We start from the raw sequence: 72,089 nt of genomic DNA on the forward strand, positions 1-72,089 counted from the left end.
ATTTTAATTTTCTGATGTGCCTGTACACATAATAAAAGATAATTTTATTCTTCAAAGGTATGTGCAGTGTCAGAACAGAAATGTCAGAATAAAAGTATGCACAGTGTGTCTTGTATATTTTCAAGTAGGTCAAAAATAGCCATGTGGGGAGCCAAAGTAAATAAAACCTTTTCCTTCACATTAGATTTTTATAGAGGGAGGTTATTGCATGTTGGATATATGACACTGGATACAGCAGACAAAAAAATGTAAGAAGCTGCATGACAGATGTCATCTTTACTCCTAAAGATAGAGGTAAATTTGCTATGGATAATACATTACAAAGCAAACTAAAACTAAATCTCTGCAAATTGTCAAGTTTCCCTTTCACCTGTAGTTTCTCCAAATTGAATGACTTTTGTTTCACAGTACGTGGGGTAATGTTAGTGAAGCCTACGGAATCATTGTATTCCGAGGTCGTCTGCTCATTTCAAAGACCTAATCCAAGTTTTGAGTTTGTCCCAAGGAAGGCAGCTGAGTATTTCCCTCTTCATCTAGCTGGCCCAGTGGAAAATTTATGCATTCTTCCATCAAATGATACTTTCATTATATTGCATTTGTGTTCCCTAATCCTTTGGGGGTTACAAATTTATTAACTCTTTCAATATGAAGCATTTTTATAATAATTGCATGGTAGGACTTTTTTGAGAAGACATAAGCAATTTTAGTAAAAATTGAGGTTAGCTGTCATTTCCTCTTTTTCAAACACAAACCCCTTGGCAGGTGCAAATCTTTCAGCATTGATCATTTTTCACTGTGTATTATATGGTTTTAATAATGCATACACTTTGACAGTAAAGATCCATGTTTAAAAAGTGAAGCATGTATAAACACTTTTTATGTGGGAGGTATATGACATGTCAATTATTAATATTTAAACCATGATCTATTTTGAAGTACTTACAGTAATTACAACTAGACCTTAATATTTTATCAAAACAAGCAGCCATGTCTAATAAACCTAGTTTATCAAAAAAAGAAAAAGAAAGACCTCCTGAATGGTCTTCATGAACATGAAGCAAGTGTAAGTCTACCCAGCCTTTGCTCGTGTATGATGATACGTATTGGTAGTAATTACTTGCTCACATAAAGGACCAAACAAGCATCTAAAGTATTGGAATTTTTATAGTACATGTGTAAATGGAACTTTCTTTGTTTGTTTGTTGTTTGAGACAGTCTCACTCTGTTGCCCTGGTAGAGTGCGGTGGCATCACAGCTCACAGCAATCTCAAATTCTTGGGCTTGAGCAATACTCTTGCCTCAGGCACCTATGTAGTTGGGACTACAGGCATCTGCCACAACACCTGGCTAATTTTTCTGGTTTTAGTAGAGATGAGGTCTCACTCTTGCTCAGGCTAGTCTGGAACCGTTGAGCTCAAAAAATCCACCTGCCTTGGCCTTCCAGAATGCTAGGATTACAGGCGTGAGCCACTGCGCCCAGACTCCTTTGTTGTTTTCACTATAAAACATTTATTTTTGCAATACTTATATAGCTCAAAGAAGAAAATTTCTAGGAAAATTATATTTACAACTTTATTATTTTAACATGCTATATACTGTTGCCTTTTTGTTTATAAATTATGTTCTTTTTATTTCCAATTATCACTGTCCTGATGTTTTGTTTGAAAATACATATAACAGTTTTTAAATTTCCTTTCCTTATAAAACCACTTATTATTGCTATAATTCAGTAACAAATTATAAAATTTGTAAATTTTTCTTGTAAAAGAAAAAAATGCAATATTATATACACATATCTTTATATGTACTGTATTTTATTTCCATGGCACCATAAAATTATAATACTAGAACACAAATAGTGATACATTAATAAACAAACTATGGATGCAGGAGCTAAATCAAGATAACTAATGACAATAAGTGCACTTGTAAAGCTCAAGCAAGCACTAACTTTTGCAGATAATTCAAAAAGGATTTCTAAGCTTCAGTCCCCCTAATGAAAAGTCTAAACAGAAACTTTCAGCCTAGAGCTGTGTTTTACAGGGGACCTTTTCATAGAACAAGCAAATCAAACCATACAGTAGAGTCTGCTGGCTTTGAATCCTCACTCCAATACCTATTAATCTTATGACCCAGGGCAAATAATTCAGTCTTTCTAAATTTAAGTTTTCTCATTGTTAAACAAGATCATGGGTACCACAATGGGCTATGCGTTCATCACAGTACCTGGATCTGGCAATTGCATTCAAAAAATTTTAGCTATCTATCCCTGCAGGTTTGTCACAGAAAATCAAGCTTGTATTTCCCTAGGAAGCACTTCATTGAAAGATTGAGGATCATCATGTTGCCAAATCAATTGGTTTTGGAGGTCCCCAGAGAATCAAAGCTTCTGCTTGGGTCCTCAAGCCCTACATGTTCTAAGAATTCTCTTCCCAAGTATAGTGGTTCTCCAATTTTAGCTTGCGTCTAAAGAGATGCATCTAGAGAGCATGGTAAAAAGAGATTGCTTGCTCCATCCCATGTTTCCCATTATGCAAGGCTAGGGTGGCGCCTAAGAATTTTCTTTTCTTTTCTTTTCTTTTTTTTTTTTTTTTTTGAGTAGAGTACCGAGTACCCTGGGCTCATAGCTCACAGAAACCTCAAACTCTTGGGCTCAAGCATATCCGCTTGCCACAGCCTCCCAAGTAGCTGGGACTACAGGTGCTGACCACCACAGTCAGCTGTTTTTATAGATGGGGTCTCGCTCTTGCTCAGGCTGGTCTGGAACTCCTGAGCTCAGGAGATCTACCCACCTCAGCCTCCCAAAGTGCAGGAGTGAGCCACTGCGCCCAGCCCAAGAATTTGCTTTCCTAACAAGATTTCAGGTTGATGTGGGTTGGGCTAAATCTGAGACTACACTTGGAAAACTACTGTCCTGGAGTATAGTAAATAAAATACTGGCCCCCAGGCTACTCACTTGCAGAGTTTGTTTTGCTGGCAGCTAACTGCTGGGGGTGAGGGAAGAGGGTGCTGAGGAAAGCAGGAAGTAGTGGATGGAAGAAAGGAGGAGTTTTGTAGTGATAAAAAGGGGGGCCTTCGCAGTCACATAATCATTGGAATGAGGGGACTGGCTAGCTAATGCTGAGGAACTTTCTTCTTTCTTTCAATACACATCCCATAGATATATGTACATTGCTTTTTTATGACTTCTTGATTCTTCACATGAATTGCTATTTGGGAAATACTTTCCCACTTTCACCTTCTTCAAGTACCTATTAATGTATTATTTTATTGTCTTAAGGCACTAGCTGACCTTGATTTATTTGGAGAAGTTGAGAACTCATAAATCTCAGTCCCTTAATTACCTTTGCAGGCAGCTGACCGTAGTCAAGTTCAGATTATTTTTCTTCCTCCATCCTGAGTAGCTCCTAAAGATGGGCTCACTACTCTTGAAGCAGATTTGCCCTGATGCTTCTTGTTCAGGTTTCACGCTATCAAAAGGGAAGCCTAGATCAATTAAGCCGTGATGGCCATTCTTTGTTTTATTAAAATTTAGTAACACATTTTTTATTATGGTAAAATACACATAAGATAAAATTTACTTCCTTACCATTTTTAAGTGTAGAGCTCAGTGGTATTAAGTACTTGCTATTCAACCATCACCACTATCCATCTCTAAACCTCTTCATTTTGCAAAACTGAACATTAGTAGTTTTTTACAATTACTACGTGAGAAAATTTCCAATTTTTTCGTCAGGTACTCAAGCCTTCTCTTTACTTCCATAGCAATTTTATCGCTTTATTAGGAAATAATGCTGACATTGTAGGATCTTATGTCTTTAAGGTGAAAAATGTAGCAGGCATGGTGGCTGATACTTGTCATCCTAACACTGTGAGAGGCCAAGGAGGGAAGATTGCTTGAGGCCAGGAGCTAGAAATAATCTGACGGTGAGACCTCATCTCTACAAAAAACTAAAGAAAAAAACCCAACTAGCCAAGCATGGTTATATTGTGACTATAGTCACAGCTACTTGAGAAGCTCAGAGAGGAGAATCACTTGTCCCCAGAAGTCTGAGATTGCAGTGAGCGATGATAACACCACCGCATCTAGCTCGGGTGACAGAGTGAAACCTTATCTTAAAAAAAAAAAAAAAAAGTGAAAAATGAAGTTCAATCAAGGTAGATGCAATTACTCTTTATGTAGAGATGGACCTGATATATAATCAAGGAAATGCAACAGAAATAAAGCTACATTCTAAGTGTCACTTAGTATTGAACTTGACCTGGAATAAGCCAAATGGCAGCAGAGAATACTCCACTTTGAGGAACTTGGTGTTAGACTTAGCAGTAGATTCTGACTGGAAACAGTTCAGAAAGAAAGACAAACATCAGCAACAGTTTTTGGAAGGAAGACTCACACGAAAAAATTAGATTTCCCTAACCTGGTAGATAGTGAAATCATGAAGAAAACTAATCCTAACCATCAAGTAGCCCATTGAATTCATTGTATTCTTTTTTGCAACTGTGAAAATCACTGAGAGTTTTTGATTGCTTCTCTTAAATATTGTTATATGAATATTTCATTATAAATATTAAGCACAAAGTCTTTTGTAAGTTTGCACATGTTTATAAAATATTTCAAGCATACTAAAAACTATTCTTAAACCCACAGATAGTCCCTCCACTCACATTACTAGGTGTGAACCTTTGTTCATACTTGCCACGGAAGTATAAAACTCCTGTGAGGGCAATATATTCCAATTTATTGGTAGGGGTTACTATTGGAGAGGAAGAGAGCAGAAAACTTCAGGACATAGGGCTTTCATCACCTGGGAGTCTACACCCATTTTTGTAAGCCCTAAGTATTGCAGTCACTCTCTGCCCCAGATCTGGAGAAGAGGGAGTCAGTTCTTAAAATATCCAAAAGTTGGGGTGGCCTCCAGGCACCCATGTCCAAACCACACTCAGAGAAGTAATCCAGCTTGTGGTTTCAGTTGAGGGCAAGAATTTAAAACTCAACTGTTCTCTGTGAAACCAGGAATGAAAATGACTGCAGGGCAATGCAGATGGCCTACCTGAGGGACTACACATCCTCAGAACAGAGCAAATTGAACTCAGTTCCGTCCAGTGCCTCTCCTTACCGGGTCACTTCCCCATCTCCTTTCTTCTTAGCCTAATTAATCTAATCCTCTTTTACTCAACCAAATGCTGAGATGATACAGATCGAGCATGCTAATCTTAAGTTATTACCAGAACTATTCTGATTGGTCAGCCCAACCCGTGTGAATTGCTAAGTATTTTGACTTTCATCCTAGAAGAAAGTGTTTGGTCTGAGTTGGACAGAGCTTAGGAATTCAGCCAGTTTAACTGCTCACTTTATTTGGCAATATTTTTTTACCTTTAACCTAGAAATAATCTTGAAGTATGTCTTATATACTGAGGTAATATGGCCAGGGATGGATCACTGTCCTGTACAAAGTGCCTCCTTCAAAATGCAGAGGCCCAAATAGGAAAGAAGTTTAATTCCATGCCACATAAAGTTGAGAAAAATACACATGGTCCAGAATGGGAGGTGGTTCTGCTGCCTGAGGTCTCTAGGAAACTGGTTCCCTGTTCTGCTGTAACATGGAGTGTTGTCTTTATCTCTATGGTGGAGGCTGCCTCACCAGCTCCATGGTCACAACTTGCCATAAAAAAACAAAAATTGTGGCTGGGCACGGTGGCTCACGCCTATAATTCTAGCACTCTGGGAGGCTGAGGCAGGTGGATTGCTTGAGTTCATGAGTTTGAGATCAGCTTGAGCTAGAGCAAGACCCTCATCTGTACTAAAAATAGAAAAAAAAAATAGCCAGGCATGTGTCAGGTGCCTGTAGTCCCAGCTACTTGGGAGGCTGAGGCAGGAGGATCACTTGAGCCCAAGAGTTTGAGGTTGTTGTGAACTATGATGCCACAGTACTGTATGGAGGGCGACAAAGTGAGACTCTGTCTCAAAAAGAAAACCCCCCAAACACCAAAACCCATGACCAGGTAATTTGCTGTCATTGCTTTTGCTTCCATCCCGTTAGCCAGAGAAAACTTCAAGAAAGGGCCATGTGCCCCAATAAAACTGGCCTTCTTCTCCGAAGTGGAAGAAGGGTAGAATAAGTACAAGGGGACAGTTAGTGGTCTTTGCTGTAAGTGCTGACCAGCTCCACTGAGCAAATGGCGCTGAACCATGACACAAAGATCTAACTAAAGCTATAGCTAAGGAGAAGCGTGAGGAATGATGAGTGCAAGGCAGGGTGCACTTAGCGGACTGCAAGCACTAGAATCCAGGAAACTGTCTTTTGCAAGAAACAGAGATAGTGGAATCAGGTGACTAAAAATTGCAACGAAGGTGAGCTAAGCTTTTACGGAGCCACGTAGCAAATTTGCAGAACAGGCTAGATTCGATTAATGATTTTTTTTTTAAAGTGAGAAGAAACATATCCGATACAAACCAATCTCAAAATACAATCATTGAAGTATAACGAGAATTTCAGCTATGTGAGAATAATCAGCAGGGTTTGAAGTGCAAGTAATACTGTTCCATAAAGAACTAAAAAAAGTGCAGATGTTAATCTATGCTTGTCGCAGAGAGAGAGCTAGTATGTGGGCCTCTGTGTGCATGTTAGCACAGGGGAGAATGCATAGATCTCAGTCGTTCAGAGTGCCGGCAGCAACACCACAGCAAGAGGTTAGGGGTGCACTGATGGGAGTCAGTAGGTAGTCAGACAGCTGGACTCTGCTTACAGCCAGTGTCCATTCCAATTGCCTGATAGCCATTAACATTATCATCTCTGTGTTCAGGGGCTATTGAGAATGTTCTTGAAAGATATTCAGACCACAAAAAGCCAAAGAAGGTTTCCTAAGAAAAAGCTAATAGTTTCTTTTCCAGTTTTCAAAAAATTCTACCTTGGGGATAGCTAAAAAGGAGAATGAAAAGAGATAACACCCAGGTTTATTTGTTCAAAGCGTTCCACACTTTGAGACAAGCGTGGAGGGTCTGCAGAGAGCATACCTTTTACCAGTTTGGGGTCATGTGCTATCCAGAATTTACTGGCCTTCCTGGAATTCTGATGAAGAGTTCCAGATTTCCCATATTTTCCAGATGTGATAGACAAACTTTACTTTCAAATTGCTGAGTGTTGAGACAGATTACTCTGGGGGAATTTAGAAGTAGAATCTCCGTTGCTTGGAATGGCACGTGCAGGGGTGATGGAGTAAGGTATCTCTTCATTGGTTTAGCCTTTGAAGTAATTACTTTGCACAGAAGACACGCGATCTGGAAGAAAGAAAGGGCTAACACAGACTGATAAATCAGTGGGAAATAAAGCATGTTGGAACTTTGACATTTAGCCTTTCACGGTTTTTGAAAAGTTGCCTCTATGTCATATACCAAGTAACACATAAAAGAAGAAATCCAGCAGCGTTGCCTTTTATAGTGGCAGTAAAAGGCTAAAAGCACAGACCTTGGAGCCAAACTTAGCCTGGGTTTGGTTCCGCTGGGTAGCTGTGTGACCATGGACAAATCACTTAAACTCTGCTGTTCAGTTTCATCATTGGCAAAATGAAATACCACAGTTAACCTGATAAGGTTATTATGGAGATTAACAACCTACAAAATTGCTTATTTATAGTCAACAGTAAACATTAGCCATGATAGTTTTACAAACCCTTCATCCTCAACCATTTGCTGCGACCCATTCTTTTGTCCATATTCTTTCCTGTTTTCCACTCACCTTATCTCTTGACATCTCACCTTATAGATAATTTCTCCTTGTTGTGCATTTTCCTCACTGGATTATTTGATATTCAGGGCTGTCTATCTGGCTTCCTCCCACTAGCTTTCAGGCATATACTCTTCTAATATCGCAAGTCACCCATTGTAAAACACACAATGTCCATGGTACGATTCCATCTCCACTTGTTGTTAAGTCAGGGGTCCTCAAACTTTTTAAGCAGGGGGCCTGTTCACTGTCCCTCAGACTGTTGGAGGGCCGGGCTGCAGGCTCTGGGATGAGTTGGCTGCTAAGAAGGACAGGCAGTGGCGGCAAAAACATCCAGCAGGCTGGATAAATGTCCTAGGCGGGCTGCATGTGGCCTGTGGGCCATAGTTTGAGGACACGTGATCTGTGGCATGAACTTGACCTCAACCTTTAAGTAATACTTATGGGGTTCTTTTGTCATTTGAATTAGTAAATTCTCTAAGTATAGAATAGTCAATACTATGGGATCACCAGATTTATTTCGTTTTCCTCTTTGTGGGCATGCAAAATGCTCCATATCTCACCCTCCTGAATCCTGGTGTACTGGTGGAAGTGATACATTTTGTTTCATGGACAGGTCATAAAACCTTTGAGTGATTATCCAGGCTGTCTTTTCCTTTATAAGGAATGTCTGGGAGCCTTGATGTTTAAGATGGTAGCATCACAGTGTGATTAGGGATTAGATTCCTGAGTTACTTCTTGGAGGAAAGCTACCAAGGAGAGTTGCCTGAATTACGTTGGACTAAGATGTGAATGAGAAATCAATTCTTGCTGTGTACACCCATTGAGATTCTGGGGTTTATAAGCTACTGCTTTGCACTGATTAATTTGGATGGTATGAATAAGAATATATATTTTTTAAATTTCAGATTAATGCGGCGTACAATTGATTAGGTTACATTGTTTGCATTTGTTAGGTAAAATCCCTGTTAAAGTTGTGTTCATCCCCCAGGAGGTGCGCCATGCACCCTCACATTGTGCCTGTCAAGTGAGAGCTCATCTTCCCCTCCCTCCTCACTTCTGCCCGCTCCCTCCTGCACTCTGCCCCCAACTTGAATTGAATTGAGTTTTTCTCTTGCATAGATGTGTATTTGCTCATCTACTGGCTTTATGTTAGTATTGAGTATATTGGATGCTTGGTTTTCCCAGAATAAGGATATTTGAATAGAACATAAGCCTATGGCAAGAAGTATTATGTATTTAAGTTTGAATGTATTTATTCCAGGAAACAGTCTAACTGAATTCATTGCAGAGTTGTAAGTAGCTGAGCAGTATGTTATAGAAAAAAGGACATGAGTTATAGAATCCCACAGAACCAGATTCAAATTCTTTTCCAAACATTTATGGACTTTGACTTTAATATATTCTGTGTCTGGAATGCAAATAATACTTTCTTTCTAATAGTATTATTGAGTAAGTCAACTGAGACCCATTAGATAAACTCTTCCATCCCCACATCCTTCCCTATATATCTAATCTAGTATTTAATTTCTGTAATTTTCTGTGTTCTTAGCTACTTTTCAGAAATTTAACTTCCTAGGAGCATGGAACTGATGTCTTGACAACAAAGGGTAGCAATTTGGTCCCCCCAAAGTATCCATATTCTTAATTTGTGCTCAAATGAAAGAAAATCATTATAAAATTTTATGTGTTGAAAATAGTACTTAGAAGAGAACAATTTCCCCTTTATTTAGTGCATTATTCAGAAAGTTCTCCAGTTAGAAAGCCTATGCCGTGCCACGTAGACAATTTTGAAAATATTGTATTTAATTAAAATGGGAATTTCTAAAATGATTACTCTAACATTTATCTTTCAAAACCTCACATAAAATTTTTGACCTATGAAATATTTATGAATTAATTTTCCTTTCTTCCATGTTAGGGCACACAAGAGGATCTGAGACCCCTAAATTTCCTTTAACACAAGCTACTGTTCTTAGAAAAAGTTTTGGTTTTCTAAGTATATTTTCTCAATAAATAGAATGGAGTTCTCCTCTACACTCAATTGTACTTATGCAGGAAGTACAGAAGTACAGGAAGAGAAACAGAAGAATCCCAACCTGTAATACTACTTTAGCAATAAGAAGAATCTCCACTTCGAGTTACTGAGGGTGAGCCACCGACAGAGTGGATGCCAGCAAAGTTAGAGACGCCTAGAGACTGCTCATTTTTCAACCTCTCTCTCTGTACACACACACATCCAGAGCCACTTACAGACACAATATAAACACAGACTTCAAAGGCACACCTGCAAAAGCTACCATTGTCACTTGCTGTTTAATATTTAAACAAATTGTTTAGAATTTATGGCATATACTTGGTGCCTTTTTCCATGAGGAAAAAAGCAACTTAACATTTTCTTTACTGAATTAACAGACAAATACGGTTAACCACCAAGATTTTACATCAGACACTCCAGAAAAGAGTTAACAATTCAACAGGTATTACACTGTAAGTTAAGAAACTTTGATCCTACATTGCACACTAATATTTTAGAAAGATCAGTATTGCAACCAACTAAGCTCTGTGGCATAGCTTTCCTTTACAAAATTAGTAAGCATTTCCTTTCACTTATCAAATAGATGTCCTTGAAAAGTGAAGTGGAGGCTCGGCGCCTATAGCTAAGGGGCCAGCCACGTACACCTAAGGTGGCGGGTTCGAATCCCCAGCCCGGACCCGCCAAACAACAATGACAGCTGCAACCAAAAAAAAAAAAAAAAAAAAAATAGCCGGGCGTTATGACGGGCGCCTGTGGTCCCAGCTACTTGGGAGGCAGAGGCAGGAGACTCGCTTGAGCTTGCTGTGAGCTGTAATGCCACGGCACTCTACCCAGGGGGACAGCTTGAGGCTCTGTCTCAAAAAAAAAAAAAGTGAAGTGGAGCCATGTGCTTTCAGTCCTCTTTGCCTTTCTGTTATTTTCTCTTTCTTCTTATCATCCCAACCTGTAATGACTCCCAGCTTCTCTCCGAATACCACTGCTCCTTTCCCACTCCCTCAGGCCATCTTCCTCCTAATGTGGAGTTGCATTTTACATAGTGTGGTTCTAAAATCATTGAGCAAGGTAAAAAAAAAACATATAAAGTCAGAAATACACTAGAAAAAAATCCCTTCATTCACCCTTAAAGTCTAACATCCGTGGCCATTTTTATGCATCACGTTTGAGGCTGCTGTACCATCCAACTCAGCCAGTTTTTCCCCCAGCATTGGAACAGATTGCTGTTTTCTCAGCTAAACACCTGATGAAGTAGTTGGCTTGCATTTAGGGGCCATGTTGTACAAGGGGAAAAAAATGTATCTTTAAACACTTGAATCACACTCAGCATGGTGAGATGCTCATACTATGAGAGCAATTCAGGAACTGAGACCCACTGAAGGAACATCAGATTCACATCTCCCTTCTTGCGCTCCTCTGGGGCATATGCTTTAGGGGAACGTGGGACAGAATCACCCACACTATTTACATTCTTTCTCTTTCTCTCTTTCTCTTCCTGGCAGAGTAAGTATAATTGAGTATGGATGAGAACTTTATTCTATATGTATTGAGGAACTATGTTATTTAAAACCACAACTTTTTCTAAGAAGGGTAGCTTGTGTTAAAGGAAATTTGGGGGTCTCAGATGCCTTTGTGTGCCGTGACGGGAAAACCCATTGATTTAACGGAGTGAATTCCTGGTAAGCTGACAACTTACACTGAGGAGGGAGACTTTGTATGCCTGGAAGGATGGAGGCTGGAGAGGACTGATCGGCTCCCTATGGCGGTTTCTCAGCTTTGGCTGTTTCAACACTTGGGGAAGATCGTTCTTTGTTGTGGGGGGCTGTGTTGTTATTGCAGAATGTTCAGGGGCATCCCGAGCTTCAGGTCACTAGATGCCTGTGGTAATCCCCCCATTATGACAACCAAAAATGTTCCTGGACATTGCACATCATCCCTTTGAGCAAGGGAAGTGAGGGACAAAATCACCCTCGACTGAAAAACACTGCTGTTGACAAGAGAATGGGAAGAGTCTGAAAGTTTTGGGGGGAGGGGTCTAAATGGAAGAAGTGGAAAGGAAATACAGAATGAGAGTTGCAGCAAGGTGGGGCCCTACTTTAGGTGAAAAAGTCTTTAGTTATAGGCTGCTTAAAATCCTACCTGAAGCTGTTTTCTGTTCTGTAAACCCCTTTCTATTGAAAACGCCAGCACCTTCTGTGAGCAGTTAACCTGTGGCCATCAGGAAGGGGAATGATCCCCCAGCTGGGCTACAGTGGTATGGAAGAGGGGGGTGGAAAGTTTACTTAATTCTAAGGAAATGGCATCTTGGAACCGGCCCCAACCAACATGGGTTGAGCAAAAATCTTTGAATTTCCATGATGAATTATCTGGATCTTTGAGGGGGAGGGCCTCTCAGGGGCACCCTGTGTGAGTGGTCATAGGAATTCATGACTCGTGGGTCCCATAGGCCGCACAGAGTCACCACCAACCCTGGCCAGGGTTAGAGTGGGAGCAAGGAAGATGCTCTTCTCCGTTCCCAAACCTCTCATGGGATTAGGATTGGACTCTGAAGCCTCCAGAAGTGGGCAGTGATCAAGTAAGGATGGGCTTGCTGTCTCATGTAAATCTGCCCCAGGACACGCCTAACTCCCCTGCTCCTTCCCCCTGAACACCTTGCTTCTCTTTGATTTCTCCGTCTTAGTTGCTCCTCTATTACCCTGTCACAATGTCTCATACATTTTTGTATAAAATTTTTATTTATTTATTTTTTGATACAGGGCCTTGCTTTCTTGCCCTGTAGAGTTTTGGGTCATAGCTCACAGCAACCTCAAACTCTCAGGGTCAAGCAATCCTCTTGCTTCAGCCTCCCAAGTAGCTGGGACTATGGGTGGCAGCCACAACACTCAGCTGTTTTTTAGAAATGGGGTCTCACTCTGGCTCTGATTCTAGTCTCAAAATCGTGAGCTCAAGCAATCTATCAGCCTCAGCCTCCCAGAGTGCTGGGATTACAGGTGTGAGCCCCGTGCCTGGCCTAAAAATTGTAGCAGTATCCCTTGTCAACTTCCCAAGGCTATCTCACTAGTGTTTCTCCGGGCCCACTCCCCTTTTTAGTCGGAGGTTCACCTTGCCAGACATAAACTATTCCCTGAACACATTCTACTCTTTATTACTTCCATGTTCTTGTCTCCAGCTGCTCCCCTGTACAGAAAGCCTTGCATTGTTCTATCTTCAGGTCTTAATTTGATCTGTTCTACTGTACTTGAAAATATTGGTTCAATGATACTGTTTCCTACTGCAAGATAAACTCTGACCTGAGAATTTTATCTATACCTGTATCCTTAATGACACTCATCATTTCCTCTCTGTATATTAGGTATTTATGCACATAGTCTCTTTACTCTTAGACTCAGAGTTACTTAGACACAGAAACTATGTCTTAATAATTGGTTCATAAGAGCTGTTAAGCAGCTGATTTTAATTTTTTCTATTTTTTTCTCCCCAATAATTTCAGGTGACTTAAAAGAACATACAAAATATTGGCTGATGGTTTAAATGAGATGCAAGTGTGTGTGTGTGTGGGGGGGGAACAAGGAGATATAATAGAAACTTAAGAATAATTGGTTATTGGGTGGCTCCTGTGGCTCAAAAGAGTAGGGCGCTGGCCCCATATGCCAGAGGTGGCAGGTTCAAACCCAGCCCTGGCCAAATAAAAAAAAAAATTATAAAAAATAAATCATTAAAAAAAAAAAGAATAATTGGTTATCAATAAAAGGTTGGTAAAAAAAATGAAACTTTCTTGAATAAAAGTGCCCATGGGTCCAATCTTCGGCACAGTCTGTCCGTGGCAGCTTTCTCGCAACTCTTCCCATACTGGTGATGTCTGGATTGGGAGAAGAGGGACAGCAAGGAGTCTCACCCCCGTTCTTTATTCCCTATTTCCTCCCTCCCCAAATCTGGGCATGCTTTATTATGGGCTCCATTAGGGGCTGCCATCTACTGCCATGGCCTTATCTTCCTGATCACAGTGATGGTTCTGGGCGTGGGCACTTGAGTCAAACCAGCCAGAAAGATTCCTTCTCTCAGAGTTTTAGAGCTGAAGCAAGAGGTAGAAGCTTTGCCCAGTGGTGAGCTAGAAATCTGCTGAATCACTCCAGTCCCTGAGTAGAGAAAGGAAATTTTTAGGAGAAGAAATTAAAGCCAGCTTCCACAAAGAAGCAGAGATCAGAAACAGAGAGAGGATTATGATGGCATGGGGACTCTGGTTCTTATTTCTGAGACCACTCCCACAGTTGCCCTCCTTCCCTGATTTCCAAGGCATATCTGTTAGAACTTCCTTTGGCTCTTGTTGGGTGACGTCCAAACTCTTGAGCCTGGCACCCTGGCATTTCCAGCACCCAGTCAGCCTTATCTTGCTTCTAAATTCTCAGTTGAGAGTTGCCTTCTCCCAGATGCCAGACCAAATTTTTCCTTTGTGGTTTTCTCAGAGTTATTTCCTTACCTTGAATGACCTCTTGCTGCCTCTCTGTGTAAAACTAATTCTAGGCTTTCTCTGGGGTCTAGTTCAACATCATCTTCTCTACTGAGCCCTTCTTGATTGATCTTTCCCATCTCTGAACTACTGTGGCCCTTATATTCCTAGTTTTCCCACATTGGCTGGAACATATTCATCTTTCTACCTTGGTTGATTCTCTTTTTTTCCCCTTACTTTATTTTATTTTTTAAATTTCAGGTTAATGTGAGGGTACAAACAACTGGGTTAAAAACATTTACATTTGTAAGGTAGATTCTCTTTTGTAATTGTGTTCTGCACCCAAGAGGTGTGCTATATACCTTTATATTTTCCCATGAAGAGGGAGCTCTTCGATCCCCTCCCCACCTCCCCTCTCCCTCCTTCCTCATTTCCCCTCCCCCCAACTTGAATGAATTGAGCTTTTCTCTTATGTGAACAGGTATTAGTTCGTCTAATGGCTTCATATGAGTCCTGAGTACATCAGATGTTTGCTTTTCCATTCTTGTGATACTTTACTAAGAAGAATATGTTTCACCTCCATCCAGGTTAATTCAAAAGATGTAAAGTCACCATCTTTTTCTGGCTGAATAGCATCCCATGGTATACATTGGTTTATTTTCTTACATTTTATATTTGGAAGAGAAATTTTTTTTGTTTATTTGCTTACAAATTTAACTGTCTTTAAAAAACTGTATCTTTCCTTTGTTTGTTAGCACCTTGATTGCTTGGGTATGACAGGTTGGCGTGAGGAGTGGGGGAGAATTTAAGTGGCCTGACTTAAAAAATGAGAGCAAGACATGAGGCTTTTTCAAGCAATCTGGAAAAGGAGAAGTGAGGATCAGAGATGGAGGCTCTGGAGGAAGAAGGGGAGCAGAGCAGTGAGCAGGGGAACCTGTGCACAGCCCAGTGTGATCATTGTCCATGTTCCCAGTTCCTCAGGAAACACACTCATGCAGTGCTTGGAGGGCATGCATACTTTACGAAAATTGATGAAGGACTAGAGTTTTGGGTGTAGCTTGTCGAGGGGAAAAGCAGGGGCAGGACGTATGGATGCAGGTGCTGTAAGCAGAGTGGCCATCAAAGATGAGAGCCCATAGGTGTTCAGACTTAACTGGGTCTGGATTTGGGGGTTCAAGCCAAGGGGCAGGAGGCTGCAGCAAACCCCTGGGGTATATACGTGTGGTAGTTTAGTGTTAGACATGTGAGTCTCATCGTCCCATGCTGATGACGAGTTGCATGAAGTAGAGACCACTTTGTCTCTTCTGCTTCAGTCTCTTACCTTGTGTGGAGCTCTAAGTAACCATCTCCTGCTCTTACCCCTTCACTTTACAGTGCCTTCGCTATATCAGTGTCGGGCTGATAACTTTCACACCGTTGCCTTTATCAGGTCAGTTCCCAGCTGTACAGAAGGAGGAGGAGAAGGAGGAAGAGAAGAGGGGAAGAGGAAGACCCTGTAATTGTTCTCTGTCACAGCGTTGAACTCTGCTGGTGGCCTCCATCACCTGACTTCATTCATCTCCTTTTACCCAACACAGTTCTCTTTTCCAGGAATATTTACTTTGTAGCATTGAGAATCTTATCTCAGTGTCGTTTTGATGTCATTGTTCTCACCTAAGACCCTCTCCACTCTACCTGCTGAATCCTGCTTGTTCTCAAATTCTGGCCGAGTCCCTCCAGGACACATATTCTGACTCTCCATCAGTCTCTGATTAATCTTTCTTCTCAGAACTTTAATTGCATTTAGACTTTACTATGCCACATGACACTTATGATTATTCTTTTGGTGAGTTTATGGTAGTTAATCTTCTCACAAGTAGTTTGAAGACTGAAATACAGTTTTTATAATGGGTGCTCAGCACTTACTAAGTGCTTGATAAATCCCTTCCCTAAAGGAATTCACAAAGGGCAGTAGCTTTGTACTCTTCCTGCAATGCCAAAACATTGCCTGAAAAACAGTGATTACTCAGTGGATATGTATTTATATTTATAATACTTATTGATTGATTGAATGAATGAATGAATGTCGATCTGCTAATGTTTGTGACTCCCAGTAGCGAAGAGGAATCTTTTTTCTTTGTTTTTTCCACATAACGTCTCAGGCCTTTTTATAACTCCCTCGAATCTGATAGCTGTACTTCCTTTGTTGAGTTTCTCAGCCTTTCAGATAATGTCCAGGGCTACTTTTTAGCTACTTCAGTGTAGCATCAGTCAAATCATCTTTGGACCAAATCTAATCTATTTACACTACTCGGAAGCATTTGTAAGCACAATCTTCTCCTTCACGTCCACGTTCCCTTGGGCGTACCACAACACTGAAAAAGTGGGACTTGGGCACTTTTTGGCAAAATAAAATCTCTCTAGAGATATACGACGTTTATAGATGAAAATGTTCAATAACACAGAGATATCAATGATCCCCAAATTCATATATAAAATCTGTTGCCATTTCCATCAAAACTCCAACAGATTCTCTTTGTAGTGACAGTTAACAGGTTGATACTAAAATTCACTTGAAACAAAAAGTTAAGAATACCTGATATAATTTTAAAGAAGAAGAAAGGAATGGAAGGCTTTTCAGATATTAAGATTTATTATAAAGCCACATTAATTAATTCAGAATGATGTTGGTGCAGGGAGAGACAAACAAATAGACTAATTAAGCAGAATAGAAAGCCCAAAAGACATTTATATATCTACAGAAATGACATTACAAATTAGCGTGGGATATCAGGTTGGAAAAAATGGTGCCGAGACAATTGGCTGTCCATGTGAAAAAGAGTATATTCACTACACCACATATAAAAATAAAGTACTTTCTAGAGAGATTAATAACTCAAGTGTAAAAAGCAAAAAAATATAACACTTTCAAATAAAACACAGAATTTTATATAGGCTTGGGATAGAGAAAATTTTCTAAATAACACTGAAAATGCATAAACCATAAAAAGAAGAATGCATTTGACTGCATTAAAATTTAAAGCCTATTTATTAAAAAAGAAAAAAAGACACCATAAAGAAAGTTAAAAGGCAGGTCACAGACTCAAAAGAGGAGATCACTTAAGCCATATATCTGACAGAGAATGGTACCAGGAATATACATTTTTTAAGCTCAATAAGAAAAAGATAAGAATTCAATTGAAAAAATGGGCCCAGATGGGAATAGGGGTAGGGAATTCACAGAAAAAGAAAAATAAATGGCCGTTATGATCTGCGCTACTGGCATTCAGGGAACTACAACGTATAATAAAGTTGAGGATGTATGTTCCCTGTTTTATTGCTGCTCTTCTTTTTGGTGTGAATCTGTAATGGAGAAGTTCTTCTTTCTGCATCTGAACAAGGAGGTGTGTAGAAAGTATCTCAGCAAAATCTTAGTTGGGAAAAATCCAAATTCTGTTAATAGGGGAATAAATAAGTAACTTGTGGTGTTTTCCAAAAATCAGTTAAGATACACTAATTAGAGCTATGTGAATCAATATGAATATAGCTCAAAAACGTAATTTGAAGCAAAAGAGCAAATCGTAGAGCAGGTACAGCATAATACCATTTATATAAAGTTTTAAAAAATATAAAACAGCACTTTATATCATACAAAGACACGTGGTGTATAGTAGCAGACGAGGTTCCCCTTAAAACAAGTTCTGAGACAGAGGTTACCAATTAGGAGATTCTCTTGGTAACAACATCTCATGGAAGGGAAGGGAAGGAAGGAGGAGTGGGCAGATGGCAAGATTTTTGTGTGTGTTTGTTTTTGAGACATAGTCTCACTTTGGTGCCCAGGATAGAGTGCCATGGTGTCAGCCTAACTCATAGCAACCTCTAACTCCTGGGTTCAAGTGATCCTAAGTAGCCTCAGCCTTCTAAGTAGCTGGGATTACAGGTGCCCACCACAAAGCCCAGCTAATTTTTCTATGTTGAGTAGAGACAGGGTCTCTCACTCTTGCTCAAGGTGATCTTGAACTCCTGCACTAAGGGATCCTGAGCCTTGGCCTCCCAGAGTGTTAGGACTACAGGTGTGAGCTATTATGCCCAGCGCAGAGGGAGAGTTTAGACCATGATGCTGTCTTAATGAAGACCTCAGTCAACCCTGCTGGCAGTCTCTGAAACTGAGATTGCCCCTCAGAGCTGTCCTGAGTTGGGGCAAGGGCTCTGACCTTTATACGATGAGCCACTGAATCTCTCTGCAGTGCATCTTTGGGATGAAGAGTTCAAAGTCATTGTGATTGTTTAGTTGGCTAATTACTCACATATAAAAATATAAATATTTTATGTTGACTTGGAGATGTGTTCTTTAAGAGATTATCACATATAGAAATGCCAATATTCTATTGCTCCCCTAGGAATATGGTAGCATTATACTTTCCTATATCCTTTAAGTTAGATATGACCATGTAACTTGCTCTGCCCCATGGAATGTGAATAGAAGTTGTACAGGTCACTTCCAGACAGAAGGACTTAATAATCCAAATGTAATTCTCCAAATTTCCTTCTCACTGTCACGGTGGTCTGTGAAATTCTAGATGGTAGAGGCTCTTCCAGATTCATTTCTCAATGAAGATAATGTGGATCCATGCACTCAGCCATCCTGTGAGCAACATGAGGCATGAACAAACAGCAAACATTTTGTTTTGTAAGTCACTCATGCACTGGGGTTATTTGTCACTGCAGCATAACCTAGGTGTTTGTACTGAGACCACCTTTTGATTCCAAATATCCTTCTACCATCTTTGATCTCTCTTGTTACTTCTTGCCATATCTATTTACTTACCATTCTTTTTTTTTTTTTGTCTCTTTGAAGATCAAGATTTCACAAAGAGTATTCTGCAGAAAAATAGTCATATGAACTGCTTTCCAAAATCATGGTTTTTATGGTCAACCACATACTTAAACACTCTCTCAGGGATTTATAATTGCTCATTAGCATATTAAATTTCCTGAACAGTCTTTCCATAAAAAAACTGTTTTAATTAATTTTAATCTTCCATTTCACAAACTCGTTCAACTATGGAACCCTAAAAATAACATCTATTAACATCTGACAGAGAAACACATTTTTGGAAACTATGCCCTAAGCAATCTTCCACTTTCCATTGCAAATTAAACACATCCAGCGGGTCTACTTGGAAGTGAAGAGAATGGAACTGGGACTTATTTACAGTGGGTCCAAGAACTAACAGCCTTTCAACCAGAATACAATTTTGGTAGGATTGACATGTAGAAAACCTATTGGACTGGCTTCAAAAATCAATCAACACACATGTAGGGTATACAGAATATGAAACACAAATACTTATGTATTGGATATGGGTCCTTAATTACTGAAGGCTAGCAATATGTTTGCAAAGATAATATGTAGACATATCAAAAGCAAAAAAAAAAAAATTAGTATGTAATCAGTGCCACATGAATGGGTACAGACAGAACCTTGAGGTTGTCTAAAAACACACATTAAGTGAAGACCAGAGTTAGTAACTTCAGCTGGATCCCAGATATCAATATTCACTGTCACAGAACATTGATTCTCTCATATTATTCTGTACCTCTGGAAGTGTGATGTATTAGAACCCAAATGTAGAGTACAATTAGGATAATTAACATCTCTGCATATTTTCATCATAGTATCGGAAAACAAAAGGCAACTTGCCATTTTCTCAATCAGGCAGATTTCAAAAAATGCCTTCCTGCCTGCCAGCCATATAGCACCACTTGATGGCCGAGAAAATGACCCATTGGATGTAAGGAGGGAGGGCAGATGGCTTCTTGTACCTTTATAAATTTTTTTTTTGTGTGTGTGGGGGGGGCAGGTGTGGTGGCTCACACTTATAATCCCAGCACTCTGGGAGTCTGAGGCAGGTGGATTGCTTGAGCTCAGGAGCTGAAGACCAGCATGAGCCAGAGCAAGACTTTGTCTTTAAAAATAGCTGGGCATTGTGGCAGGCATCTGTAGTTCCAGCTACTCAGGAGGCTGAGGCAAGAGGATTGTTTGAGCCCAAGAGTTTGAGATTGCTTTGAGCTATGCCACCAAGGCACTATACCCAGAGTGACAAAATGAGACTGTCTCAAAAAAAAAAAAAAAAAAAAAAAGAAATGTTTTTTCTTTCCTTTACAGAATTTAGATAAGAGTTAAGGAATTACTTCTTTTGAATGAAAACTTCATATTTTAATAAAGTAAGCGTGTTTAACCATTTGGAATGGATGGAGCAGAATGTTGCAGAATCTCCAATCTCCTGCTCTTTTTTTTATGTGTTCTGAATGAAGGGAGGACTATTTTAGTTGATCAGAGGAAAAGGGAAGAACTTTAAAAGGAATAAAAAACTACCAAGGTCTTGCTTTCGCCTATACACTGAAGCGTTTGACTCAGAATAAAATTCATAATATAATGTGTTAGAGACTCAGAATCTAGATATTTTGGGAGTTGATGGCTCAGCAAAAACACAAATTACTTTTAGAGCCAATCTATTATTTATTATTTCAGTTTATAAAAAATGCACCCAATGCATCTTTGGGCTAAAGAGTTCAAAGTCATTGTGATTGTTTTGCTGGCTTATTGTTCACATATAAAAATCTGCATATTTTATGTTGACTGGAAAGTGTGTTCTTTAAGAGATTGTCAGACTGTAAAAACAAAAAATTAATTGTAAGGAGTAAAATACCCAATGTCTTAGGTATATTAATTATTTTAAAGTTGCATATCTAATAATGATACCTTGTCAATAAGAAGTTTTAATTATATTATGAGGAATGGCTACTACGATTTGGAACAGACATTAATTTTATCTTTATGGCCTTGATGTCAGAATGAAAAACTCTCCAGAGAGTTCAAAGTGTGAACTTCATTATTTGTAAAAGTGAAGTAATTAGTTTTTTTGAATTATCTGTATTTACATTAAATTACCATTTCTAACACCTCCTTTCACACCTCCCTGCCACCAGCTTCCCAAAGTTTTTTATGTAAGTAGACCCAGTTTTCCAATTTGAAAAAAGAGAAAGTGGTTATGTTTAGCTTAAGAATTTCCCTTATCACTTTAGTTTGAGATTGATAACGATTCTTGGAAAGTTCTAATTTTGATTCTGAGACTTTTCTTCCTAAAATTAGTGTTCCTTATATTAAAAATTAATTTCAAGTGCTATATTTAATTGAAAAAGTATTACTTTGAGATCAATTTCTTGCCCTTCACTTAAAATATATATAAGCAGTTAAAGAAAATTAAACTGTCTTTTAAAAGCTGAATTGTAGATATCCACATACATAAATATTCAGATCTTGAGTTTGGATTTTGTTTTCTTCTTGATTTTTTTTATTTCTTTCTTGAGTAATATTACATATCTGATGGGGTACAACATTTTCAAATAAAGTAAAAGTAATCAAAGTCTGGCTATGTAATAAATATGGTGCATTTCTCTCTGTATTAAAGGTAAAAGAGTTTAATACATTCATAAATTCATACATCAGTAGCCAGTTTGGGAAACTTCTTATATTAAATTAGGTGGCATTTAATTATTAAGACAAATGGACAAATATGCAAGATTCTAATTAATGCCCCAACAAGGAGCAGTGCTCCATTCCTGATTTACAATTAAATGTTCATCAAAAAGTCAAATAAAGGTCACCATATCAGTTCACATCTGAGCATTTAGAAAAGAGATCTGTTGAACTGATATCTTTAGAAATCTTTTGAAATCTGAATATAAAGAAAGAATGTAAAACTAACTGAAAAACTAACTAAAGCTAACTAAAAAAATGTAAAACAAACTAAAAAACACAAAGTGATATTTCAAAAATGACAAATATATACAACAAGCTACTTACAAAAGTACATTTCACATTTTTGTGCAAAAAATAAGAGCAGTAAAAAAAAAAATAAGAGCGGTGCAGCCTTTTCAAATAGCAGGTAAATAGATATTTGTAGGAAATAGAATTTTACTTTTTAAAATGTTGCATTACCAGTTCAACATTGCTATAAAGCATAAATAGGATGGAATAAAACTTTATGGTACAGAAATAGATTCTTAAAAATTGAGTTCAAGTTTTATCTTGCTGATCATATAAATGTGAATGAAAATAATTCAAATGCTTAACCTGAACAAACTACTTACCATGGAGCACTTAATAAAATACATAGAACCAGGAATTCTATTACCTGTTACAATGAAGTTTTTTTTCCTTTTTTTAAATTAAATCATAGCAGTGTACATTAATACTATCATGGGGTACAGTGTACTGTTTCTATATACAATTTGAAATACTTTCATCCAACTGATTAACATAGCCTTCATGTCTTTTTCTTAGTTAGTGTGTTAAGACATTTATATTCTACATTTAGAGAGATTCACATGTACCCTTATAGGATGAACCATAGGTGTGATCCCGCCAATCACTCTCCCTCCACTTCCCCTTCCCCTTCCCCTCCCCTCCCTCTCTGAGGCAGAGTCTCAAGCTGTCATTCTGGGTAGAGTTCTGTGGCATCACTGTTCACAGCAACCTCAAACTCCTGGGCTTAAACAATTCTCTTGCCTCAGCCTCCCAAGTAGCTGTGACTATAGGCGCAATGAAGTATTTTTTAAGGTACTTTAAATCATTCAAACTCTAGTTGAAAAGATGATTGGCCCACCTTCCAGAAGGAGGCTAAACAAGGTCCAAGAGGCTGTCCAACTAGAGCTTTCTAGCACCAAATTCATATCACTTCAAATACTACTGTTGCTTTCTCTACTCAAGAAAGTGCAAAGCAACCCTGTAAGCTTTTTTGAAAAGTCCAACTACCCCCCAAATAAGCAAAGGGAATTGAAAGGACCAAGTACATTTTCTCTAAGATTTCAACTCTGGGATGCATTTGTGCAATAGAATTTAATAGGAGTGAAGAATCCAATTCGTCTGGTTCACCTGGTAAATGATGGTAACTCTATGGTTGTAGGGTCATCTGTATTTATTGAATTAATTAACTAGTGAAACACTTTTTCAGTGAAGCCCAGCACTGTGCTAGGCACATCTAACAGCACAATCATTCACACTCCCCTTGCTCCCTGTGTCAGCAAGGCTTTTGCAGATCTCTTCAAGAGTTGGAGTCCGTCTCCTCACTCCTTTAATTGGGGATCACTTTGTGATTTATTTTGATCAATAGAATGTAGCTGAAATGATGATGTGCCAGTAAACAGCTTGGCACTTAAGAACTTTGAAGACTCTTCTCTCCTGTGACCCCTTCCTCTAACATATGAACAAGCCCGGGCTATGTAGGTAAGAAATGAGACCACAGGACCAGAACTTAGTCAGCACAGCTGTCCTAGCAGGGGCCCCCTGGTTCATGAGAGAGCTGAGCCAAGATGAACAGTTCTGATCTAAAGCTGATCTGGAGTGGCCCACAGACACATGCAGAAGTCCAGCTGACATCAGAACAACTACCTAGCTTAGCCCAGCCTAAATTGCCGTGAGCTAAATAAATCCCTAACTGATACAAATATGTCATAATTTGAAAATACTCCATTGCTCTCAGTTAGCCCTGTGGTACCTGTTACACAAGTCTAAAAATTCAAGACCTTAAAGACTCCTCCAAAAAAGTACTATTATATAATTGATAAATAAATTCATTAAAGCTTCAGGTTATAAGATTAATGTGTACAAATTAGTAAAATTTCTATATATTAGTAACAGCCAAGCTGAAATATCAAGAACTCAATACCATTTACAATAGCTATTAAAAAAAATCTTAAGAATATACTTAATCAAGGAGGTGAAAGAGCTCTCCAAAGAGAACTAAAAAACACTAATGAATAAAATTAAAGATGACATAAATAAATGGAAATAATCCCATGCTGTGGATTGGAAGAAACAATATTACTAAAATGTCCACACTGCCCAAAGTGACTTACAGATTCAGTGCAATTTCCATCAAAATGCCAACTTTATTTTTTGCAGAATTAGAAAAAATGATCTTAAATTTTGTATGGAAACCTAAAGAGCCTTAACATCCAAAGCAATCCTAAGCAAAAGGAACAAATCTGTAGGCATCACATTACCTAACTTCAAATTATACTACAAAGCTATAGTAACCAAAACAGCATAGTACTGGGATAACAGCAGACACTTAGACTGGTAATACAGAATAGAGAAGTCAGAAATAAAACCATTTACCTACATCCAGCTAATCTCTAATAATATAGACAACAACATACACCATATTCATTAAGGGGTGCTGGGAAAATTGGATAGCCATATGTTGAAGAATGGAACTGAATCTCTACATCTTACCATATATAAAAATTAACTCAGGATGCATTAAAGACTTAAATGTAAGACCTGAAAGCACAAAAATTCTAGAAGAAAACTTAGAACAAACTCTTCAGAACATTGGCCTAGGCAATGAATTTATGACAAAGACCACAAAGGCAAATAGGACTTAACAAATTAAAAAGTGTCTGCATAGCAAAGGAAATAATCAACAGAGTAAATAGGCAACCTATAAAATGGGAGGAAATCTTCATAAACTATGTGCCTGATAAAGAACAGATAGCCAGAATCTATAAAGAACTCAAACAAATCCGCAAAAAAAAAAAAAAAAAAAAAAAGTAGGCAGAAGACATGAGCAATCATTTTTCCAAAGAACAGATACACATACAAGTGATCAACAAACATGTGAAACTCCTACCAGGGAAATGCACATTAAAACCACAGTGAGATGGCAGTGCCTGTGGCTCAAAGGAGTAGGGTGCCGGCCCCATATGCCGGAGGTGGTGGGTTCAAGCCCAGGCCTGGCCAAAAACTGCAAAATAAAAAAATTTAAAAATAAAAAAAAAACAAAAGAAAAAAAACACAGTGAGATATCACCTTACCCCTGTCAGAATGACCATTATTAAAAAGTCAAAAAAAAAAATATATTGGTGAAAAGGGAATGCTTATGCACTGTTGGTAGGAATGTAGATTCATCCAATTTCTATGAAAAACAGTATGAAGATTCCTCAAAGAACCAAATGCAGACATACCATTCAATCCAGCAATTCCATTGCTAGGTGTCTACCCAACGGAACAAGAGCTATTATATCAGAAAGACACTTGAACCCAAATGTTTACTGCAAGCACAATTCACAGTTGCAATGATATGGAATCAACCTAAGTGCCCATCAACTGATGTGTGGATAAAGAAAATATGTTATATATAAATACCACAGAATACTACTCAGTTATAAAAAGGAACAAAATAGTGTCTTCTGCAGCAACCTGAATGGAACTGGAGGTCATTATTCTAAGTGCAATCAAGGGTATATTTGGTCATATGAGGTGGTATAATGACCATTGTAAACTCAGAAGGGGAGAGGGTGGGAGGGAAGTGAGAGATCAAGAATTGCCTGTCTGGTACGATGTACACTATTCAGATGACAGGTACACCAAAATCCCTGACTTTATCACTGTACAACTCATCCATGTAACATAAAAATATTTGCACCCCCTAGCCCTATCAAAATAAATAAAAACTAACTCATTTCTTTTCAACAATGATAAAAAAAAAAAGGAAGCTCAATTACATTTGCCTCTTTCAGCTGAATTTGTAAACCTGTGTAATGTGAACCAACAGAGAAAGAAAAATGGTCTGGTAACATATTTGCAATATTTGCTTACAAGCGTGTTACTTTGTCAAACTGCTGCATTCAGTGAAAGAAAGCAGCATTTGATATATCATAAAGAAGAGATGCTTACATTGTGCATCTATATAAAAAAAAAAAAGAAATAAATTCTGGACCTGAAGACATAAACACATTAAGCCCCATCTCTATAACAACAATCATTTTTAAACTATCTGTTGAACACATTACAAGGCTGTGCATGAATCCAATTTATAGTCACTGCCATTTGGGAACTTTTACAAATTACTTACCATATAAAACACATTTATATTTCTGAGTAGAAGTGTACAACCAGTGCTTTTATGCTTCATTGATCGCAGTGTTTTATATATTAAACAATTTAGAGTTGAAAACAAAAAAGAGATAAGCCTAACAAGCTCCACGTATTCACTAAAAACAAGATAATAATGTAGGTTTTTGTATAATTAGTCATGAAGGTGTACATGATATTAGGAATGGTCATTAATTCTTCTTTCTATCTGTGCATTTCAGATCAGTCAACGATCATTCTAGTGAAGTAGAGATGTGACCAATAATGAGTAAGAAGATTGAATCAGTAATAATGAAAAGTCTCCTGTCAAAGAAAAGCCCAGGACCTCATGGCTTCACTGCTGAATAAACCAAAGATTTATTTATTTATTTATTTAGATAGAGCCTCACTTTGTTGCCCTGGGTAGAGTGCCATGGCGTCATAGCTCACAGCAACCTCAAACTCTTGGACTCAAATGATCCTCTTGCCTCAGCCTCCCTAGTAGCTGGGACTACAGGTGCCTGCCACAACACCTGACTAGTTTTAGAGACAGAGTTCTCTTGCTCAGGCTGGTCTAGAACTCCTAAGCTCGAGCGATCCACCCACCTTGGCCTCCCATAGTGCTAGGATTAAAAGCGTGAGCCACCATGCTCAGCCCTCTACTAAGAATTTAGAGAAAGAATACTAGTCTTTCTCAAACTCTTCAAAAAAATTGAAGTGGAAGGACTATTTTCAAACTTATTTTACAAGGCCAGCAGTACCCTGATACAAAACCTAATACCAAAGTAACAATTATCTCTGGGATGTAAGGACAGTTCAACACATGCAAATCAACACATGTGGTATGTCACATTTATATAATTAAGGACAAAAATCGCCTAATCATCTCAATAGATACAGAAAAAAAATTAACAAAATTTGACACTCTTTCAGGGCAAAAAACTCTTAACAAATTAAGTATATAAGAAATGTATCTGAACTAAATAAAGGCCATAAGTGACAAGCCATCACTAACATTATACTCCATGGTGAAAGTTGGAAACTTTTCCTCTAAGATCAGGAACAAGACAAAGATGCCTACTCTAACCACTTCTATTCACCAGAGTACTGGAATTCCTCACTACAGCAATTAGGCAAAGAAAAGAAAAAATAAAAAGGCGTCCAAATGCAAAAGAAAGAAGTCAAATTTTCTCTTTTTGCAGCCATGATATTTATACAGAAAACCCTAAACATTCCACTGAAAACTGTTAGAACTAATAAATGGATTTACTAAAGTTGCAGGATACAAAATCAACTTATAAATATTAGTAGCATTTTTGAAATATATGAACCATTCCAAAAAGATACCAAAAAAAAATCTTATTTACAAGAAGTAGCCATGAAAAAATACTTAGGAATAAATTTAATTAGGGAGGTAAGAGATCAGTATACTGCAAACTATGAAACACTGATGAAAGAAATTGAAGAAGTTGGCTTGGCACCGGTAGTACAGTGGTTATAGTGTCAGCCACATGCACTGAGGCTGGCAGGTTCGTGCCCAGCCAGGGCCAGCTAAACAGCAAGGACAACTACAACAAGAAAATAGCCGGGTGTAGTGGCAGGCACCTGTAGTTCCACCTACTTGGGAGGCTGAGGCAAGAGAATCTCTTAAGCTCAAGAGTTGGAGGTTGCTGTGAGCTGTGATGCCATAGCACTCTACTGAGGGCAACATAGTAAGACTCTGTCTCTAAAAAAGAAAGAAAGAAATTGAAGAGGCTTGGCACCCATGCTCAGTGGTTAGGGCACCAGCCACATACACTGAGGCTGGAGGGTTCAAACCCGGTCTGGGCCTGCTAAACAACAATAAAAACTGCAGCAAAAAAATAGCCAGGCATTCTGGTGGGCATCTGTAGTCCCAGCTACTTGGGAGGCTGAGGCAAGAGAATAGCTTAAGCCCAAGAGTTTCAGGTTGCTGTGAGACTCTTTCTCAAAAAAATAAAATAAAATAAAATAAAATAAAAAAGAAAGAAAAAAACTGAAGAAGGCATAAATAAGCAGAAATATGTTCTGCCTTCATGGATTAGAAAAATTAATGTTGTTAAAACATCCACACTACCCAAGGCAATATACAGACTTACTGTAATCCCTACCAAAATATCAAAAATGATAATTTTTACTAAAATAGAAAAATAATCCCAATATTTTCATGGAATCACAAAAGACCCTGAATAGCCAAAGTAATCTGTAGCAAAAATAACAGAGCTGGAGGAAATCAGCTTTTTAAATATATTACATAGTTATAGTAATCAAAACAGTATGGTACTGGCATAAAAATAGATACTTGGGCCAATGGAACAGAATAGAGAAACCAGAAATAAATCCACACAATTACAATCAATTTATTTCTGACAAATATGTCAGGAATACATACCCAGTAGGTAAAGGACAGTCTCTTCAATAAATGTTGGGGAAACTAGCTATTCACATGCAGAATAATGAGATTAGAACCTTATCTCACACCATATAAAAATCAACTCAAAATAGATTCAAAACTTAAACATAAGACCTGAAACAGTAAATTACTAGAAGAAAACATAGGGGGAAATTTCTATGACATTGGTCTGATACCAGGAGCAAAAGTAAAATGAGATGAATGGAATCACAGTAAATTAGAAACTTCTGCACTACAAAGAGACAGTCAGGAGAGTGAAGAGACGAATCATGGAATGAGAGAATATTTGTAAACTATTCTTATATATTTGTACACTATACTTACACTTATATATTTGTACACGACACTGTGTATATCCAAAATATATAAGAACTCAAATAACTCAATAGCAAGAAAGCAAATAACCCAGTTAAAAAACAGGAAAAGGATTTGAATTGCCATTTCTCAAAAGAAGATGCACAGATGGCCAATAAGTATATGGAAAAAATCAACATCACTAATCATCAGAGAAATACAAATTAAGTCTACAATATGGTATTACTTCACATCTGATGGAATAGCCATTATCAAAAATCAAAAGGTAACAAGTGTGGATAAGGAAATAAAGAAAAGAGGACCCTTGCACACATTTGATGAGAATGAAAGTTAGTACAACCACCACGGAAAACAGTAAGGAAGTTCGTAAAAAAGTTAAAAAATAGACACACCACATGATCCAGGAATCCCACTTCTGGGTATGTACCCAAAGGAAATGAAATCAGGATGTTGGAGAGATATCTGCCCTCCCCTGTGCATTGCAGCGTTATTCTCAATAGCCATGATCTAGTAATAGAATTGGCCCAAGTGCCCATCAAGATAAATGGAGATTTATGCACACACACTCCCAATGAAATATTATTCAAACCTAAAAATATTAAGTCATTTGCACAACGTGGATGAACCTGGAAGCACGATGCTAAATGAGACACACCAGGCACAGATAGACAAATAGCTCACCAATACCTCATGATCACACTTACATGTGGAATCTAAAAAAGCTGAACTCAGAAGGAGAGAGTAGAACGGTGGTTATGGGTGACAGGGTGGGGTGAGTTGGGGAAATGTTGGTCAAAGGATAAAAAGTGTTAGTTAGGCGAAATAGACCCAAGAGGTCTATTGCATAACATGGCAACTATAATCCCAACATAAATACAGCCATTCCACAACACATACGCATTTCAAAATATCATGTTGCACAGTATAAATATATATGCACTTTTTATTTGTCAATTAAAAAAAACCCCAAATTAGAGATATGGAGTTCCCCCATCCAAATCACTCGCTATGTTACAATGTCACATAGACCATGACACAGCAGTGCCCAAATTCATCATGAACCACAGAGCAGACAAATGGCAGGATGGTGGAGCTGGAAGGATCTTCGGAGGTTGCAGGATGTGGTGCTGAAAAAAGCAACAGTGTGTAAAGCACCATGTTCTCTACTTCCTAGCTGTGCCGCACATTCTTTAGTGCAATTCTTTAGAGTTTGGGTATAAATTTGGGTATAAATGACTTCCTTGTGTTAGAGAGCCAATAAAAACAATTTATATCTATATTTTAAAAGAGGGTAAAAAAGAGCTGTATTATAGAAGACAGCAAACAGGGGTTTTGAAAGGGCAGTGGGGAAAGAGAGGAGGAGAGATGTCACCAGACAAGGAAGTCTAATCGGGTGAATTTGGGGAATTTTCCTGTGTGTGCTGTGTGAATAAACGATACTTTAGGGGTTGAAATATTGGGCCAATACTTTTGGAGTTAGAATACTGGGAGAGGTTGGGGAGGAGCAAGCGGCATACTGAGGAGGACAACTCCACGCAGTTAGGGTTTCTAACACACAGCCCAGGAGTGAGGAGACGAGAAACTCCCCCCAGTAGCCCAGACATATTTGGGTTACATGAGGTTACTTGCGTGGCTCAAAATCTCTGGCTGGTAAAGCTATCCCTGTTTGACAGCATCTATCCTAAATAACAGCTCACTTGATGCTGAATTCTTTAACTCAGAATTTTGATGAGCCATTTGGAACCTGGCTGTTATATGCCTCTGTGCTATACATAAAGAAAGAATTTGTCAAAAAAAAAAAAAATAAATGGCACAAACACAATCATAAAAATGACACTCAAAGTGCTTAAAAGAACAGTTTTCAAATAACCTAGATGCTTTAGGAGCCTGATTTTTATCAACTGTCCTCTATAAAATACATTAAAGTCATGGTTGATCCTCTGAAAGGATGTATTATATGTTTCCTCTAATCTTGCAGAACGATAATTGGAAGGCATTTCCTTTTTAATGTGTAAATTATAACAAGATTTAGGGAAATTGGCTAATAATATGGCAGACTGATTAGATGAATTAGTAAATTTACCCAAGCTGTTACTGTACATATGTAAGTCCTCTGAGATGGGAATTTTAAATTGATTCCTCAAGGGTGCTTGTTAAAGTGGCAAGATGGTTTCTTGACTGTTCATGTAAATAATAAAAAAAGAAATCTAACATTAAAAAAAGCAGCTAGTTAAGCTATATACTGGTGGTAATGGACTTCATGCGGATACCACAGTCTTTGAGTATCAATGTCCAAGTTGAAATTCAAGGCTGGCTAGTTTCACTTGATCTCTTTCTTCCGCCTCCCAACCCCCTGGGTCCCTAAACCCATCCATCAGTCTCTGCTGTAAACTGCCCTCACTCCCACTCCAATCTCCTCCAGCTCATGTTTTCTCTTTTGTCTCCACTAGTTATTTGTTTATCATTCTAATATATCCTCATTTCCCCTGTAAAGTGCTGAATACATCAAGGTAACCTTGATGTGTTATATACTACCGTTCTAGAGGGGAAAGGGAATAGGATTTGATGTGCCTGAGCTGGGTTCGAATGTTGACTGGTCTGTTTTCTATCTGTGCAACTTAAGGAAGGTTATTTAGCCAGAGTCCCTGTTTCCTCATTTGTATTATAATCTGAAGATAATAAATACCTACTTTGCATGGTCTCTGTGGGAATTCAACATGATATAGTAAAGCTCCTGGGATTTAGCATTTAATTAGTAGCCACAGTGATTATCTCTGCCTGTTTCCTTGTATTGAAACCCAGCTTTACGCCAAGTGACAGTGCTTCCCTGGGGGTTGCTCCTATGTTTGGGCTTCTTAAAGAGGACTCTCTATTATGCTGGTTTCCTGCAACTTCTTCCTGAAAATTATATGTAGCTTTCTTTTTTTTTCTCTGCAATAATTTATTGGGTTTTTTTTTTTTTGAATAAAAATTCTGAACTCTTATCTCAGCCCCAAACACAGCTTTAGTATAGTACAGAGAACATGGGCTTTTGTGGTCAAACGGACGAGTGTTAATTATATCTGGACTTCACTAGCATTGATGTCATGGCACTGCCTTTACTTTCTGTGTATTTAACTTAGGAGAAGGCTGTCCTATCTCTTGCAAAGCGATGGACACACAGTTGGACCTCAGTAAATCACGGTTTCCCTCACTCTCTTGGTTTACCATTATTTTCCATGTTTGGAGATAGCAACACACTTTCTCACTTTATTTTATTTTAAGAACTAACTGATGCGTTTTGATTATTTTGTTTATAATTATGTAGTTACAAATTTATATAATTTAATAATTAAAACAATTTTTAATTTCAGATTAACACAAAGGGACAAATGTTTAGGTTCCATTGTTCTCACTTCCAAGGTAAAGTTCAAGTTGTAGAAGAGCCTTTCACCCAGGGGCTGTGCTGAATGAATATCCTCTCATTGTGCAGATGATGACATCCTGCCAATCGCCCTCCCCCTCCCTCTCCCTCCCCTTCCCCTTGCTAGACTATATTTGTTTTTTATTGTTCATATGGGCATGTAATTGTTTATGCATTGGTTTCATATTAGTATTGAGTACATTGGATATTTTTTTCCATTCTTAAGATACTTTACTAAGATGAATGTGTTTCAACTCCATCCAGCTAAGCATAAAAGATGTTAGTCTTCATCTTTTGTTATGGCTGAATAGTATTCCAAGGTATACATATGCCACAGCTTGTTAATCCATTCATAGGTTGATGGACATTTGGGTTGCTTCCACGACTTGGCAATTATGAATTGAGCTACAGTAAATGTGCAAATGTCTTTGTGGTGAAATGATTTTTGTTCTTCTGGGTAGATACCTAGTAATGGAATTGCAAGATCAAATGGAAGGTCAACTTTTAGTTCTTTGAGGATTCTCCATACTTCTTTACACAAAGGTTGTATTAGTTTGCAGTCCCACCAGCAGTGTAGAAGTGTTCCTTTTTCTCCACATCCATGCCAACATCTGCAGATCTGGGTCTTGTGATGTAGACTAATCTTATTGGAGTAGGTGAGATCTCAGTGGTTGTGATTTTCCTTTCTCTGATGATTAAATACAACGAACATTTTTTCATGTGTTTGTTGCTATTCATCTGTCATCTTCGGAGAAGTTTTTTTTTTTTTTTTTTGCATGTTATGAATCTAACAAAGGTCTGATAACTAGAATCTACAAAGAACTCAAATTAATCAACAAGAAAAGAGCAGGCAACCCCCTTTTTAAGTGGGCAAGAGACTTTATGTAGCTTTCATTTAACAATCTTTCCTCCTTTGAAGGACACTTGTTATCTCTCAATTCCAAAGACGTTTAAATAATAATTCTTTTATTTTATCCTTATAAGATTTCTGGGTGGAAGGGAGGGCCCACATTATTATCTCAATGATATATTCAAGCTCTTGTTACTGTTGCCTCTGGGTCATTTTTTCTTAATCCTCAAGGACTTTGGAACTTGGCTCATAGTGTCTTCTCGCATCTGCTGCCATCATAAGTGACAATGTGATATTTACTGATGAGCCATCTAATTGCCTGCATTCACACTGACCTTTGCCCCACTCCATTTTCTATTTTATTGTTTTTAGAGACAGTGTCTTGTTTTGTTGCCTAGGCTGGAGTGTAGTGGCAACATCCTAGCTCACTGCAGCCTCAAATTCCTGGGCTTATGGAAGCTGCCTCCACCTTCTGAGTAACTGGAACTACACGCATGTGCCATCACCCCAGCTAATTTTTAATTTTTTTGTAGAGATTGGTTCTATGTTGTCCAGGCTAGTCTCGAGTTCTTGATCTCAAGTGATCCTTATGCCTTGGCCTCCCAACGTGATGAGATTATAGCCCCCAGACCCAGCCCATTCCATTTTACTAATTCCACTTACAGGGGAATGTTTAGACCTTTAGATCACTTTGAATTGCTCCACTGAACACTTCAATGACTCTCTCTGGTATTTTATTTTTTTCCAGACTTTTCATTTACACAAATCTGTTCTTCTGCCTCATCCCACGCTGTTGCTTCTTGAATACTTTCTAGTCTTGCAGTCTATTACTGTGTCCAACTTTATTTCTCCCATCACTAGCCTGAATTTCAAGCATGTCCTTGTTCATTCATTCATTCATTCACTTGTTCATTCGTATTTCACATTTCTTGACTGCCTTTTGTGGGCCATGCACCGTGGTAGGAACTATGAGAAGCTTAGCCCGGAAGCAGTTTAGAGTGAACTGGTCTGTCAGTCCTTTCCATCATTCCCTCAGTGACACTCGGATCCTTCATCTCCTTTTCTTTCCTTCATTCCCACCAAAGTATCTGATTTATTTACTTGTTTCCCTGTTTTTCGACCTTTTGACTCTAATCACCTGCAGAAAACATCCTAGTTTCATATAGCTCTGTGAGCAGGGCCTTAAGGGAAAACCTAATTGCTCCTACATGTGGGACAGTCCTCGGTCTCCTCAGCCCTCATTCTGCAATTCTACTCTCTCTTTAGACCTGTGCATCCTCCGCATTCCAGCTGTCTGGTGGCTGCTCCAGCCTGGCTTTGCTAAGAGAATAAAGACCATCAGTTATGAATGTCTCAATGTCCCTCATTGTTCATCTATACTTCATCCTGTTCTTCCCTCTCCACCTCCCTCCCAGACAAAATAAGCTATGGTCTGAATGTATTTCCCCCCAAAATGCATATGTTGAAACTTAATCGCCAACATGATATGTAATAGTATCAAGAGGTGGGAACTTTAGGAGATGACTAAGTCATTAGGACAGAAGCCTCATGAATGGGATTTTCGACTTTATAAAAGAGCTGGAGGGATCTAGCTAGGCCACTTTTACCCTCAGTTAGTGCCATGTGAGGGGACAGCAACAAAGCTCCATCTTGGAAGCAAAGAGCAAACCTCATAAAGATACCAGTCTGCTGGCACCTGAGTATTTGACTTTCCAGCCTTCAGAACCATGACAAATACATTTCTATTATATACAAATTACCCTGTCTCAAGTGTTTTGTTTTAGCAGCATGCACCAAGAGAACAGAGCCAGAGAGGATATGGGTTTCACAGCTGGTTTCTTTACAGTGCTTTGGTCCCACCCCCTCTGATTTCTGCACTAAGTCCTTATGTTGCGCTCTCAATCTTCCATGTCTCCTTCTTCAGTAGATTCTTACATTTAACTTAATAACATCCTTAAAAACTTTCCGGTTTGCTCTGCCTACTTCTAGAACTGTCTCACAAAATTCCATTAGTGTTCTTGAAGAGGACGTCTTCACGCATGGCTTTCACTAAGGAACTGTCCTTCCTCCAGGGCAATGTAGCATCTGTCCCCCAAACTAACAAACTTGCTTGAACACCCAATTGCCATCCTCCAGTCGCCTATATGGCCTTTCGTTCCTGGAAACAACTGAACATCCCTTGTGTTTATTCTGACCCAGTCTACTATCTGACCAGAATTTGATAAGAAGGAGCTCTTGAAAAAAAATCCTGTCTCTTTTTCCTTTGCCCATTCTTGATCCTCCACCTCTTGGGTTCTGTACGTAGTTGCTGTTTGAGCTTTTGCTCTGCTCTGACTCCCAGCCAGGGTTGACTGCTTGAATCTGGTGGCAGATTTGCCCATGCAGGCTCTGCCGTTGTTCTAGGCTCTGCAACCTACTCTATGGCTAGTTAGCACGTCTGGTTTCCCCATGGGGTTGGGTCTGACCTCCTCTGTGAGGGCGGGAGCCTTAAAATCTCTCTCTTGTGGTTCGCATGACTCTCTCCTGCCATGATGCTTTTTATACTTCCCTAACTACTCTGTGAAATATCCTGTGAAATCTCCTCTTTCTTCTCTTCTCACTCTACACGCTTTTCTTGGCAGATCTCATCTACTCTACTGGCTGAAACACCATCCCTATGCTGCCAACTCCCACATTTATAATTCCAGTTTTGAATTTTTTTTCCCCTAAGTTCTACATATGAAATGAAAACTGCCCACTAGATAGCGTCTCCAACTTGGACCTCAAATGCAACACATTTAAAAGCGATTTACCATCTTTTTCTTCTCTTGTGTTCTCTACCTCACTTAATGTTACTTTCGCCTCTTACATCTAATAGCTACCTGAATGTTATGGTCTCTGAATGGTCTTTTGCATCTATTTTTGATTCAATTTCTTCTGATCCAGCCTGCATCAGTCCGGCCCTGTCTCCTGCTTAGACTGTTCCAGTAGCCTCCTACCTGGATTCTACTGCCTTGAGTATAAAGTCTAAAGTCTTCATCTTGGCATGCGGACTCTTCATAATCTGACCACACCTCAGTGTTTCTCTCAAGACTCAAAGCTTTGCCTGTGTTTTACTTGGTACTCCAGCTATGTTAGACAACTTGTCTCTGAAATTGTGTAAGTTTTTCCCATCTAAAGTTTTATATTTGCCTTCTCTCAGCCTGGGGTGAGATTTCACCCATTTAAAAGTTAAATCAGTGTCCATTTCTGGTACCACAACTCCTGGAAAGCCTCTGCTAAGGTGCTCTGATGTGTTCTCACACCACTTACATTTCTCTCCTCTGAATGTGACTCAGGGACGGCTCCTTTTGTCCTGGGGCTCTGCTGTCGCCTGCAGCTCAGATTGTTCCATGAGGTTTTCTGCATCTGTTTGGAAGGTGAGGGAGGTACATGGAGGATCACACTTGGGAGGGTCTTATGACATACATCCCTGCTGCTCACACCCCAGGGGCCAGAACTCACACGCATGGCTGCAGCTAACTACAGCAGAGACTGAAAACAGTGGACCACCTGCACCCAGGAGGAAAGGGAAGGGGCTTGGTGAAGAGCTAGGAAATGTCTTCCACACTGGCACATGGGCAATAGTTAGCATATATATGCTTGTGAAGTGAATGAATAAATAAGCATTTGCTGAGATAATTCTGTATTAGCATGCCAGACTTTCTGATTCCGTATTGGTGTCCAACATTGTAATTCCAAGGAAATTAAACATTTTACCTTTAAGTCTGGTCAGGAAATTGATTGTACTGCTTAACCAAATACTTTTAATAATAACATTTATGATAGATAACCCTGTATCCACATTGCATTATAAATTGTCAGAGAGCAGCCACTGTCTAGAGAACACTCACAGAGCAACGAAGACCATTTAAGGTGTGCTCCTCACAGTGATTTGTAAATTATTCAAATTTATGGCAATCATGACATTGCCAGCCTTGGAGGTCATTCATTTTCAAATTCATTTGGTTAACAGTTTGCTGAAAATGGCAGATCTTGTGCAAAATACAGTCCTACTGTGTGCAAAGGGGTGCTAGGCTGACTCTACACTGCTTCTCAGCTGGGTATAACTGATAGTCAATTTAGCCTAAGTGTCTTCTCCTTAAAATCATGGGATAATCTCTGATCAATGGATGATCTCTTAGGCCTCTTGTGATGTTAACATTCACTTCTAGGATTTGTTTTGAAGTGCTAGCTAATGAAAGATAGACTGGTTAGTAGGCTGATAGGACAGCACAGTGGAGGTTTTGTTGTTTCTGAGTTAGGTTAAATTAAATTGTGTTTCATACTAGAAGTGTGTTAATCATCCATAAAACCCAAGGGAAAGTGCCATCTAACACCATGTGACATCTTCTTTGTTGCTATACTTAGGGACAGATTGAAGCACAGCAAATTATTGGAGACATTGGTAAAGGCTGTCCCCCATCCAGTGCTCATGTGGTATCACACAGCTGTCACACTGCTAAATGGTCCACCAGTGGAAGTAGCCAATGGCTTCTATTACCTTAGTAGCACCATCTCTGAAGATGCTATTACTGCAGCAGAAATAATAGTTTCCTTCTTGTCAAAGAGTGCTTTGGAATGGTTGGCAAAGGTCTTGTTTAGGAACTAGGATTGGCCCCCAAAGACATGTGTGTCAGTTCTTGGTCTAGTATAGATGTCTGTGCCTACAGCACAGTTGAGATATTTTCCTCCCATCCTATCCGGTATCAGCTAAGGTTGTGGCGACCCATTGGGCTCCTATGGCCCTGGTCTCAGCGCAGATAGGAACCAAGTGAGAGGCGGAAGTACAAGCTTGTGGAAGGTGGGCTAGCCCTTACTTTCCGGGTAGCCCCGAGCAACCTCCACACCAGCCTTTTATTGAGCCAGAACAACACAGGTGAGGGGAGTAATTAACAATGACTACGTGCTGAGGGCACGGGCTCCTTCTCCACAAGGAACTCCTGTGGAGGAATGGCCCGAGGTCCACGCCTCAGTTGCAGATCATCTTGCTCGGATGTCGTCTGGCTTATGGCGTCTCCTACAAAGGTAGTCCATTTTAATTTTTTTGCTTTTTGTTTTTGTTCCAGATAACACTCATAAAATGGAGAAGGAAGGTTCCAGGTCTCAGATTGTTCTAGAAATTAATGCCACTGTAGTTATTAGTGTACACTGAGTCAACAAAATTTCTGTCATTGTCTTGAAAATCTAAGGAGACTTGGTGTTAACACCTATGATACAAAACCTATTTGCCACTCATTCGATTTGCCGTATCAGTTGAATCTTTTAAGCCTGCTGCTGTTCCTGACTTTTTTTTTTTTTTTTTTATGAAATAAGAATAGTACATTCACTTGTTTATTTTTTGAGCATTTACTATGTGTTAGGTATTCTTTGGGGACCAGGGAAATAGTAACAAACAAAATAAATCCCCACACTCATGGAGTTTAGTTTCATGTAGAGAAAGTAAAAAAAAAACTACATTTTTTTCAGATGTCAAGAGGACTATTGAGAAAATTCAGAATAAGAGATATAATGGTGGGGCTGCAGGTGGAGTGGGGCTCAATATTAATCAGGTAGTCAAGGAAAATTCTGAATAGGTAACATTTGAGGGAAAACTCTAAGACGTGAGGGAGAAAGGTGCGTAGATATCAGAGGGAGGAGGGTTCAGAAAAAAGAGCACATGTAACATGCCTGAAAAAAATAATTTTTTTTTTTACTTACATTGTAGGGTTGCAGTGAAGATCAAAATAAAACAATATATGTTACCTGTACATTTTTAAGCATGGAATTCATCTTTGCTGCTTTTGTCGTTAGTCTTTTTATAGCTCATTGTTGCAAAGTGAACTATTTTATGTCTCATTAAAAGAGATAGCTTAAAGGACATGTAGTGACTACCATAATCTTAAGGCTCAGTAGAGAAAAATACATTTTATCAGTACCTTCAAAGAATTTATAAATTTTGCTGGAAGATGTCTGTATAAACAGCGCAGAATGTAAGAGGAAATAACAGAAGGCAGGTGTCAAGTTGATGCAGTGGTTTAGTGACTCATCTGCGATTTCAGAATTCAATAATTTTTCTGACGTGAAGGACAGATTTCTGCATTTAGGAATGCTCCCCTTCACATCAGGCTCTCCTCCCCTTCTCTCTTCCTCTTTCTTTTCTTTCTTGTTTCTCTGCATTTGGCGTGCAATTTTTTTTTTAATGGCTTATGAGAGCAGGAAATAACAAATAGTGGGCGAGAAAGAGGAAATTATAACATTCACACGAACCTAGCCAAGAAGATGTTTTTTAATGTTAAATTCAAACCCTATTAGATAGTTTCAGGACAAGTTTTGCAACAGGCAAATTTCATAATTTCCTCAGATAAACAGGGGTGGTGAGAGGATAGCTTTTGAATTCCCCTCCTCCACTACTGGGGAAAAGCTGATTTGAGTAAGAAAACATTCTTGCTACCTATTTATATTTATTTGTATACACATACGGAAAAGATACTCCAAATCCTGTGACGTGAGGCAGTGTCTATGCAAACGTATATACAACAAACTTTGGAAACAGAAAAATAGTAGTGAAAGAATGTAGTGAAATACTCATTCCTGGGGTCAGTCACATAATACTTAGTCATGCATGTTTGTGTATATAACTATGATCATTTTGAATATCACTGAAAATTAGAAATGTATTCCCTAGTCTCAACACCAACCCAAGCCATGATCTGAAAATCAGAACATCTTTTGTAATATTTGTGGACAATAAGTTCTGTATCCCTTCATTTATGCATTTATTAGAGTCATGTTGAGTTCAAGATTTGCTATGCTTTCTGAGCCATGTAACTTTGGGGGTCACAGTTTTATCATGCTTGGGAAAAGAGACTGGGCTAGAGAGACAGAATACCAGGGAGTTCTGATTGGAATTCTAATACCAGCAATTCTAATTGCTTTAGTTAGCAAAAAGAAAATGATTTCAGTGAGTTTTCCCAAGTCTCTTTTCTCAAGTTTATACCAAATGCTTCATGCCCTGATTCCCCCTCCAAGCCAAATCATTCCCAGGAGAGTTATGATTGTCAAAGTCTAAAGGCACAACTGGGGTGCTTGCTACAAATGTAGATAGAGATCCTGATTTGATTTGTCCAAAGTGCTGCCCAGAATCTGTATTTTATATAAGGGCCTAGGTGCTTCCGATGGAGGTGGTCTGTGGACTACACTTAAAAACATCTCTTTTTAAAAAGAAGATAAAGAAGGATTCAGAGGAGTGGAATGTTGTAATAAGTGACAAATGGTTGACAGGTGGCTCTGCTCTAGCAGAAGGCCTGGAGTCTTGTGAAAATTGATGAGGTCAGAGAAGGGATTTTAATAAAGAATTGTTATAACATATTAATAAAGAATTATGGGTTATTAGAAGGAGCTATGGGGGGTATCAGAAAAATGATACTGATTGATCAGAGTTAGAAGAGCCTTGAAGGCAAGGATAGAACTTTTCCCCAAGCACAGATGGGGCCCGGACAAAGGACAACTACCAAGGAGGTTGTTCTAGTTACTATAGATGTATGACGGACTACCCCGAAACTTATTTGTTTAAAACCACAAATAAATTGTGGCCATGGGTTAGGAACTTGTATTTGGCATGTGGAGGTTAGCTAGATTCTTCTCTAGGATTCCTGGGACCTCAGCTAAGAAACCTTGAAGTCTAGGCATGACTCAGTGAATGAGGTCTGGAGTCACCAGCAGGCTCCTTCATTCATGTGCCTGATGCCTGGGCTGCACTAGACTGGGACTGCCACACAGAGTGCCCACACCTGGCCTTTCCGTGTACCATGGCTTCCTGAAAATATGGTGGCCTCAGGGTAACTGGGCTTTTTACATGTTGGCTCAGAGCTTTAAACATGAATATTCCAGTGAACAACACAGAAATTGCATCATGATAAGACTTATTTATGGGCCAGACCCAGAAGGCACAGGGCGTCACTTCTGCCATAGTCTATCGGTTTAAGCAGTCAGAAGCCCATCCAGATTCAGGAAGAGGAGAATTGAACCCCACTTCCTGATAGGATAGTGGCAAAGCCACATAGGAGAAGAATATGGGGTAAGAGAAATGGTACTGTGCTATCTTTAGAGAATAAAATTTGTTGCAGAGATTATGGAAGGAGTCTAGGGCATTGGGTGGCTAGAGGAATGGAACAAAATTGATAAATCAATTGTTGTAAGTTTATTTAATGCATTCCCACACAAAGTGAGTCTCAGTAAATGGCTACAACATACATTGACATAGGTGAAGCTTAGATATATTGTATTGTCAAAAGTGCAAATTCTTAAGAGCTCAAATTTGATTGTGCTGCTATTCTTATAAACTTTAAAGTAGTTTAAAAAAAATCCACACATTTTTACCCACATATGTGGTATGACTCTAAAGGGAAGGCAAGCCAGTGGGGAGGACCCAGATTCGGGATGGGGTGACCTCTGGGAGTTGCGGGTGGCAAGTGAGGCTCCAACAGCGCTGTACTTTAGGGATGGGAATGTGTTCATGGATATTCATCACACTCTCTATTCATTTACTGCTATTGGTGCACACTGAGTGATTAATTTGCATACTCATCCAACAAATATATATTGAGAGCCCCATAGAAACCCAACATGTGTTAGGCAGTGAGAGTTCTACAATGGATGCGAAAGTCATGGTTCTTTCCTTTGCAGAAGGGGTTTGTGGTGAAGTAGTACACAGCAGAGAAAACAACCAGGGAATGACACAAAGTGAGATAAGTCCTCTCTTGGGGGGCAGCAGCTGTGAGGGGCACATGACCCAGACCTGGAACTCAGGGAAGGTCTTTATAAGGAAAGCACATTATAATAGAGACCTACAGGATGAATAGAGAAAGGGACGAGCACGTGCGAGGAAGGATCTGAAGGTGAGAGGGGCCTAATGTGTTGGTGGTATTAGATAAATGTGGAAGGTAAGGTGGGAGGTTGCCAGTGATGAGTCTGGACAATTACATAGAGCCCTGATCATGAAAGGTCTTGTAAACTATCTGATTCATGGGGATGCTGGGCTGCAAGGGCCAAAAGCTCACCTCAACCACTCAAATGAGAGAATGATTTTTTTTTTTTTTTGGCTGGGGCAGGGTTTGAACCCTCCACCTCCGGTATATGGGGCTGATGCCCTACTCCTTTCAGCCACAGGCACTTCCCTAGAGAATGATTTTTTATCATAAATATGTGGTGTCATCGTTAGAGCCTAAAGACAGCGCTGGGGTTAAGTTTATAGAGACTTCTGAACTTGAACACCATCAGCACTCTTTCAACTTGGTTTATCCTTGGTGCATCTGTCTTTCTCTCTGCAGAGGCGTTTGCTTCTAAGGATCACACTGAAAACAGAAAACATGACCACTGACTCCCTTAGTCTCAAGTCCTAAAACCTAGAAGAGGCTTATGGAGTAGGATTAGACTAATAATGCAGCTCTCTGGGGAGCCATATGGACTGATGGAGGCAGCAGCTTGAGAAAGCATCTCCAACGTCCATTTGTCTCTGCTAAGGACTGGTACTTTATCCTAAGAGAGTTTTAATAGAATGGTAATACAACTTGATTTGCATATTAAAGAGGTGGCTTTGTCCAAAGTTTGGGGACTGGTTTCTGATGACAATGCCAAAGAGAGGAAGGTCAGGTGGGAGTTGGCAGTAGGTGAGAGAGACCTGGGGTGGGTCTTGGCAGTGACACGTTGAGGGCATGTGGTGTTCACTTCTGTTTATCTTCTACTGGACTTGACTGTTTCTAACTTGTGTCATTAGAACATTTTCTCAAAAAGCCTGGCACTCAAAAAGGAGTGGGAAGTGATTGTGTGGTCAAATCTATAAACTTAACCATAAGAAGTAGCCTTCTTAAACCTAATATACACATGTATAAGTAAGAAAAATAAATTAAAACAAAAAAATTTAAAATTTTAAAAAATTAAAATAAAAAAAGAAGTAGCCTTCTTAAACCTAGTATACACATGTATAAGTAAGAAAAATAAAAAAAAAAGAAGTAGCCTTCTTTAAGACGTTAATAATGCAAATTAGCACATCAAAGGATCTGAGAAATTGTATGTCAAAGAAACAAGTTCCAATAGTCTTTCACCTAGACTTTCCCACATACACTTGTCACTTTAGATCTTCTGTCGTGTGGTTCCTATGAACCACCCACAGAATTATGTCTTTGCAGTTTGGAAATATCACGTGGAGACAGTGGAGAGAGAAGAAAAGATTATTTGGCTCAATTTACTCTTTGCAATGCCACTTCAAGACCATCCCAGGGAGAATGTTCCTTAAACAGTCTGTAGTTTGAGGTTTCTTTCTTGAGGATTGATTATATTACACATTTCTATTTCATTACATCAAGTCAGCCCTATATATATATAAAAATTCGAGTCAGGTCTCATCCTGCTTCATGATTTCTGCCCCCAAAATGTGATTCACCAGGATGTTTTTAAGCCTCCTTTATGTCTGCATCTGTCTTTTTAATTTTATTCCCATTGTCACAGTCAGGGGGTAGATACAGGGATTAGGCATCAAAATGATGAAATAGAAAATTATGAACCCAAAATGGGGCATAGAAGTTAATTTTTATTTAGACTCGGAAAGGAAATCATCATTGACAAATATCACAAACACTACAAAATCCAGAAAAATGGCACATGACACTTTTATTAATTCACTGCCCAATATGCCTCAAACACCATTTTCTGTGCTTATTTTTTATTTTTCCTTTTTTGTCACATATTTTTGGATCGCCTCTTTAAAAGTTAAGAACTGTGTTATATTTTCTTTAGAGAGAATAGACAACTTGGTTTTTTCTCCAACATGAGTGGCTGAATCAAAGAAAAAGTATTAATAGTTTAGAAAGCTTCTGTCAGCATCACAGTTCATTATTGGTAATGTCATGTAAATTGTTCTCAAATCTATGAAAAAGAAACTATTACTTTTTTCCATAAATAAATTGCTTCTGACTTACTGTGAGTTAGGAGTATCGGTTTGTGTTTTCTAAAACTAGGAATTCTGATAAATCTTTTTCTCTTTTATAATTCCAATATAAAAAGAAACAAAGTATGGTATATTTATTATCATAACATTTATCTAGTTTGAATGTATATGCTGCATTGTGGAATATACTCCTGATAGGAGAGAACATCTATTTTGATTAGCTATCAGTGAGAACCGAATCACCACTTCCGATTACACACCTGTGATGGCTGGAAGAGTTTTCCGCACATTTGCTTCTGGCTTTGTACATTCATTTCAAAATGTGTTTTTCTCTGCCACCAACCTCCTGTGGGCATGTTACATTCCGGCACAACCTGTGGCCCTGCATCTTCATGTGAGTGGCACTGGGTCAGAGGAGAGTTTCTGAGGCCATTTCTGTGACAGGAAAGATAATAATAACTTAACCCTACAGGGAAGTGACTGAAAACCACATAAACATCCCTCACTAAACCAAAACTGGATCTCTCTCCAACTCAGTACCCCTAGTGTGATTTCCAAAATGGCCAGTGTCACTGGAGAGCACGAGAGGAAAGTGATATTGAAGGACAGAGACAGGGGTCTCAAGCCCCCAATCTTATTTTTGCAAATTTGACAAAACCAGGTGACCATGTGAGGGCATTTCTAGGGTCCTTTCCTTTCCATTCTTTTCTTTTCAAAGACAGGGTCTCAAGCTGTTGCCCTGGGTAGAGTGCTGTGGTGACACTGCTCACAGCAACCTCAAACTCTTGGTCTTAAGCGATCCTCTTGCCTCAGGCTCCCAAGTAGCTGGGACCACAGGCACCCACAACAACACACAGCTATTATTTGATTACAGTTGTCATTGGTCATTGTTGCTTGGCGGGCCTGGGCTGGATTGGAACTGCCAACCTTGTTGTATGTGGCTGGGGCCTTAGCCACCTGAGCTACAGGAGCTGAGCCACTAGGGTCCTTTCTGAGACTTTGGAAGGGGTCAATGAAAGTTTCATTAGCTCATGGTTAATTTATCTTTGGCCACAATTCTAGTTTTAGCCTTTAATATCTTGTGCTCAGACCATTGCATTAACCTCCTTGTGAGTTTCTCTGGTTCAAGTCTCTCCTCTTAACCAGATTTCGTAACCACTGCAGTAATCTTTCCCAAACACTGCTTTCACCATGACCTTCTTGGCTTAAAGCCATTGGACATCTAGAATAAAGCCTAAATCCCTTTGTCTGATACCCAAGGTTGCTACAACCTGACTATACTTTTTGTTTACAAATATTTACTTTGTGACTTCCTACACAAGCAAACAATTACTGGGGACCTGTTTATTTACAGGCATTTCCCCAAATGTCAATATTTTAAATCTTAGCACACTTTACACCTGAGAAATCCAAGGCTCAGAGGTAACAGCTGGAATTGGAGGGCAGATGTGTCTGGCTTCGCACTTTCTTTCTACATCACTCTATGCCTCCAGCTCAGTCCTTGAATTTGGTAGAGTTAAAGCCTCCATTTAAATTCCATCCTTTCAGTAAATCTTTTCCAAATTACTCCCCCAGCCATGGGCCCTTCCTTACCCTGAGCTCCTATAGTAATTGAAATCTGCATTATTCCGTGGGCCTATATCCTGCCCTGCCTTACATTTTAAACATGTTTCATTCACCTTTATATATCCTGACTCTCTCTTGGTTGCCAAATCTTTAGAGGAAGAGAGAATGGCTAATGCTTCTGTGCAACACTGTAACACTTGGCAGGGCTTCCTGCATCCTTTAATAGATAATTCTGGAATGAGTATATTTGTTCAGCAGAGAAACCTAAAAGATTAAGGTATAAAGAAGGGAATAGCCAGCCCTGGACCCAGAAGTTGAAGGTCAAAGGAGGGAAATAGCCAGCCTCTTTGTCTCTCACTATTTCTCAATCCCACCATTAGATTATTAGGGCAAGGAGAGTTGCCACTGGGGTTTGGATTTAAATTCTTCTCAGAAGTGCGGCTGCTGATTGACAAGACCTTAGAGAATATGAAAACAGCCTGAGTGCCAGTTGGTGCTAGCTGACAGGGTGCTGCTATTCCCCAAAGCACCACTCTCAGGGGTGACTGACACACCCATCAGCTTTCACAGTCATGACAGAAGAAGACAAAGGAGCTTGATTCCCTGGAGAACTGAGCACTTTCACTAAAGGAGGAGCTGAAATTTTCTAAATGACCCTGACGCTTGCCCAGTGTGCTCAAGGAAAGTTGTAAGTTTACTTTTCTATCAAATGTATTGTTGATCTTCATCTTTTTGTGAGGCGTTCCAAATTCAGTTTTAAAGTTTTATTTCTCATTTTTAACTTTTGATTGTAAGACAATTGAACTATACACAAAAGCAGAGAGCTTTGGCAATTAACATCCCACAGTCAATCTTGTTTCATCTTCCACGTCGTTCCTGCCCCCTCCCCAGCCTGGGATTCTTTTGAAGCAAATCTCAAAAATCATATTTCATCCTTTACCTCTTTAGGAAACATGTCAAGGGTCTTTGACAAAAGGAGCTTAATGTAGGGAAATTTAGTGATGTTGCTTTTTAACATGACAATTTTAAAAATTATGACATTTGATTTCTATTTTATTTAATTTTACAAAAATAGGCATCCAAAGCTTCTTTTGGTTTTGTGAGGATTCTGAATGTTGAAAGCCTGAGCAAGGTCCAAGAAGATAGAAATGAATCTTGTCCATCTCGTTCAAATACTGGGGGGTAATGAGCAGGAATCAGTAAAATATCCAGCTAGTGCAAATACTGTCCAGGTGTTTTAGCTAAGAAACAATTTCTACTCTGCTTGCCTCATTCATTTATTTATATTCTGCCAGTTCAGTTTCTCAGCAGCACGTTTGTAGCATTTATTTGACTTCAGCACGATCATTGGATTATTAAGAGTTCTCCAAGTGAGAGCTTTGGATAAAATCAGAACAATGGCATCATACAGAACAGGGAAGACTGTGTTGGTGGCAGAAGCCACATTTCTCTCCCTTGATTCTCTCTTTATGTCAAGTCTTTCTCCTGCCATAAATGGGACTGAGGTTCACGGTGACACTCCTAGGAAACTCCGAATGCTGAGCAGACACGGAAAGTAAAGGACAGACAGCACAGACGTGGAGAGAGCCTGTGATGAGATTCCTTCCATTTCCTTCTCTATTTAGTCTGTGATGTCTCTCATCCTCTCTTCCAAGAGATCGTCAATTCCTCCTGGTTGCTGTGCTGGGACAGGTGTGGAACTTTGCATTTTCATGGATTGTGTAGACTTCAGCTGTCATTCTGAATAAGTCAGCCCACAAGACAGCACAGTTCAGATCTTTTGTTATTTTTATTTTTGTTGATAGTAGGAAAAAAATGACTGCCGAGAGGAATTAAGGAGAAAACTGCATTCCTAACCCCACTGAGGGAAGAGTCTCCCGCAGGGGGTTAAGTGGTTAGAGGTTGAACTAGAGGTGGGTGTGCTGGAGTAAGGTGTGGAGATTGTCTCTAACTTTGAGAAGGGGCCGAGCAGGTTGGGGACTCTAAGCGTAGCAGAAGCCTGTCTTCTGTTCCCTCTTTCTCACGTCCCTAGGGAGGTAGGACCCAAGGTGCCGGGCTCCCACCTGAGCAGGACCCCACCCCACCTCAGCTCTGGAGCCATCATGCGGTTTGAACTAAGAGCAGCCTACTAACCCCAATGATAACCAAGGAGGGCTGAACACCAGGGGTTTCCCAGATGTTCTCGGCCAGGTACGAGTTTCAGGCTCTACATTGGGCCTGGAGAAAGTGGGGTGATGGGGCCCCAATAATAAGCCCAATTGATTTTTCCACACCCTATTGGTCAGATTTAAAAAATTTAGAGAAATAACAAATGTGGCATTTTTTAAACCTGAGATGTACAGCGACATTCATGATAGTTGCCTTTTATACTTTACCTAATTTGCTTTCTCCGAGATTTTGAAAGAATTTTCAGACATATAAAGGAGGCTTTTTATCAATGGGATTACCTACAGTCATGATTTTGAAAATTTCTTTCCACATGTTATGAGCTGAATTTTCCACAACCCTCCCCGCCCCAGCCCTTTTCCCCAAATCCATAACTTAAAACCTACACTGTGACTGTATTTGGAAATAGGCCCTTTAAAGAGGTAACTGGGATTAAAGGAGGTCATAAGGGTAGGGCTTTAACCCAAGATGATGTCATTATAGAAAGAGGAAGACGCACCAGATATTCACTTGCACAGAGCAAGGCCATGTGTGGACGCAGTGAGAAGGTAGAGCCATTCACAAGGATAGAGGCCTCCGCAGAAACCAAACCTGCTGACACCTTGATCTTGGACTTCCCGCCTCCAGAACTGTGAGACAATAAATTCCTGTTGATTAAGCCTCCCCTTCTCTGGCATTTTGTGATGGCCATCCTAGCACACTAACACATACTATTTAATGCTACCATAATGCAAGAATCCCATTAACCTTTGTTGATATGAAAGTCCTGAGTACATACATAGTTAACCAGGGAGATGATGTACGTCATTATAAAAACTTCTTTCTTATTCCCATATTTTCCTGTATGCTGCCATTACAATTCTGCTTGAACTCTTTAAAGATTGAGAGTTAATCTCCTTCAGATTTTATAGGCCTCTAAAACTGCTAGTTAAATGACATATGTAGTCAAAAAAAAAAAAAAAGAGAGCGAGAGAGAGGGAAAACAGGAAAATTACAAAGACAAGGCACACATATCACTAAACTACAAATTCCTGGAAATCAGGGATATATCACTGTATCTTTGAGATCATAAAACTGTTAGCACACCGTTGGCATGTATGATTGGCTTAATGCATTGTGACTCTGTGACAAAGAAAAGCACATAACTAATTTGATCTTAGAATAAAGCATACATTTTGCATACAGCATGAGGAATCAATTCCATTACTTTACAATCGTCACTACATAGGAATGAAAATGGTAAACTCTGATTCCCAGTCAACTTCCTCATATGCAAGACAGCAACCAAAATGAGATACTAATTTGACTTCTGAGGAAGAAAGGAAATCTTGCTCTGGTTAGGTGTATGAATTACTGGTTTTCTTTTCTAAATTTAACAGAGATAGTAGCGTCTATCATCTCAGCTTTAAACTCTTTAGGAAAACAATACTAAACTGTACTGGAAATAATAACAAAGTGCATTTAATAAAGAATGCGAAACCAGTCATTTTATTTTTGTCCATTAGAGAAAAGTCCACCTTTGTCTTACCGTCCTATGTGAACAAGTTTGAATAACTCCGCAATTCATGTGTTATGCTCAAAGTATGGGCTGGCAGAAGGCTGAAGAGAGAGGCAAGGAGACTTTCGTTCTGCATGTAATGTGAGGTTATTTACTAGTTCTAGACTGAAGGGGTTTGGTGCAATTGCAGTCACTTTGTGATATTTGGCTTCTTGGAAAAGCAGTTTTTTTAGGGCTCATGTTCCTTTAAGAAGCTGCAGGTTTAGTGAATTACTTGGCCATGGTTTTGCTCACAGGATGTGTTTTTGACTCATTCTCCTTTGACTCTTAGTGTCTTTTTTTTTGAGACAGAATCTCAATATGTCACCCTTTGTAGAGTGCTGTGGTATCACAGCTCATAGTAACCTCAAACTCTTGGGCTTAAGTGAGTCTCTTGCCTCAGCCTCCCAAGTAGCTGGGACTACAGGCACCAGCCATACTGTCCTGCTATTTGTTGTTGCAGTTGTCATTGTTGTTTAGCTGGCCCCGGCCGGGTTTGAACCCTCCCGCCTCGGTGCATGTGGCTGGCACCTAACCACTGTGCTTTGGGCGCTGAGCCCCTTAGTGTCTTTCATCTGCAGAGTACTCTCCCTGGAAAGAAGGGCACCGTAAGAACAGTAGTAGCCTGTACTTCCATAGTTGTGTTTCATGAAGAGCTCAAGGCTAGTTTCTAACTATAAAGTGTAGAAGTGGACTTCCACACTGGGAGGAAGTAGCAGGGAACTCTAATGTTATTATTTCAAAGATGTATGGGCTTGATAACCTGTTCAATATCAGCTACGTCAGTGATGTGTTCTGCAGTAACTACTTCACATGTTCCTACAATGCAATGTACTTAAAAAGTTACTGGATCGCTGGAAAGAAAAGATTGATATCATTTAAGTAGAATTCATATTGCACCTCAGAATTCGAAATTGAGTTTGGTCAGTAAGGGAAGGTCAGTGGATATATCCACAGTCTGACAATTAAATCTGTGAACTCATCCTAGAAACAGTACTACATACCTCACTGCTAAATACCACTAAGGCAGTCACCTTTGAAGTCCTCCCTGGGAAGCTCTGCACTAGTGCCAGCAGCTAGTCCACCCGTCAAAGCAATTTTGAACTGTTTCTGGAATGGCATGAAAGCTGTCGTGTATTATCCTTGATGTCTTGAATGTCTTCAAAATGTTTTCCTTAGAAAATATTTACTTTTCTTTTCAGGTAAAAAAAAAAAAGTCACTGGGATCTAGATCAGGCAGCTAGGGAGGGTGTTCCAATATGGTGATTTGTTTACTGGCTAGAAACTTGCTTGCAGAGAGTGCTGTGTGAGCTGGTGCATGGTTGTGATGCAAGAGCCTATTTTTTGTACACACCTTTCTCATGTCCAGATTTTCAGTTAAGAGTTTCCTGTTTCTCTGTCAACATTTACTTGGTCTACTATGCTTCTCAAAGTTAGATGATGATTTTGATGCACAATTTGATGAATTTTCGCCACATTTTCATCAGTGCTGCTTAGGACTGGTTGGATTGACCTCTCTCCATCAGTGACACTTTCTCTCCCCTAGGAAAAATGTTTAATCCATGTGTACACTGCCATTTTCATCATGACATTATCCACATAAATGTGGACCAACACTTCCTGATTTCATTTCCACTCTTGTCAAGTTTAACAAGAAATTTAAACAAACTTTTGTTGTTTCTCTAATTTAAACTCTGACATTCTCATGGCAGCACACACACAAAAAACTCAACAATAATGAACGGCCACTCAGGAAGACACTGCCACATATTGACAAGAGCACAGCTGTGAAACGCTGATATGTCAAGGTTCTGAAATCTTACTGGGCTGTTTGTACAGGGCTGCCAACGTAAGTGCACATTGATAAGTTCATAAACTTCATTGTCTATGTTCTGGTTTAGCAAAGAAAGTCTTTAAATGTAGCAAGACTATTCGTTTAAGTACACTTTTACATAAGCACAGTTATTTAGGATTGTTCCAAAGATTGGAGTTTACTTTTCTTGGCTTAATCAGTCTATCTCTTTCTACAAGTTATTTGCTGCTCCAACTGGTCACACTAGAGATATATAAATTATGCTTTTTTTTTTTTTTTTTACGGAAACCAAGTCATTGCAGAGTCACAACATGGCTTGAATGATAAAGATCCAATAGTTTTAAGCTACAAAGCACTTTCTCTGTTATACATAAAACCATGTGGTTCATTTACTACAAAACTTCTAAGACACTTTTGGCCCTAAATTGTCTTAATTGCATAGCAAATTGGAGTAAATGGAAGAGGTTGCTCCTGGTGATAGAGACAGGGACTCTGTCCCCTTGTTTCTCCTCTTGAGCCTGAGGGCTCAGGGCACCCACATCTCCACACCCTTTTTGTCTATTCATAGGCCCATAGGTTGATTAATTTTAAGCTACTTTAAGAGCTCATCTGATCAGTCCATTAACTGGACAAGTACTCATTGCCTATAGTCAATCATCACATTTTAGATTTGAGGTGGACCCCAGAAAACCTCTGGAGTGACCCTTCAAGTCACAGTAAGACAACTAAGGGAAAAAGAAGAAAGATAAAAGAGGAGGGAAGAGAGGGACTTTGGAATGAGAACCAGGTCTGAATCCTGGGACTACCTTTTAGCACACTATAATCTCAGGCATGCTGCTAAGCCTCTTAGTTGTCAAATCCTCATTTGCAAAATAGAGATAATCACAGCTAGTTTGCTATAATGCTTGAAGACTAGCAACAACGTGTATGCATGAATGATATATCTAGCCTACTATGTGGCACACAATTAATTGCAAATTTCCTGTAGTAGGAGATAATAGAGCCTGAATTATGCTTCCAGGTCAGCGCTTTGATTATCTATCATGATGTCTCCCATACTTGAAAATAATTCAGCCCCTTCCTTTCCTGCCCTTAAGTCTACTAAGGTTGCTGTAGTTCTACTTTTCAGCAGATGTCAACTCCCTTGCAACTTTATTATAGCAAGTAAGTCTGAGAGAAAGGAGACCTTTTTGTAATAATCCTAAAAGCAACTAATATTTCTAGGGTGCTGTTAGTTTCAGGGTGCTTTCACAGACTTGGAACCTCTGAATAACCCAAGGAGCTGCCACGGAGGTGTTTCCATCACTTTCAATCTCTAGAGAAGGCAGCTTCAGTCAAAGTTAAGTCTGGCCAAGGTCTATTGCCTCTGTGTGACAGGACTCAAATAAGAATCTTTTGTCCCAATTCTTGTGCTTTCCCTGCTCTGAGGTTCTCACTGCTGGGTCTCACAGTTGACTCTAGAGGACTATGGGTTCAGACCCCAAATTAGGCCAGGATGTAAGTGAATAAGAATGGGAATCAGGCATGAAATGGTGGAGGGAAAGGTATTTTAGAGGAGTTGTGGGAGCAGATGTAGGAAGCAACCTTAGTGCTGGGAGCTAAGAAGGCTTCTCCAGAGGTTTTCAAGCCATCCAGGGTAATTTTAATTTGCTGAAAAGAATAGTGTGATCTGAGGCCTCTGTAAGGTGGCAAGATGCCACCTAACAGTATCACACCTTGCTTTAATACAGACTAAGTTTTTCTAGTGTTTTGATAAGGTGAAGGAGTATTTTACCAGGCACTATTGGGCTCTTAAGCAAACTCTAAAAAGTTAAAGTGAATCATAAAAAAATTTGTTTAATTGATCTAGTTAACTAATACTTGTGACAATCTAAGTAGTATCTACTAAAATCGTTTGGTGAACTGATTCATCATGTAAGGTTTCCAAGTTTATTTACCTCATTTTGAAGACAGAGAAGCTGAAAAAAAAAAGTTCAGGTTAATATTAACAAGGGATTATGTTAGCCTTATGGGGGCCTAAGAAAACATATGTTGAATTATACTGAAATCAATAATTATATTGATTTAATAATTCCACAGTGGATACATATATCAAAACAGGATGTTTTTATACCATGAATATATATGATTTTTATTTGTCAATTAAAAATTAAAAATATAAAAAACAACAAAAAAGAGTTACACCAAAATTAATGTGCCATTAAAAACAAAGGGCTAACTCTGTGAAATATGCCCCCAAATTCTTCATCAGGCATTAGGACAGACCCCCACCATCATAGGGAGCACAACTTTTTGATCCTTCACTTCATTTGTTCTTTCTAGCTTAATTTTTCTCATTGTTGAGAGGTGACACTAACCTATGGCTTAATGCTTTATTTTAAACTTACATAAGTAGAAAGATCTAGGTAACAAATGGTTAAAAAAATCAAATTATTTGATATGTAATATTTATCAACTATTCTGCTAGACTTTGGGTGTGTGCGTGTGTGCACCTGCCATGTGAGTGCATGTGAGTGTGTGCACCTGCATGTGAGTGTGTGCACCTGCATGTGAATGTGTGTGCATTATTTTCAATTGACTTACTTTACGGCAGTCCCTCCTTGGTTTTGTCTTCCAAGGTTTTACTTACTTGTGGTCAACCATGTTCTGAAAATATTTAATGAACAATTCCAGAGAAAAGCAATTTATAAGTTTTAAATGGCACTCCATTCTGTGTAGAGTGATGACATCCTGCACAATGCCCCTTCCTACCTGGTAGGAATGGTCGGTAATGAATCATCCTTTTGTTCAGCATATCCACATTGTATATATAACCTGCTTGGTACTAATAAAAACAGCACAGGTAGATTTTGGTACTAACCAAGGTGTCAGGCTCCATTGGGGTTATTAGAACATATTCAAATCAGATAAAGAAGATCTATTGTAGAGCTAGGCCAAGTGAATATTACAAGTCTCAGCTTATCTAATGGGGGAGCTGAGTCTCAATTTATTGAGATCAACCTAGATTTGGACGTAGCCCTGTCTAATGCAAAGCCTGTGCTCCTTCTTTCACCAGGCACATGAAGGGGTGGGAGTAGAGGTTTTAATGTTTGAAAAGCCAATTCAAATACACAATGCAACTCACTCATTCATGCCACAAATATTCATGGAGATTTTATTACGTTTCAGGTAGTGTCCTAAGAGCTGAGTCCACACCGATGAACAAAATGAACATAGGGTGGCTCCTGTCGTGGACTTTGACTATCTTGTGGGGGAGTTTGGCAGTTTACTATTCTAGTTAGGAGAAAAACACCAATACCTGTTATTGGTACGTCCTTCTTCAACAAATTCTTTTTTTTTTTTTTTTTTTTTGAGACAGAGCCTCAAGCTGTCCCCCTGGGTAGAGTGCCGTGGCATTACAGCTCACAGCAACCTCCAACTCCTGGGCTCAAGCGAGTCTCCTGCCTCTGCCTCCCAAGTAGCTGGGACCACAGGCCCCCGCCACAACGCCCGGCTACTTTTTGGTTGCAGCCGTCATTGTTGTTTTGGCGGGTCCCGGCTGGGGATTCGAACCCGCCACCTTAGGTGTATGTGGCTGGTGCCTTAGCCGGTTGAGCTATAGGCGCCAAGCCTTCAACAAATTCTTACTTTAGGAAAAGAAAACTAATAATTATGAAAAATAAGAACAGACTGTAGCTACCTTTATTCTTGCATTTTGATCGTAAGGGTCGCAAAGTTATTTCTTATAGAAACATTCTTTCAACTCCTTCTTCAAAAGATATTGTCATTCTTCCCAGGAAGAGTAATGCACTGAAAACAAACTACTTCTGAAGACTCTCCATAGGTAGTCTCCCTGGCTCCCCTCCCCGGAGGGTTTTGACGACATAAAATACTGAATTACACTGAGAATGAAAAATAGTTACTATTTCCATCTGTGCAGTGAAGCCACAAAAAATACCCATAGCATGAGAAGCATAAGTGTGCTACTTCTAGGAATTAACTTTTTATGATTAATATTTTTAGCACTGTTATTAGTCAGCAGGGAATTAAACATTAGTTCCAAGTGTTTATTTACTTCGAGAAATGTGAACTAATTAAAAGTATGTATGTAGCTAATTAACAATTAACACTGTGTTCCCTCCCCGATATATGCTTTCTTTCATTTTAAAATGTAATTTAATAGAGGCTACTATTTATTGTCCTACCTACCGAATAATGAGATTTGTGGTTTTTAATCCACCGTCCACCTCATTTCTCAGGCAGCCTCTCTGCCTTTACTCAGGCTAATTTTTGTTGCATCTTGAACCCAACAGTTACCACGGTTTCTTCCTGTTCATGACTAACCCCAGCCTAGTTTTGATGAACGCGTTTTGATTACAAATGAATCTCAAAGTGAAAGACAATCATATTCTATTTCCACCCTGAGAGCGAAAGACCTCCACAGTGAAGTAAATTTTCAGTTTCCTTCAAACTGGGCATGGTATAACGAGACCTGCCCAGATATGCCTGAGAAAGAGTACCAAATGGAAAAGATGAAAATAAAAGCACCAGTGAAGCCAGGAATAGTGCTTACTGTTCTTGACTCTTAGATCCTTTTTAAAAAATGAAACGACTGGCTGACAAGGGTTCAAGTGCTTGCCGTCTTGACAAAGGCTGATTCAAGGTGTTGACATAATTGTGCAAAAGTGCCTCACTGACGTGCCAAATACAGCAAAGCTAGAAGCCCCAGTGGATGCTGCATTGACAAATGCAATTCACTGTTTCTTAAGGTTTAGGAGCTGATTGGAATTATTCCTAAGAGGTTTCAAAACTCAAATCACTTCCAACAAATCTTGCCTTCATTTCACTTGACACTTTCATGTTTTAAGTTTCACTGTCTTTCAGATATCACCCTAGGGTGGTATGATCCACTTTCCCATTATTTACTCACTGCTTGGTGACATTTTTATTCCTTTCTTTACTCTGTTTCACTTGTAGCCTGAGGTCTGCAGGAGTGGAAGGAATCCTCACCTGCCAGGAAAGGGTCACTCAAATAAAACTTTCAGTAGCCCAAGTTCCTGACTTGTAGGTTGAAATTATTCCTCCAACTTTCTCCAAGAAGTGACCCGAAGTAGTAGAGGCCACTGCTGTTATGTTGAAATAGATGACTTACGTGTTGTGTATTGCCAGGATGGAGTGCTATTTCTTCCTGTGTTGCTTCCCATAAAGGCAGAGAAGAGGAGTGATCCTTTCACTATTCTGACACAAAAGGAAAGATTATGTTCCTGTCTCCTGCTAGTGTTGGGATATAGGTGGAGAATTCCACTCATAGGCAGATAGTTCTTGCTCCTTTCTAGACATATATATGTGTATATACATACATATACATACATATATATACATATATTTATATACACACACATATATAAAAGTGTGTATACATGTGTATATAAACTTATCTAGATTTCCATATGAACCTTATCTACATTTCTACATATAAAAACTTAAGTAGGAAACATATGTAGAAACTTACCTAGAAACATCTATCTATATCTTGAAATTCTGAAAAAATAGGACAGCAATTCAATTTCCACTGTAGAGGAAAGAGCACTGAACTCCAGGTTAGAAAGCCTGGACCTGTACTAGTCATAGGTCCTTGAATAACACACAAAACATCTCTAAATCCAGAATAGAATAGTTTACTCATTGGCGCAGTAATAATAATAACTCCTGTCCTCCTTACTAGGTGATTGTAATCATGAAATAATGTAAAAGTGATTTAAAACCTATAAAGCCCTCTTCAGTATTAAATATGAAACCTCATTTTATCTGTCCTCAGTGGTCATCAACTTGGGTTACATGCTTTAAGGATCTTGTCTACAAAATTATCTTGGAAGCCAAAGGAAAACGTGATACTATCTATAAATATATTAGTTTTATCTAGACCATTTACAGCTGAAGGAAGAAAAAAATGCATTTGGGTAAATAATTATGTATAGGAGAATGTTTATAAGTTAAGTAAAAATAAAAGCTTTATGCCATGGTCAAGGGGGTAATTTATACATTTCAGGGTGAAAAGTCTGAGTTGCAGGTGATCCCCGTCCACTGCTACCAGGACAGCTGTGTGTGTAGTCTCAGCAGCTCATTCAACTGGTATCAACTCTGCTGTCCCCAGTCACTTCTCCCTGTGCTGTGTTCTGCGAAAGCTGTAGAGAATCTCAGCATGGACCTGTAGCAAATGAAGTTTGAATCTCCTATCAATACATTGGAAATCTGAAATCGCCCAATTAAATCGAACACTGAATAATTTATCTGAGCTGCTTTGGGCTCACCTCTTTCACATCAGGATTAGAACTGATTTTCATGCCCATCAAGTTGATGCCACACTTGATTCAGTAGTAAACACACACGAGCTCTATCTCCTGAAATAACCGGTTAGGGAGGTAGCTTCAGATTTGTCCAGAGCTTTTCACCATAGCTTTCCTTTCCTCACTTCTCTGGCCAAAGAGACTGAGGTGTGTTTCTGACATTTCCACCTCTCCATAATCAGCTTGCAAAACCGTGCTCGGCCTGTGGGCTGTACGCTCACATCTGAAGCTTCCCCAGTACACCCACATACCACCTGTACAGGTAGGTTAAGTGCTGTTTTTCAGGGCCCAGCTCAGAACAGCCAAGTGCCACTGTGTCCCATAGTGTCTTCATGGCAGCTGGTCGGTGCTGTGTTTACATGCTGGGTGAGTTTGCTGAAGTTCTGCCTACCCTCTGGAAGCAGTATTTTCTCAACCACGATTTCTGGGTCATATGCCACGTTTAGAACTTGGAGTAGAGAAAAATGATTGGTATTACATGAACCCCCCTCCTCCAAAATCCATTGGCCTATTATTATTAGTATTATATAATACATTATAATCATACTATATAATATTATTATTATAATATTAGTCATAATTAGTCTCTGCTCCAAATATTGTGGTATCTTTTTTTTCAAAGGAGGTAGGTAAAACATTTCTGTCATAGGTAACTGTGCAGAGACCACTGGAATAAATTTGTGACATTTTGCTGCCAAGATTTGGCATATTAAAAGTTTAATTGAGATTGAATGAAGTCATTTTAAAATTAGCAGAACAGCAGCAAGTAATAAAATTATGGTAGTGTCTTGGCACATAGTCTGGAATTCATATATTCACAAATTTACCTTTCACTTTCTGAAAAGGCAAATGGTGACTCTATCTGTGATACAGTGACCACAAATTCAGGTCAGTTACACTTGGTTAAGTCTTACATCTTTGGTATAAACAATTTATATTTTCAAAAATTTCCTGGTCAGAAATTTTGCATATTCTTTGAAAAGTAAGACTCTATTTCATGGGTGATTAAAATGCAGTGTACATTTTCAGGAAGGTATATTCCATCTTAATGTTCATGGGTAGAATTTCTGGAATACTGCTAAATATCTTAAAAAGTATTTCTTACAAACATGTTTAATATGTATACCTTTGGAAGAGTTTAGCCTAGTGGCAGGATTAAATATTAAAAGAAAAAAATACAGCTATAAAAAAACTACCTTTATATAATACTTGCATTGTACAAACTTTACATGTCCATATTACTAGGACTGCAATATTTTTTGACTGATTTAATAAGAACTTTGAAAATATGTTTTCTGACAGCCTTACCTTTAAATATCATAAAAGTCATTTTCATAACGTGATAAATCTCTTTTCTTTTTGTATATCTCTTTTCCAAAAGTCTGCAGTGAATATGAATTGCTTATTATGAGAAAACATATTTTGTTATTCTATACATTTTACAAACTTAAAGCAATCTAAGTAGACAATGTGAGATTAATTATTCTACTGTATCTTCATGCAATGAATTAATACTCTGGCATTAAAATTCATGTTATGAAAGGCTATTTAAGGACAAAGAAAATATGAGTATTATGGTATGATAAGAGCTGGTTGCAAAATAGGAAAAATTAACTTTGGGGAAGAAAACTATGTATGTACACACGAATAGAGAAAAATACACATTAAAATATTAACTGTAGTTGTCTCGAGTGATAGGTATGTGGATGATTTTGTTCTGTTTAAAATTTTTCTACATTTTCCAAATTTCTCTGAGAATTACGTATTATTTCACAAGTAGGAAACATAAGTAATTTAAAATAAAATAGTATATACACAGTGCTTGTGTGCCTCATTTAGGATTCTATATTTTTGCAGGCGTGACAAGGAGGGTACAGCTGATCCAGTCACTGGGAATTTACAGAACTGTGAAACAGAACATCATGTGTGGTGGATGGCAGATAGTTCTACAGGGCTGAAGACACAGCCAGGGCCTGACATATAAGGACTTAGAAACTATCTGAAAAAATTTAGACTCTATGCAGGGTAATCCATACATCATACTGGTTTCCTGTGAAAGTTTTATTTGCCAATTTAGTTTTATTATAGCAGTGCAATTATTAGTAGCATCAAATTATTGAAATTGCCTGCATTCAGATGATAAATTATTTGGTCACCTTATACAGCCACTAGGAAACCATTGAAGGGTTATTAGCAAGACATTAGCATAACCAGATTTATATTCAGGAAAGAAATCTGTGGCTGCATTGGGAAAAGTGATTTTGGAGAGGGAGGTGTAGGAAGGTGGGCTGGGAGATCAGTTAGGGTACTGTTGCAAAGTAGCATGGGTTGTAGAGATAGGAAAGACAATTTGTATTGAAGAGAAGTTTTAGACTTTTTAAGGTAGAGTTGAGTTACTCTGATGGCATCTGCAGAAGGTTCTAGAGCAGCACTGTCTGACAGCACTTCCTGCATTCATGGAAAGGTTCTGTATTAGTGCTTCCAATATGCTAACCAGTAGCCATATGGGGCTCTTTTGGCCAAAGACTTTGTATATTGAGAAGAGAGGAGGGTACCATATTTTAAGAGATTGTCAGAAGAAGAGAAGTCTGCAAAAGAAGATTAAGGATTAGGCAAAGGGAGGCTAAGACCCAGGCGAGGAGCTGGTTTGGTAATCAACGAGATGGAGAAGGTCGAGGAGGGAATGAGTAACAGTAGATGCCTCTTCAAGTAAGATGAAGACATTTTGGGCAGACTGAAGTTGAGGAATTATACAGGTAGGATGCCATTCGGATGGTCAGAATAAGAGATATTGTAGGTGAAAGGGCAAAGTTATGTTCTTCCCATGAGAGTAAAGTTACATAGTCTTTATAACAGATGAGATGGGAAAACTCAGTCTCATTCTGCCCTCTACGATCATGCCCAAATCCAGCCCAAGGAATTGTGCAGCTGACTTCTTGGTGGAGTTATTTTCATAAGAATTGATGCTCTGTGGTATTCAGGAAGGAAACCTGCTTCACACATAAAGGGAACTGCTTTTTAAATTTTTCTTTGATGATATAAGACAAGAACCTGGAGGTTTGTTTACCATTTCAGTAGGGCAACCACAGTAAAGGGCCCAAGATGAAAGAAAGGTGGAACCCACGAAAGGAAGACAGAATCAAAACATCCTCTACCGTTCCCACCCCAAACAAGAACAATGAGGACTGATGCCAAAGTCACAGACAAAAGTTTATTTTTATTTTTTTTGAGACAGAGTCTCATTACATCACCCTCGGTAGAGTGCTGTGGCATCACAGCTCACAGCAACCTCAAACTCTTGGGCTTAAGCGATTCTCTTGTCTCAGCCTCCTGAGTAGCTGGGACTACAGGCGTCCGGCACAACACCTGGCTATTACTTTTTTTAATTGTAGTTGTCACTATTGTTCAGCAAGCCTGGACTGGACTCGAACCTGCCAGCTTCAGTGCATGTGGCTGGTGCCCTACTCATTGAGCTACAGGTGCTGAGCCAGATAAAAGTTTATTGTAGGAATTTTAGGACTGGATAGATGCAAATTGCTCTGTGTTCATCTACAGACTTTGCTTTGGGAGAGAGAGGGAGTGTCCATATAACGTGGTGGAATAAACAGCTGAACTGGAATTCCATCCAGGAGATGTGAGTTCCAGTGCTGTTACCTTTATTAACTAACTTTGTGGCCTCAGCCGGCCACTTACCTCCCCTGGATCATAGTTACTTGTAAAACTAGGTTAGTGTTCAAGTTTATGTTTTTCAACTTTAAAACTCTATTAGTGCAAAGGCCACATTAAAATTATATCTAACACGCTAAAATCAATCTGGATGCATAAAACCCCATGCCAAATTTTGTTGACCTGCATCATAAAATTTTACTCACTGTTTCAATGGATACCTTTTAAATGACTTTACAGGAGACTAATGTTAAAATAGTACAGAGATAAACTGAGTTATGCGAAATCAAAAAAATACATAAGGGATTATTTTCAAATGACCACTCCCCACCACCACCAATATTGAGGTTGTGTCTAACTAAGCTGAGAATCTGTATGCCAAGTTTCAGTTCCGAGTAACTGCTGAAGGTTTCTTCATGGTGCATGGAGGGGTTGATGCTGTGGTGGGGGAAAGTATGTGATAATTTTAGTCTTCATTTTCAACTCCTAGTCTATTTAAAAAAGAAAAGAAGAAAGAAGAATATTATTCCAGTTCTTCGGAGATAAGAGCTAATGGGATATAGGTTGATTGATCCAGAAGAGGTGGGTTATTATATAAGTTGGCTCATGGGATTGTGAAGGACAGATATCCCGTATCTGTCACCTGCAGGCTGGAGACCCACGAAAGCCTGTGGTGTAATTCAGTCTGAATCTGAAGGTCTGAACCTGGGGAGCATAAGTCCTGGAGTCTGCAGGTCAGGGAGCCTGGAGTTCTGGTGGCTGAGGGATGGAGAAGATAGAGGTCCCAGCTTCAGAAGAGAGAGTGTATTTGTCCCTCTGCCACCTTTTCTTGCTATCTGGGTCCCCAAAGGATTGGCTGGTGCCAGCCCACACTGATGAGGGTAGATCTTTACTCCTCCACTAGTTCAAAGGCTGATCTATTCAAGAAGCACCTTCAGAGAGAGACACATTGAGAAATGATGTTTTACCAGTGGGTGTAGCAGCCCATATAGCCCATGGCTTGGAGGAGTGAGAGTTGTAAGTAACACCTGTAGCTCGATAATGGAACACCTTTATCAAGGGAGGGATTTAGCCCTCTTAACAAGCATGAGAGCTCGCAAGATGATAGGCATCAGCGAATTGGCTTTCTCTACACCTGTGGTATTAAGAGTCATAAGATCAGCTCTATATTAGGTTGCAGGCGAAGGCAGTGGGGAGCTTACATACTTTCTGTCACGGACCCGCTCACTCTGACTCTTGTTGCTTCTCCTGCCTACAGAACACCAGCACGGCATTTCTCTGCTGAAAATTATTAAGCTCTGCTAAAGACTGCTAAGCCTGATTCTTCTAAGACTGCTTCTCTCTCAAAGACTCTCTCTCCTCTGCTAAAGTAAATAGCTTAGGCACCTAAGAGCAATTATTCCTGAGGGAGATAACAGCATACAGTCTGCATCAGGAACATAGCTAGACAAGCCGAGGGCCGGGGACCTGGCCCGTCCAGGCCCTGACCAGTGGTGATGAGATATGGTAATACAGGAAGGGCGACACATGCATGCCTGTGCACGCACATACACGGGAAAGGAAGGAAGGAAGGAAGGAAGGGAGGGAGGGAGGGAGGGAGGGAGGGAAGGAAGGAAGGAAGAGAAAAGAAAGGAGGAAAGAAAGAAAACGAAAAAATGAGAGAAAGGAAAAAAGAAGGAAAGGGAAGGAAGGAAAGAAATAAAGAGGAAAAGAAATTAAGTGTTCATTACAGCAAGAAAAGTTTGGTGTGGTGGAATACAACTGGAGTTTTAGTCCTTAACCTTCCACTAGCCGTGTGGAGCTTGGGTAGGTAATTATACAGCTCCAGGTCATTTTCTTGTTAGAAAAATAAGTGGTTTGAACTGGAACATTTTCAAAGTCCCTTCCAAGTCTACAGTGTTAAAACATTGACGATGTAACCCACAGGGCCTAGGACTGTGTTTTTAGGAAACGGTAAAGCACAGCATGGCCATGTCCTGCGTATTGGACAACTGTGGGTCACTAATGGACCACATCTGTGAGACAGGGATCCCATAAGATTACAACAGAGCTGAAAAATTCCTATCATAGTCATATCCTGCGTATTGGACAACTGTGGGTCACCAATGGACCACATCTGTGAGACAGGGATCCCATAAGATTACAATAGAGCTGAAAAATTCCTATCATAGTCATATCCTGCATATTGGACAACTGTGGATCACTAATGGAGCACATCTGTGAGACAGTGATCCTATAAGATTACAACAGAGCTGAAAATTCTTATCACCTGGTAATGTCATAGCTGTCATAATGTCACAGCTCACTGTGCTACTCTTGCGTTTAAAAAAACCTGCTGTACTGCTAGTTCGATAAAAGTATAGCACATACAATTATGTACAGTACACAATACTTGAGCATGATAAGAAATGACAATGTTGCTGGTTAAAGTATTTACTATGGTGTATTTTATTATTATATGTTAAATTTTTTATTTTTAATTATAGGTACATAATAATTATGTATCTTCATTTTTTTAAAAAAAATTATTTCCTTTCTGAGACAAGGTCTTGCTTTGTTGCCTGGAATAGAGTGCACTGGTGTGGTCATGGCTCCCAGCAACCTCACACTCCCGGGCTCAAGTGATCCTCCTGCCTCAGCCTCTCAAGTAACTGGGACTACAGGTGCAGGGCACTGTGCCCTGCTAAGTTCTGTTTTTTATAGAGATGGGGTCTTTCTCTTGCTCAGGCTGGTCTTGAACTCTTGAGCTCAAGCAATTCTTCCACTTCAGCCTCCCAGAGTACCAAGATTACAGGCATGAGCCACTGCACCAAGCATATTATTATTTTGGGGGGAGGGCTCCCTCTGTCACCCAGGCAGGAGTAGTGTCATGCTCACGGTTTACTGCAACTTCAAGCTCTCCGGCTCAAGAGACCCTCCTGCCTCAGCCTCTCCAGTAGCTAGCACTATAGGAATGTGCCACCATGTCAAGATAATATTTTTGGGTTTTGGTAGAGGTGGGATCTTCACATTCCCTCGCCATTCACTCACTGACCCAGAGCCACGTCCAGTCCTACAGACTCTGTTCCTGGCAAGTGCTCTACATGATCGTTCCATTTTCTTGATATCATATTTTTACTGGGCCTTTTCTATATTTAGATATGCTTAGATATACAAGTCCTTTCCCTTGTATTACACTTGTGTACAGTATTCAGTACCGGTAACATGCTGAACAGGTGTGCAGCCTCGGAGCAGTAGGCCTTAGAGCCTCGGTGTGCAGTAGGCTATGCCGTTTAGGTGTCAGTGTCATGTCTACACAGTGACAAAGTCGCCTAATGATGTATTTTTCAGAACATATCCCATCATTAAGCAATGTGTGACTGGATTAGGAGAAAGTCCCCTATTCATTATTTCATTTTCATACAGACATTCGGGTACAGAAAACTGTTTTAAACAAGACTGAGGTGAGAAAAAAAGTTTCTACCATTTAAAACTTACTACTACTCCAGCTTAAATGAAGGGGGGTTGCCTAGAATAGCAGTATCTACCCTGGGACTCCCCTTTCTATTTCCCTCTGCCATCTCTTCCCCCCAGGGATCAGTCTGGGGGAAGAAGGCTGCCTGGGAGAAAGACTCTTCTAGAGAGGGAATGGGCAGGGAAGCTTTGAATACCCTGAGACATTGGAGTAAAGTTCATGTGTTTTCTGTGATTAAATGCTGAAAAAAATGTTCTCTTGATACATAAATGGCCTCTCTGAATTGAAGTAGTTTGATTAGTCCTTGGAAGCACCGGGGTTGGTCTGTAAGAACCTGAGAAACAGCTCCATGGAAGAGATGGCTTGACATGGTTTTCACATGCCAAGGTCCTTACTTATACCAAAACAAACAAGAGACTACAAATTTCCAAGACAGAACTTTTTCCTGAGATTAAGGAGTTTTTTCTTTGTAATCTTTCTTTTTGGTAGAGGCTTGGGCAATAGTCTCACGGTCAGAAGCTTTAGATTTATCAAAGTGCTACCTGAGAGTCTAGAATTCAGATGATCCTACATCTTGGAAATATCCAGAAATCGCTTAAGTTTGGACTGACCTTAAGGACAAAGTGAGGGTAATGGGAGTTCGCTCTGCTTGGTTTCCCGGGGTGCACATTACTTCCCTGTTTCATGGAAACACAGCTAAAAGGATGGAGTATAATGACTTCTCTTAGATTTGTTGTACTTTTTCCTTTTATTATAGTAGAGGTTGGTAAAACACTTTTAATAATACAAGGGGCCAGAGGAAAAGCAGATTTTTTAAATTATATCAAATCTTATGGGACTCTAAGTAAAGGAAGAGGGGATTGTGTTGTTGATTGGATTATAATATCCCTGACATTTGGGTGTGAGACCTGGCTCACCTGTAATTGCTGGAGTTGTTTATTCTTTTCACCTCTTCATTGGCGAAGCCATAGCATAGAACTTTCTCTCTTTTCAGATAGAGATGTTTCAAAATCTCTTGACTACTTGACACCACAGCTATTCAGTATGGACATTCCTTTGAAATCAGCAGAAACAATCCAGTACTCACATGTCCTAACTCCTTATTTTCTAACTCCTATTTCTAACATCTCCTACTTCACTGAAACTGCTCTCTTAAATGGTACTCCAAAGTGAATGGTCTTAATCTGTCTTCATTCTCCCCAGCCACTAGTCAAATTGGACGTGGCTGACCAACTTTTCAAAACCCACCTGCTTTGAAGTGCCCACCTGTCACTCTGTCCCCTTGCTTGTCACCTTTCCCTATTTTATTTTTGTTTTAAGTTTCTTCCCACTTGACTCTCTCTTTACATTTAACACTTTTCACTCTCCACATTTTTCTGAAATGCGAGCACTTTCTACTGTTTCCAATCTGGTAGCTAAAAGTCTAAATCTCTTGCTCTCATTTGATATTGGAATTGCACTTGAGTTTTCACCGGCTTCCTGTATGTTTACATGAACTTGTGTAATTCGGGCTGCGCGAGGTATTGGTGCTAGGTGAAGTCGTGTTTCCAATGAGGGAATTTTATTGAAAAATGATTAGCAGCTTTTATCTTTAAGAGCAGACTCTCTTTTTGGAATAGATCTTGGCTTCCTTATGTTACATTTCTGATAGAATGCTGATATTTAATCTTGGGGTGGTTCTGTATGATGGTGAAGTTATCTATCACAGAGAGGGTAAGTGCTCTGCTCTAGAAGATACAAATATTGTCGTTCCCCTATATGGATACTACAGATAAAGTTTTATAACAATAAAGTTGAAAATTCAGATGAAATAAGCATGTGCCTTTAAAACTACAACTTAGGAAAACTGACGCAAAGTCTGAATAGTTCTACTGAAAAAGCTGAATCTCTCATTTAAAACCTTTTCAGAAAGAAATATCCAGGCTCAGTGAGAGCTCCACATATTTAATAGAGAAATATTACCAATGGCCAATTTCCAGCTCCTTACCAAAAAAAAAAAAAAGAAAAGAAAAGAAAGAGAACTCATGAACCCAAAGGTAAAAATCATAACAATATATTAGTCACAAGAAATCCATAATGTTAATCATACAAACCATATTACCATACAAACAATACAATCAAAATAGATTGCAGTCCTGCATGAAAAATGCATCCTGAAAATAACACGGAGAATTCATAATGACTAAGTTATTGTCAAATGGGCAAAAATTCCTTACATGTGACATGAAAATCTCCTAGAAGTAAAGATCAATGAATAGGACTACATCAAAATTGGGATTTTATTCACGAAAAGATATTCTTAAGAGAGTGAAAAATTTTTGTTTGGCTGTAGGCTAACATAACAGTTATAAAGAATGATACAGAAAACATTTGTGTTTCCATGACCCAGTTTAAGAATAAATCTTTATGTGACATGCGTTACATCTCCTGTTTATTATTCTCCCATCTGATTACTCTCCTCCCTCCCTGTCCCCCGGGGTAAACTACTCTTCTGAATGTTGTGTTCATTTTTTCCTTGTGGAAAAGACGAATACTCTCAAATAACATGTCATGCTTTATTAGTCAGTGTCCCAGCAGGAAAGCAAGCACACTCAGCTGGGTAAAGGGAAGAGACTTCACAAAGACAGTACTGCAGATGTGTGGTAGAGTATGGGCACACGGGAGGAGAAAGCAGTACTCAGAACCAGAGGCTGAGGAATTCCATTCCCATCCCTCAAGAGTAAGAAAAAGTCCTCAAAGAGAGACTGGGGAGAATAGGCTGCCGGCAGAAGCTGGGGCCTTTGGCCGGGGTGGGCTTCCCGTCCACGAGAGCTTGCTGTGAGGAGTCCAGAGTGTGGATTCTCTGCTCTCACACTGCTTCCTCTGTGCGAATTCTAGGATCTCACACTCCTTCCTCTCAAGGCTCCTCATTGGCATAAGCCAGAGCAGGGCAGAAAGCAGGTGAGCCCAGTGACTCAGAGGACAGGGTGCAGCCTCCCAAGGTGCCTGTGGAGAGAATGGGCAAGTTGCAGCTGGGGACACAGTGCTGCACCTCACCCTCCATCAGAAACTCAGTGTGAATGCTGCTTTGCATCTCATACCATCGTATTAAATGCATCATGCTCTCTCTGTTCATCCTTTTGCCACTTGCTTGGCCCTCGCCTGCTACCTAGGTTTTCTAGAACTTGTTCTGAATTTAGTATTTTTACTAATATGTATGGTTTTTCTTTCTTTTTAGACAAATATTGATTCAAGTTGCACCTTCTGCTCTGGTCAGTCTGGCCTTTGTTAAGGTTTTTAGTTGCAATCAACAGAACCTGCCTCCAGAAATAAGAAATGTATTAGATAGGTAGTGGACACACCATAACGTCGCTGCAATGTCTGAGGATCGGGCTAGGCTGTCTTGCGCCCAGGAACGATCTACGAATTTCAGGGTTGCACTACTTCACTATCCAATATGTGCCCCGTATAGGTTCTGAAGTTTTCAGGGGACACTGGAGCTAGCACTGCTGTCACAGCAGCCTCTGAAGGCTGACTGTCTGGCTGCACTTGCTGGTATCAGTTCAGCACTGCACTTCCTCATTCATTTCATCTTTTTCCAAACTCACATCATATTTAGTGCATTGGAGAGGCTCAGGTCAAGAGGTCATACCCTAGCTTCAAGGGAAGCTAGGAAGACATTTTTCCAGCTTCTACTTTGAGGATGCACCAATTCTCCAACATGGCAATGGTATTCCAAAGGTGCTGGACAGCCAAAGAGGTGCAACAAATATCCATCTCCTACAAGCTGTCACTTTCTTGCTAATTCCTGCCTCAATGCCTTATATTATTGCATCCAACACAGGGCCCCGAGCTTTGGTCCAACTGTGTAAATTTCGTCCCTTTTATGAGTGTACTTCTGTTGACAGACACTCAGAATACTCTCATCTCTTGGGTCCTTTAGCGATAATTAGTGGTGTCAATCAATGATTGTTCCTTTTTAACAATCTTTCTAACATGACATGTATGCCATGAAATACAATTTTGTTGTTGCCATTTCATATTTTCATTTCCTCATTTTGTATTACGTCTTCAATAAAGTTTTAGGGACCTGTGGGGGGATGTGATTAGCTTTTTCTTTTCCTAGGAATCAACATACTGCAAGGAACATGGGAATGACAAAATAAACATTCACTTTTTGATTGCTCTATAGTCTGAGGCTTGAGGGATAGACATCATCCCCAAGTAACTTTTAACAAACATATGTATGTGCCATCTGCTGTCCAGATCATGATACAGAACAATGTAGACAATCTCAATTCCTAGCTTTCCAAGAGAAAATCTATCATGTATAATAAATTTTAGAGTTTTCTCCCTTCTCCTTTTCAACTTTGCCTTAGATGATTCAGAGAATAAAGGCTGGGAACTTCATGTTATTTATAAAAATCCAAGGAGAAATGAAGTGCTTGGGTAATATAGCATTTAACATTTTTGAATCCAAATCTAGGAATATAGTCAATAAGACCTTTTTGAGAATTTATTCTGAATAAGGAATAGCAAGTTTTCTGTGAAAGAACTTTTGCAGTAGGAACATATAAGTAGGTCTCTTTGGGATTCCTGAAATATAGCTTTGGGAATAATCACTAACCAACAAACCTCCAAGATTTAGATGATGTTAGATGATGTTTAGATGATGTTAGAAGTTCACTTTCTGTTCCATGGGGCACAGAAAGTAGGTAGGCGAATGATTTGCTCGTATCTCTTTACTGCTCACCTGTTTTTTTTTTTTTTTTTTTTTTTTTTTGGTCTTGCCTCCTGCTGATGTGGGCGTACTGATGAATATTGGTGTTTGAAAAACACCAATGGAAAGAGGATGGGGCAGTGCGTTAAGCCACAGACAAGTCTGTTGAAATCTATGCCATGACCCGCACTCCTCCTATTACATTTGGGACCCTCGGGAAAAATGCTAATAAAGTGCCTAAAAAGCTTGGCAGGAGTAATATAGACCTGTAATAAATCGAGGAAGAACAAAATCATATCAAAGCTTTGCAGAAAGGAGGTGGTAGAGCCAGTTAGTTATTTCGACTGGGAACAGAGAGCTAAAAGCAGTCATGATTTTTGTTGCATAGGCTATAGGGAGATCCTGGAGACCTAGCAAGCAGGGGTAGAAGTGCAGCATCAACTGAAGTTTCTAGAATACTGACCTGTCTATCTGCATTCATTAAGCACTTACTAAGGGCAACACAGTGGTCTAAGTGATATTAGAGAAGAGATGCTGTCTCTGTTCTCAAGTGAAAGGAGAAACATGCATCACTGCAACAAAAGCTCCATTGTGGAAGCAACTCTGTTTGTTGACACATCCCCAGCTCTCACCACGGCATCTAGTGCTTCAGTCAATAAGCAGTAAGTAAGTGAACAATTATCTCTTAGGCAATCCCACCAGTTCCTCTCCTGAATGGTGTGGAACTTTGCGCGGGGGCAGGCCAGACAGTGAGGACCTACAGTAGCTAGTGTGCATATGATCTTATTGGAGTGTCAAGGTTTAAGACTGGACAGCTGTGAAGAACGCCTGATGGCAGGAGATGCCAAGGTTCTGAATGTGAAGCTGGAGGATGGCAAACAAAAACAACGAGCGGAAGAAAAACTGGGAAGATCCCGCAAGGTAACACTTCGTGTGAGTTAGTGTAATTCTGGAATTCTGAGTGATAATAGAATGCACCAGTTAGAAAAAGTATAGCTATTTACAAATCACAGTAATGGGTAGAATGTGATTTTAAACGTTGCGGTCACGTAGCATAGTACCTCGTAGTGGACTCTGCAAATAGGGCTGTAGCTGCCCACCATAGAATAGTCTTTATGCGTGTACAGTGTGGAAAGAACAGTTGATCGGACAAAGGTTTTCAGCCGCACCTGTCCACTCAGATAACAATCACCAGCAGTAGTGTCATCTCTAAATATGAAGATAAATATGTATGCTATACATCTATGTCTGTAACTATATATACAACTTGTAAATTAGGTGAAAGTTAGATTAGGCCAGTTTTGTTCTTTTGAAACAAGAATATAATCTATTACAGAAACTGGGTAGAAATGGATAAATCTAAGTTGCACAGAGAAATCTCTTAGTTGAGATTTTTCTTTCTGAGTCATTAGCATGGTTTCATGTATAAGCATAATACCAGGTGAACCTCATTATGAAATGATGCATTAATTATATCGAGTCAGTTATATCACGGGTCAAATCACATCTCATATACAACCACTGCAGATAGGAAAGCCTGAGACAAAGCAGTTAGCCCGTTAATCATTCACCCATTCAACAAATACCTATCAAGAGCCTCCCACACCGGAGGGAGTATGGGCAATCAAAGATGAATAATTCATAACTTTTGTCCATAATTATCTTATGAAGATTAGTTTTAACTTGTGAGATTGGTAACCTGAAAGAATCTTACTGAATTTTTGTGGCAATATTAATATTAATTATGAGATACTTTTATCCAAGTTTTCTTGAAAAACTTCTGTGGCATCTTTCTCAAAATAGTTTTAAGAACATCTGTTTGATTTTAAGCAAAAATAAAATAAAAGGTCAATAATAAGTACCAGTGTATTATTTGGAGTAAAAAAAACATTGTGTGCCTTTCTTATTATTATGAGGTTTAAAGATTTGTAGCTACAGAGTGAAAACTTGTTAGAACTGCTTGTCTCTACCCAGTCTTGATCCAGCCTGTTAACTATGCTCATAATGCAAAATACTAAATCGTCATGATTACGGTCTATGCACTCTGAAACCTGCTTACGGAATAGTAGGTTTCTCTGGCGGAAGTTGCAGAAGAGCTAAAAGTTGCCTGCTGTGAGGTTTCCTCCATTTAACAAAGATTAAAATTTAGAAACTACTTAAAGCAAATTAAATGACTTCTTATTCAATTCTAGAAGGTGGAATTCATTGTTGCATAACAAATTATCCTCAAACATTACGATTTAAAATAATAATAATTTAATTTGATCACAATTTCTGGGTCAGTGGGTGGCCCTTCTATTCTGAAGCAGTTTGGTTAATCTCCATAGTCAGCTAGCAGCTCACACAGAGGCTGGATGGTCTGAGATGATTTTATTTGCAGGTTTCTTGGACAGAAGTTTGGGTAGATCAAGGACCCTTTAGCTAAGATGGATAATTTGTGTTCCACAAGGTCTCTTATCCTCCAGTAGGGTCCCCTGGGTCCGCTCCCATGGTGGATTGCTGGAGGTGAGAGAGGGAAGCTCCAGTGTCCGAGCCCCTTTCACGTTTCCGCCTGCATCATGGTTGCTAATGGGCCTCTGACCAAACCAAGTATAAAACCAAACCAAACCAAAACAAAACCACCCTAAGATTCAAGGAGTGGGGTAAAGGTTCTCTCTTGCTGGGAGGAAAATTGCATTGTGTAGGAGTGTGCTTATAAAAATAGCAGGGATTTGAATGTACATTTGCAGTACACAGGGTGTTCTACAATATCATACTCCACTCTTCTCCTTCAATGAGTATCCCCGAAATAGCATCATGTAAATATGAAG

This window comes from Otolemur garnettii, unplaced genomic scaffold (genome assembly GCF_000181295.1).
Source record: "Otolemur garnettii isolate 467f Iridium unplaced genomic scaffold, OtoGar3 scaffold00041, whole genome shotgun sequence".
NCBI lineage: Eukaryota > Metazoa > Chordata > Mammalia > Primates > Galagidae > Otolemur > Otolemur garnettii.